Source organism: Mercenaria mercenaria, chromosome 14 (assembly GCF_021730395.1).
Source record: "Mercenaria mercenaria strain notata chromosome 14, MADL_Memer_1, whole genome shotgun sequence".
NCBI classification, from domain to species: domain Eukaryota; kingdom Metazoa; phylum Mollusca; class Bivalvia; order Venerida; family Veneridae; genus Mercenaria; species Mercenaria mercenaria.
In genome coordinates, this window is record NC_069374.1 from 16,248,453 (window position 1) to 16,320,541 (window position 72,089).

Below are 72,089 nucleotides of genomic sequence, written 5' to 3' on the forward strand. Positions count from 1 at the left end.
TGTCATTCACTGACATAAAATCCCACCTCCTTTTCATTTTGTTATTCTTCAAAACCTCCACTTATTCCATAAAGCTCAAAAACTCAGAGATAACATTTTAACTTTTATATTGTCCAATGCAGTTGTGGACTGCCACGCCCTGTCATATGTTACGCAGTAAATTGATCAAGAACGTCAACAGATGTTTACGCCTACTTCTTTCTCCGTTTTTACTAGTTTTTATAATGCCTAAAAGCCTTGTACACACTAAATCATCGAAACCTTGAGTATTCTACAGTGTTTTCAAATAATCTGTTTGTATCACAAATGTGGCACAACGCTTTAGAATCAGAATGCAACCTTGTTTGCAGCAAAAAGCCAAGTTTCAGAAAAAAAGTCTGTTTTGTATTTGACGGTAAAGAGTTTACAGGTACATTGCTTACGCCTTAACATACAAAATGAAAATGTCTCATGGAACTGTTATCAATATGGGTTGTTTCACTTCAAATTGTGCGCAAATGTCACAATCAGTTGCACCTCTGGGTTTTATCAGTAAATCACATAGAAGGCAGTTCTTGAGTTACTGCTAGTGTTTCGGAGATAGATCAAGCATACCCTTTCTGATATAAAAGTGTAAGTGAAATTGTTTCATAGAAAATACAAAGGAAAATCATATGTTGATATATACACAGTAGTGCGTCCTGAAACTGGCATCGCTCTTGACTGTGTATTAAAGTCTGAGAACATATAACCGCTCTTCTCTGACATTACTTTTAATGTTTTAGGGATGATTGGCTACTTAGAAACATTCATTATTTTCCATGTTTAATCATACATCAGTGTCTCTAATACAGTTTAACAGTAATTCAACAAATCCATGTCTTCTATCTTGCATGCATATACCACTCCATTTTAATGTTTTCCACTGTCACAGGTCATACATTTACACAAAACCACTTCAAACCTGTCCAGACTTTCTTTTCATCATGCGGAACGGTCACATAATGTAAAAGCGCCATCCTTTTCCTGTTTGCTTGATGCTTTATTCATTAACTTCTTCCAATTGATCACATGAACATGTTTGCTTTGGAGTATAGCTTTTCTCAACTTACAGTCTAACATATTGTTGTAATGACAATCTGTTTTTAAACTTTTTACTAATGTAAGAAGCGCAAGCTGATAATATAAGTGCATTTTTCTAAATACATAAAAAATATAAATCATGGTCCTCGAAATACGCCTTGCGCATGGCCAGTTACTGGCACAGAGATGCCGCTCCTACAGCGGTGGTCCCACTGAGTTATGTCTCATGCACACATTGTCACTATACTTATTATGAGCACAGTTTAATGTAAATTTTTGCCAAAGTTTCGATGAGATCTAAGTAGATTTTTCCCAGTTTTGGTTGAAATTTTTCAGTCATACCAATTCATCTCTGGTCAATGTATATATTACCGCTGTTCAAGGTTTATTTGACGCAATAAGCGTGCTCAAAAAAGAACGTACAACTCATTAAAAAAATACACCCCCCGTTTTATAGGGGGGAGGGGTCTTTTCCCAGTCATTTTTTCCCCTTTACCCCCGCAAAAAAATCAACTGAAAAACACCCTACCTTTTCCACCACGAACATCCATTTCAATTCGACTTTTTTCAATATGTTTGTGATTTTGGTTAGACCTATCTACAATATAAATAGTAACACTAAAGAAATTCGACGTTAAATAAAATAAAGGTTTCTGTAAGTTAAGATTAACGTCACGGTGATAATTTTATCCAGTGTTCTTCTTCTTGATTCAAATATATGCATTTTGAAGCAATTAATTGAAAAGAACAAATAGCGTTCAATACAGTTAGCAATATTCTGGCGAAAGAATTGGTGTGATATGTTAAATGTTTCCAGTATCATCTGCCGAGCTCATAACTCCAAAAAGCTCTTTACTGTATTAACATGTTTAAAACAATACATAGACATCAGGGGCCGTATTCATAAAGCATCTTAAGTATAAGAAATTCATTATTTACTTATGTATTACTTACGTAAGAAATTTATTTTACTTAAGTATATTTGTTATTCATAAAACAACTTAAGTAATTCTTAGCTAAAATAAAACTTAAGTATGCAAGAAATTCTTTAGTAAAGCTATTTTGTTTCAAGTTTTTATGATAACAGGAAAACAGGATAACCCGCATCTAAATATAGTAACGGAAGTACCTGCCTATCTTTATTAGTAACAGAAGGAGGTCTTCTGTAAACAATAAAAAAGCTGCATTTAATCCGCATTATGTACATCATGCAGCTCATTAGAGACTTTTATTTATGTTTGATTGTCAGAGTATGTGTGTTTTACAGTTGACTAGCATATTTTCACTGTTATCGCGTGTGTAGTGGCAAAAATCAGACCCGGAGATTAGAAATTTGGACGTTATTTTTTTCACATTATTTCAGTGAAAATCTCTTTTAATAAAAAAAAAATAATCAGAATTCAGTTTTGAATGGTGCTTGGAATAACTGGCAAATGTGTGAGTATAATTGATATATTATGCAAATTCTTACCCCCATCCCAAATTAATAAATTATTATGAAAATTGACTGCCATTTCAATTGCACATCAATTTTAGCCCTCCTACCACCTCTGGATCCACCCTTATAAACTGTGACAAAGTCTGAAACCCAACAAACTGTATAATAGTTTCAAGTGACTGTCACATTACCAATTAATAAATACCAAAAAATGTAATCACTGTCCCAACACTGGGTGTCAATTACACTGGTAATTTAAATTGGACTCAAACCCGGTATCTTGTGTGCTATTCTAATACTTTATCGAATGAGTCAGCAGACCATGAACTCATTGTGAATCGTGTCTGAAACCGTGACATGATTTAAATGCTAATTTTATTTTTTTTATTGGCATGTGACATACCCCTGCTCCATTGCCCACCCTCACTTTACAAAATTGTTAATCTTCCTGTAACTACTTTTTTGTTTTAATCCCTTCTTTCTTTTTTTGGTCATGTCCAAAGAATTTTGCTCAATATGTTGTTTATTAGTTCTCATCCTTTTTACACAGACAGCTCCCCTCCTATAATTTTGTACTGCATCAACTACAGTGTGATTATTTCATTGGAAATGCAGTGTAAAATATAGCTGAATAAAACAAAGGAAACAAACAGGGAAGAGTTTGCCCTTTGAACTATAAAGTAGATTCTGGACCTGCAAAAGATAGGGGTTTGGGCAGCCATATATACAGTCCCCATCAAATTGTATCTGTATGCATGGTACATGTATGTTATCAATGCAGTTATAATATACTTATTACGTATTATGGAATAAAAGTAGCGAGAGCTTCAGTCCCATATTTGATGAACAACACTTTATGAGTAAATATAATATCAATAATTATCATATCCTTTCCGTAGCCGTAATGTACTAAAACGTATCAGCCTCTGATGGTCCATTCACGCTTCCGTAGAATCAACATTTATAACACAAAATGCATTTCGAAAATATCTCAAAATATCTCTGAAATTCCTAGGTCTGCAGCTCTCAAATACGGAAATATCTGACATCCGGGGCATGTACTGACATTTTAGACAACATCAAAAATGATCTTTTGAACGATTTGAGGAATTAAGTTTCAAAAGTCTCCATATACCCTTGCTCCGTGACGAACCCATGTGGAATTTGTTTTCGTAGATAGAAAACTGACACGTCGTGCTACAGCCGAGGTGTTTTCAAATTGTAAAAAAGTTTAGCCTGTGTACTTTCATTTTCTTTACTTCCGCGGTTTATATGACTGAAAAGTTGTTGAAAAAGACGTTAAACCCGAGCACACACTTCCGCCGAAAGCTGAAAGTCGTCTGACGTCATTTTCTGTGTTGTCAAAACATACGTATGCTTGGCGAGATTGTATAAATATGTGCCGACCCTCCTAATGATATATTTGGAGCTACGGAACCGTTAACATACAGAAGATTATTTCCGATGACTACAATGAAATATGGCCAGCAATATTCTGAAAAAAAAAAACAACATTGGTGTGATCTGTCTTCTGTATGATCTGTAGATAGGAAAATGTTTGCATTTATTTCGACGACAATTTGGTAAGTATGGTAGTCAGTTTAGCAAAATATGTAATCAATTGACAATAACAGCCCAAATTTAAAATGATAGCCAACAAACAACCTTTCTTTATTATTTGAACCACCAAATATTTTGAGAAAGTCCCTAGACAATACCCTTAGTCAGATTCGAATTCGACATCGGAATAATTCCAAAATGTCTATTATGGTGACGTGACAAATCGTTGACCGTAAAGTAAATCGGCTGGCGTAAGAGGTTCTCGATCCAGACGTATGTAAGTAGTCTATCGTTCATCACGACTTCTTTTTCTATCAAAATTGTTTGTAGTGTTTTGTTACATATATTTCCAACCAAGTACTTCTTTCAGGGTTATTTTTGTTAAACCAATAGGCATTCCCAACCAACCGCAATACCAAGGCGCACACTTAGGGATAAATTGCCTCTATATACACTTGTGACTTATTGAAGTGGGTCGGATTCAAACGGACGTCTAACGCAGCCATGTATGTCGAAGCACTGTCTGTTATCATGATGTTTGGTACGGAAATCTAATGAATGCTTCAAAAATGATTCTTCTAAAAAGCCAAGTTTAACTTCTAGGTGAACGGTTCTGGCGGATGCACAAATAAACTGACAGATTCTCATCCGGTTTTATCTCTCACGTGCAAAACACTGGTTAAGTCAACTCCAGTGACTGAGAATGATGGAGCTTTGTCGACTCTATATCTAGTTAAAGGTGGTGAATCTAGAGCATTGTATGGTTTTCTTTCCGTTTGTTCGGCAAATGATTCCCTTCAGGAGTATGGCTCGAACATTCTGGCGAATTGTGGAAATCCAGTACTTTTGATAAGTCATCATATCACTCACTCCAGCATGTAATTGTCTTTAATGAGCGTCCAGTATTACAAGATGAGTAAGTGGGTGTTTTGGAGGTAGTAAATACGGGAATTTTGTCATGTTACCAAGGGCTACATTGTAAATCCTTCCGCCACAAAGAACAAAACCTTCATCATCTAAGAACAGGCGTTGTTGTTTCACGAGTGAAATGCAATTTCTGTTGGAACTGGGGTTTCGAAGCTTCATATACTTGCTGAATATGCTTATGTCGATGAAGTTAAGTAGCCCGAATACAGCTGTTTCCAAGCCATGATGTGATAAAAGGTTCCCTGAGCTATATTCTTAGGTGTCATCAAACTGAACAAAATGATATAATTAATTGTTATCAACAAAATATAAATTTTTATGTGGTTTATAATGTTCGCAGCTATAGAGTTAACACTTTGTTGAAGGAAGAATAAAAATGTAACACACATTACACATGTTACGTTACCACTCCAACAACCTTGTTGTATTGCATCAATTATTTTTGTATTGCATCAATTATTTTTCTATTGCATCAATTATTTATGAAATATTCCAGAAACATAATTGATATTACTTATTTTATACTATAATAATGCAATATGCTTCTTTACTTGTCAGACAGTGTGTTTTGTACATGTTTCGTAACACACTTTAAAATACGTTACTACTACCACTGCTTTTAAAACAGATATTTAAAAAGAAATTGAAGCCCAAATTGTCACATACTGATTTATTTAAACTGTTAGCGGTAAGTGTTAAGAAGGTTTTCTTCTGTTATTTCAGAAATTGCCTAAAATATATATTGCACCATCCATGTAACTTTAATTTTAGATGGAATTTCAATAAAACATACAGTAATATCCATCTGTGCGTTCATAATATTATGATCATACAGCTGATATGTACAGTCGTCCTGTGAGTAAAAGTCAAGTTTTATAAAAAGTGTTTGTTGAATTTTAGAAGAAGTAGCATTATGAGAACATATACAAAACCATAATGATTCAATAATGACATCGTGTCTGAAGTCTACTTAGTAGAAGTAGACCTACATCTGTACAATGCGGAGAACTTAGCACTTGCCTGTCCAAAACTTAATAGTTCCGGTACAGAATCAGGGAACACTTGTTTGGTGACTGAATTTCTGTTGCAAAGTGGTGCTGAACCAAAACTAACAAACAAACATTATATGCAGGTATTTAAAGAAAAAAAAGTTTAGATTTAAAACTTTTACCAGGTTGACAAAGGTGTTGTAGTGATACCAAATCAAGATATAAGAAATATATAAAACTTTATAGATATGAAATAAAGAAGACTATTGAGGTCATTTTGAAACATTTACAAGAATGACAGAATGTACACAATATTTTTTTTAATATTTTAAATTGTAAATTTTGAATTAAGACAACGACTAAATTGTATTATGTGGTGGAATATTCCTGGATATAACGGAACAATAAGAGAAACAGTACTAAGAGAAACTTTGCATCAATCATAACAAATAGTTTGATTAACAATTAAGTTACTTACCAAAGGTTATGACGAAGGCATGTCATGTCTTTGTCAAAAGTTCAAACTGTAGCAAGAAACTCGAGAGCATCATAGAAATTGCTTCAGAACCAAAGTGTAATCAAATGTCATTCATGCAAAATAAAGTTATTTTTTTGAGAGCCTATGATCTTCTTTTGTCAGTTGCTTTCTATTTCATAAATAATAAGCTATAAAGCAACATATTATTCATAACAGCTAACCAACAAGAGAGCAAATATGCTATATTAGTAACATTAAAGTGAAAATATCGTAAGTCACGCGCAGAATGTGATTCTTATAACACTGCTGTCTCAAATAGTGTGTAGTTTATATTTTTCAGACATTTTATCTGATTTTGGATTCAGATTTTAACTCATCCATAATTTTGTACTATAACGGAACATTGTTTCAGCTAGTGCTAGAGGTGTGAGGGCAGTTTCACATTTCACTACACCTAACGAACAGACACAAATCAAGTCAGCTATTATTTTGCTTGGTTGTGTTGTTATGCTTCCAAAGGATCATCCCAAAAGAAATATTTGCTATCACAAACAGTCTTTAAGTGTCATGTGATGGATGTAAGAATTCTCCTCGTACTCGTTTTCAGTGTTGTTAGGTTTCTGGTCCTTTCAGACCATATTACTAAAAAAGAGTTCCTCTTAAGCCAATGCTAGGGGGTGTAAGGTGTGTTTCACACGTAATGACCTCTCATAAATTTTATCCAACTGAGTTTGCTATTTATTTGATTGGTTGCGTTCATTGCTTCTAAAGGATCTGCTTTAAGTCTATTGCAAAATGTTTTAAGCAACTCTGAAGTGTCGTTCAGAAGGCACTCAGTATCTTTCCTAGAAGTTTTGAATAGCATTATGTAATTGTTTTCTTAACAATTTTGGTTTTCAATTACTTAATATTGTTCACACATTGACAGCTTTCTGCAATTCCATAAGTTTCAATCTAAAGATTACTTAAAGTACCTGAATATTTCATTTTTCCCCAGTTTTTGTTCAGTGCAGCTTTTCAACAGTGAATATTTTATTAACAAATCCATAAATATCTCAATACATATGTTTCTGAAACTCAAAAACAAAACGTTTTATTTCTCTTGTAAATAACTGCAAAGATACACTTCACAATTACACAAAACAAGATAAATATTCCATTAAAAACATTTTCCATGAAAGGTAGCCCCAAACTGTAACACTATTATCAGTGTATGGACGTTAGCAGGAATGTATACATAATTAATATATATACAATATATACATAAAATACATAATCAATGTAAAATGTAATTATTGACAACAATATTGAAACCATCAAATAAAAGAACAACATAATTAAGAAATAAATATTAGTTTAATTAAACTGATAGATGCATTAATCAAAAATGAAAAAGGAACACTGAATGTGTAATGAATGTTTCAGATGATTTCTTGGTTGACAAATGTTAGAATTAATACTTTAAAGTTTTAACAAATCAATGATATCATAATATTGATAAAAATGGTTCAAATATCTTTCTACATATTTCTAAATACAGCAAAATACTGAGATGACGTATTTTAAAGTGCCGTTATGGAAAAAATCTCATTGCTTGAGAAGTATAGAACTATATTATTTTGTAAGAGTATTTAATAAATTGATAACTAAATATTCCTCTACTATTTTCTGAGAAAATAACGATACATTAAAACAGGATTACTGGAATGGTAACGTAACATGTGTAAATACACTATATTTTCATATGATATAGCTCAAGTTTATTGATCACAGTTTATTTCATCATGTTGTTCAGTTTCAATTATATCTAGTTTCGAGAGATGTCTGTTTTAGCACAGATAAATTTTATGCAAATTAGCTAAAATACCTAATGTAGAAAATATTATTTACCTTCGGATTAATAAAATACCATTCTAGAAAACACTGAGAGACATTAAGACCAGATAAAAACTGTCTGATCTATATTTTCTAAATAATTGATGTAATAATGCAAGGTTATTGAAATGGTAACGTAACATGTCTAAACTATGTTACATACTGATTCCTCCTTCAAAAAGGTGTTTAAACTACATTTCCAAACAATATAGCTCACATAATTGTTATTTCATTGATAACAATTAATGATATCATTTTATTAAATTGTAGTGGTATCTTGTTTCCTGAGACGTTGGTTGTATTTGTGGTTAATTTTATGCAAATTAGCTGAACACACCTATTTGGACAACATTACTACCAGTGTTACAAAATACTATTTAAGAAAACACTGAGAGACTTTCAGAACAGATCAAAAGTGTTTGGTACATTTAAATTGATTTAAAACTTTTGTCATTTTGTAACATTCTCATTAATATTCATGAATATGCAAATTAATTAATTAAAATACAAATACTTCTGTTTAAAGGCCAATGTTTTAGCTCTATTTTGATACCATTATTATTGTTTTCTCACTAAAACTGACCAATATATGACTGATTATCATCTATATGGTTGTCTTTTCCAGAAATGAACGGTTGCCATGGAAACAGTGAAATCTTATATAGTTCAAAACAGTTTTTTCATGGGAACATTTTTTATTTTGAAAGAGTTGATCCTGCCGAACAATTTGGTAACTACGAAAAAAAGTCTAGGGGCTGCATGGTAGACCATATTTGCCCCCAACTATATGTAACAACAGTATTTTTTTACCAATATTTGAACCAACTTTTCTTTTGCCTATGAGGAATGAATAAAGATAAAAGCTGTCGACTGCAGTTCCAGGGGTCTGTACTATAATTGTATGAGTCCCACTTGGTACCCCTAAAATTAAAACAAGTTGCGCATGCGTACTGTCATTCCAATGCCTCAAGGTCAGAGGATGGCAGTCTTGTATACGCAGGTGAAGATTGGTACAATATTCCTCGTTAACACTTACTTGTCAGTCAATGCTGATAAAGGACAGACAAAACAAAATGATTAACCGAAGTCTCCGATTTAATCGAAATAAAGTGTCCAGTATATGTTCCTGCCCGGTGACCGGTCGGGAGCCAGTAATATGTCAATGGTAACTTTTTATGACTCAAGACATATATCTAGATGGAAGTATCAAGCAAGAAAATCAACAATAAGCAAAACAGTTTCAAATTTACACAACTGCAGAGGCATGTTTGATATTTAGTTTTACATTCAATTTTTTTTTTTCTACGGGACATTATGTCTATGTTCTTAAATTGTTTGATCCATTATTCTTTCTGAATGATTTACGTATTTTTCTGTCCAATTAATATTTTTGATATAAGCTAAATGCTGGTATCCTGTTTTAACATCCCACTCCCCTGGCTCCAGTCAGAAAAATAAACAACAATAAAATAATTAAAAAAAAACAAACGAACTAGACAATTGCTAACGAAATGTTATAATGTAGATATGCACATTTAACTGAAACAAAAGCAGAAGATGATACACGCAATGTCTTCGCATTTTACAACCCTACGTTTTAATTCATTACGTCATTCGGCGGGCAATCTGCTGTTATAATTAACTCCCGTTGAATTTCCATTATGGTCCCTGTTATTGGTGGCATGACACAGCCTTGAGCCATGTTTTTATAATAGTACTGAAAATATTGCACAAACCTATGAGGTACATATTAAAACATATACAAGAGAAAAATAATAAAACTACCATCCCACTTACAACTAAAGCATATTTAGAATATCGAATCATAAAAGAATAGTTCAATGAATTACAAGGATTACAATAAAGACGCAGAAACTGTGCCATCGTGAAATTACTACGCCCGACCTATAACCGCCCATCGTGTATAAATAGTGTTAAAACACGATTTTGCTTTAAATTATTGCTTTAATAACGGAAGCAGCGGTAAGATTTTGTATGTTACCATTATTGGAGTGTACAATTTTTATCGAAGGTTCATGTGTCGGCAGTTTGCTTCATGGCTATATAGCAATTATAGTACGGATGGTGTATAGAATGATTTCTGCATATATTAGAAGTAACACAGGGATGTACCTTGAAATAACGTATAAAATCAAAATATTATTAAAATATAAGCTTAATATGACCTTATCAATTATACAGGTGTTGCCAACATAAGATATATATATATATATATATATATATATATATATATATATATATATATACATATATATATAAAGAAAAAAGAAAAACATCCAATAGGTTTCCTCTATCTGTATTTCTGTCTACCTTTGGATGTTTTTCTTTTTTATTTATTATATACTTGTCCAGGAGTGACTTTTAATATTTTCTATTATATAATATATATATATATATATAAACATGATGAATTCCGCCTCTATTTGAATAGTGAAGCCATATGGTGATTCTACTTCATAAAATCTTGTTATTTGTGAGAAAAGGATTAATATAAATGTTATAATAGCATGTCTATCGAGTATCGCGAGAAAGGATCGCATTTTAAAGTAAAAAAAAAAACGAAGAATAAACCAATAGAACTACGTCATCCGCATCATGATCACTCAGACGCTTACGCCTTCTTAGTTTATCAAGCGTTAGACAAGTAAGGTAGCACGTTTTATGGCGTACGTTTTTCAGCTGTAATTTTTTTTGTACTTTGGTAAGTTATTTAGCTCATATTGGCACGTAGTGTCGATTTTACTTTTCTGTTCTTGGGTTTATTACCTAGTATTTGGTAAAAATGATCTCAAACGAGGACGAATTCCTCAGTTTACCGTCGAGTGACGATTTTGAAGGCTTCGAAGAAGCTGATGTTAATTCTAAAGTTGTTTCGACACCTTCAGTCGGTGCGGAGGTCGAGGTAGGTGAACCTTTCTCAATAGGAAATATAGCAATCTTTGCAATGTCAATGTTCCCATTACCACAAAATTATTTGGCGATGACATTGCCAAAGAAGTGAAGAATTGAGAAGCTGGATTTTCACTTCACTAGCTAGAGATAGGTATGTAAGTGCTTCATATTATGGCTCTAGTGGCTCTCACAGACCTTTTCGAGATCGGAATTCTGGTTTAAAATGGTTCAATTCTATTAAAATTTTTCCAGGCATAAGATCATAAAACATTATATATAACTTATACAGTAAAAATACATGTATACAATAATCAATATATTTAAAATGTGTTTAATATAAACTTTTATAAAAATCTTAGAATAGAAATGCTAATTAATACATGAAAGATCAAGTATATTTTATAATTTATGACATAGAAAAAAGGTATGATCTTAACACCATGGATAACCCATTAGAGTAAAACTAATTACTTATTTCCAATGGGATCCCATTGGGTAGATGTAATTTTCAATCATTATCTTCACAATTAAAATGTGTGATCATTACTAAATTATAGGTTAAAACTTCGTGAAAACCATAAGGTTATCTAAACAACATATGTCCTGAATATTGTCACAGTAATGATTTCAATATTTAAAACTAAAACAGAAGAAAATACAGATATTCATCTTCAGGAATGTCTCGGAGCAAAATAGTATCAGTGTATCAGTGTCCGCCGATCAAAAATGTATCATAAGCAGAGAAATCATTTTCAAAACACAGCGAAACTTTGATAAGTAATTCACTATCAAATCAAGAAACACTAGAAGGTACTAGACGATTTTAATGATGACAGTGAAAGTGAAGAAGTAGTTGAAAATGTTATCGAAATGGAGGATTGTGCCACCTTATTGCATTCATTTAGCGCAAATGAAGACTCTGCTATTAATTAAGCAGATACGTGGACTGACTCCTTTATTTTCAACAAAGAGAAATGTGAGAAAGAAATAATTTCAGAAGTATTAAAGATGTTCTAGAAATATTTCATATTGGAAAAGATGCTAAACCCAAACATACGCAAGCACGTGGGTATCCTTAAAAAGAAAATGTAAATACAAAGTATATCTGTCTAAGTAAAGTCGCGGACGGGAAAATTACTATGCATGATGTTTCTAGATGTTATAAAATGATTCAATGCAAATGATGTTCGTAAGGTTGGAAATGTATACTGATTCATGTCTTGGAGAAGCAAATGGCTATAGGTGGACCCTATTCTTTTGGACAACATTTGCTGTATACTGTTAAATCTTTTCTAATTTAATTTCTTTGATGGGATTTTTTTATTATATGAGAAAGAAAATGTGTACATTTTGTTCGGATGTAAAACAATATTAAACGGTTAATTAGTAGCCGCAATAAAATAGAAAGCGAAGACCATACAACACAGTGCCACCACTACTGTATAGTTCCGTCACTATTGCGAAAGCACCACCACTTTTGAAAAATACTAAAATATTTCTTTAAAGGGATGATTTGTCAACTGTAATGTTTGCCTGTGAAACCATATACGCATTTCGACAATTTACATGTGCGATAATGTCCATATAATATGCCTATGTATCAAAATGTAATTGGAATGCAGACATACATCAAAATGCGCAAACGTTGAAATCAAAAGAAAACCGCTCTTAACACAACACTTTACATAAAATTTAACAAAATTACAGTTAATCTGTAGTAATAATGTTCTTACACAGCACTATATTCTCCGATTTTCGAAATAAATTATTTCAATAAATGCATAGGGCAGAACGTAATTCCTTACAATTTGAAACCGGTGATAGCTGTACCACGGAAATGGCGACAGCTCCTTTCCTTATCACCACTTTTTGGTGGTGGCGCGCTAGGGTGTAAAAGCAGTGTACTTGAAATACAATTTCTAAACCATTTTACGACTCAAAAATACGGATACCTATACATATTTTTTCCTCAGAGAATAAACCGTCTCAGACGAGTTATTTGGTAAAATAATTTTTATATTATGCTCCCACCAAACCTTCGGAAACATTTTAGTGTATGTAAATTTTCAAGTCGTACAATGAGAACAAAATTCTATTCAACTGAAGTCTGGCAGCGCAGCTAGATAAAATGGAATCATACCAGTTTCGCAGTTACTTCCATCATAGCCGTCTACACACGAACAAGTATGCATATTGACACCATCATTACAAGTACCACCGTTCTGGCAAGGGTTTGTAACGCAGTCGTCGATGTCTATAAAACAAATTATGATGCAAATTATAACATGCTCGTCGTTTCTCAGATTTTTTACGTTTTCATTGTCACGGAAATAGGCCATTCACTCTCATGCCTTGTATTGATGTATAATTAGATTATCCGGATTTTAAAATCAGTTTGTAATATTTTAACTTGCATCTCTTTTTATATCAAAGATGAAAATATTAAATATGTTTACATCTAGTTTATTTTACTATAATCATTATACTGTGTAGTACGCATTTAAGTTTTGACTATTTTCAATACAGTACTTAAGTGAACGTCCAGGGCTAAAACATGCATTAGTTACTGAAATGAAATGCACTTCAACAATTTCAGTACTGTATAAAATTTATTGAAAAGTGATGACCAGGTTTGTTACAAAAGAAGATATTTTGGTTTTACAGACATACCAAACAAATTTGCAAATAAAGCCACTAAAATATTAAACAGTGTGTGATTCATGGCACTTATATATGGAAAAAAAACTTTAAAAGGCAAAGCTAATATAAAAACTAATTTCAATCTGAAAATTTATTTTTGTTAAAACATTTTATTCCATGATAAGATATCGATTTGCTGGATCAGTGATCAAAGATCAGTGCAAAGGCCTTTGCTTTTTTTTAATAAAACAGTGCTAAGTTCAAAAAACTATTATATGACACAGAAATAAATAGAATAGAAGCGTACTATTCTCGCAGTTATCTCCATCATAGCCATCTACACAAGTACAGGTGTGCGAGTTGACGCCATCGGCACAGGTACCGCCATTTTGACAAGGGTTCGGATCGCAATCATCTATATCTAAAAAACAAAATATATTTTGTTTAGAATATACTTAAGGTCTTCGTAGTATTTCTACATGGTTATTCCTTAATCATTACGGATAAAGAAAAATTATTTATATATGTTTTATACAAAGTCAAAACAATTTTTTTTTAAAAAGTATAAAAACAATTAACAATGTATATCTCTAGGTATACATCAATATAAAGATAGATTATGAATAAAGATAAATTATGAATGTTTACTTTTCTCGCAGTTAGCTCCATCATAGCCACCTACACAAGTACAGGTGTGCGTGTTGACGCCATCGGAACAGGTACCGCCATTTTGACAAGGGTTTGGATCGCAGTCATCTATATCTATAACAAATGATATATTTTGTTGTCTTTTTAAATGTATTTAATGTCTTTGTCGTGTTTCAAAATGTTTATTTCTCAATCATTACGAAATAAGAATAGCTCTAGAATAGTGAGATAATCTTTTATCTATCTATCTATCTATCTATCTATCTATCTATCTATATATATATATATATATATATATATATATATATATATATATATATATATATATATATATACGTAAAACCATAATTAACAACTTAAAGATATACATAATAGCTATTATACTACACAAAAATAAATAAAGTACAGGTGTACGTGTTGATGCCATCGGCACAGGTACCGCCATTTTGACAAGGGTTTGTATCGCAGTCATCTATATCTATAACAAATAATATATTTTGTTGTGTTTTTTTTTACTGTACTAAATGCCTTTGCCATGTTTCGAAATTTATATTTATTAATCATTACAAATTAAGAAGACTTATTTGTATATGTTCTATACAAAGACAAAAGAAGTATTTTATTTTGTAAAGTATGAACACATTTAACATTGTATATCTGTAGGTCTACGTCAACATGAAGGTAAATGAATGTTTACTATTCTCGCAGTTAGCTCCATCATAGCCGTCTACACATGTACATGTGTGCGTGTTAACGCCATCAGCACATGTACCACCATTCTGACAAGGGTTTGGAGTGCAGTCATCTATGTCTGTTGAAGAAAAATATCAAGTTTATATCGAATGTTATGTAACAAGGCTGCATTTAAGTCTGTTTATTCCCTCCCTATTACACATCAATGAAATATGTTCGTGTGCCTTGGCAGAAATACAGACAACAGTCTACATTAAAGGGGTAGGCATCAGACAGTATCATCAGTTATATACAGGAAGAATGTCAGATTTACCTCAGTGAATGCCTTTCTGCATTTGATTATCAAATCATATTCTATGGCTTACTAGTCATCATGTGTATTTATATAAAGGACAGTTGATTATAAATTCATATAAATCAATAATAATATTGATAATGTTATTATGTGCCTTTCTTAACCATGAATATATATGAGAATATACTCAGAACTTTAGCATGTAAAACAAAATCAAAAACATTGGAAGTATAAACTATATTTTGAATAAACGATTGTGCACTAGAATAGTGGGATAATCATTTATATATATATAAGTAAAGTAACAATAAAAAACTTAAATATATACATAATAGCTATTATACTACACAGAAACAAATAGAATAGAAGCGTACTATTCTCGCAGTTAGCTCCATCATAGCCATCTACACAAGTACAGGTGTGCGTGTTGACGCCATCGGCACAGGTACCGCCATTTTGACAAGGGTTTGGATCGCAGTCATCTATATCTATAACAAATAATATATTTTGTTGTTTTTTTTAAATGTACTTAATGTCTTTGTCGTGTTTCGAAATGTTTATTTCTCAATCATTATGGAATAAGAATACTTTGTATAAGCTCTATACAAAGTCAAAAGAAATATTTACTTTGAAAAGTATCAACACATTTAAGATTGTATATCTATAGGTCTACATCAACATGAAGATAAATGAATGTTTACTATTCTCGCAGTTAGCTCCATCATAGCCATCTACACATGTACATGTGTGCGTGTTAACGCCATCAGCACATGTAGCACCATTTTGACAAGGGTTTGGAGTGCAGTCATCTATATCTGTTGAAGAAATATATTAAATTCATATTGAATGTTATATAATAGGGCTGCATTTAAGTCTGTTTATTCCCTCCGTATAACACATCAATGTAATATGTTCGTGTGCCTTGACAGAAATACAGACAATTGTCTACATCAAAGGGTTAGGCATTAGACAGTATCATCACACATTTACAGGAAGAATATCGGCTTTACCTCGGTGAATGGTTTTCTACATTTGATTATCAGATCATATTCTATGGCTTACTAGTCATCATGAGAATTTTTGTGAAGCACATTGGATTAGAAATTCATATAAAACTATAATCATATTGACAATGTTATTCTGTGCCTTTCTTAGCCATGAATACATATGAAAATATACTAGGGATGATACCTACCCAAGAAAATCGAATGGCGAAAACTCCGAATTGACCAATAAACTGAAGCCAATAATAAATATTGGTCAAAGTGAAAGAAAAATCAGATAGGTCCTTTTTCAAACAATTTATCAGGCAGACAAAATATGACCGCCATTTGTTTGAATCCCTTTGTATTCAATATACAATATGCACGCCTTTCTCATGACTTACATGGACAGTTATTTTGTAAGTTGTAGTGAAGCCCTGATAGAAAGTTTAGTAATGCATGAAGATGATATCGAATAATGAACAAATTCCTTTGAAGAAAATTTACGACATTAAGAAATGTTATTAAGTTTTGATCTTTTAGCCAAAGTTATTTATTGTTCTCAATGGTGATACAGTGGCTTACAAAACATTTACATATCAAAATGTAAAATGTATATATCCAACGATGAGAAATAACAAAAAAAGTTAAACTGGTAACACACAAATTCATTGTCATCAAATATAATTACAATGTTTTAAGGTAGTGGTTGTAATAACAACATTTTAAGGTAGCTGATAGGTAGTGACTCTATGTAATTGTATTTTAATTTTAAGCAATTCTCAATTTAAACATTATCTGAAGGGAACTAGCACGATCATTTGCTTTCCTTGAAAAACGAATAAATGCTGAAAAAGCATAATGAAGATTACTTTATTTGATGATTTTCATTACAGGTCAACTACCCTAAACAAACTATAAGTTGTTTTATTTATTTTTGAAAACAAACTAGAAGCTAATCGGGTAACTTCATCAGATATCAACATAAATTTACAACTTAAACTGTTTACACAACTTGAAAAAAAGGTTTTTGTTGGGGCCTCTCATTTATAAATATATCAACAATTATCACCTAAATAGAGTACATTCTGAGTGGAAAATATTGATGGTAAAATGATGTAGGGGTTTGTTTACAATATAAAATCTTTAATAACTTATTTAAGGTACATTTTTGGTATGGTTTTGGTAAGCTTATGATAAAGAGCATGTCATTCTCTTTCACTCAGAATTTTTTCAAGCGTTTTAGACTCTTGGCTAGTCTTGGAATTTGACTTTATTAAAAGACGAAAGGAAGTTCAGTATAGGCTCTTTCAAAATGTTGAAAGTAGAGTAAACTTACATTATACTCTATTGAATTTATTTAGCTGTGAGAACTTTTGATATAGACTATAATTAGGGAAATCCTAAAATCATTGAAAAACGGTAAATACAGGAGTTTACTCCCGCTTTCATAGCTTTGGGTATTGTTTAATCACCCCTAGGATATGGTGCCTGCTTTTAATTTTGTCTTTTGGCAGTTCCTGTGATATGCAGGCTCAATAACCTCAGATCCCCTTTCTAAATTCCAGTTTGTTTAGTTCTGCTCATTGTTTTATCGTTTAGGGCAAACCCATTATTTTAACTAGGGACCATACGTCGCGTTTCATGGAATTACAGGCTAGTGTAGCATTGAAGGTTCCATGTGCACCGCCGTATGAACACATCTGCGGATGTCTCTAAATTGTTTTTTGTACTTTTAGCATGTGTAAATGTTGAGTTCTGCTCCCCGGGGCTAGACGGCGTGGGCGGTAGCATGCATTTTAACTACCGTCCTTGAACAGGCTCAATCAAACCGAGCCTGCAACATTTTCATCTTTGTTGTGTTGAGCGACCAGTGGAGTTTCCACATTTTATAGTTTGTCCATTTTGCTTGAGATATTTTGAGAAAGTCATTTTTTATCAATCAAATATTTCTATTTTTGACATGAAGAAGAGGAAAACCATCAAAAAATTTAGAAAATTGGTGCTCTTAGCTATCATTTCACTCTGAAAAAACCTGTTAACATAAATTTGAATTTTTTAGGTACTATCTCTAAATATGCATGTAAAAGAAAATCTAAATCACAGGAAATATCAACTATATTTTGAATATACGATCATGCACTGAAATAGTGAGATAATCATTATATATTAAAAATAATAATTAACAACATAAAGTTATACATAATGTATAATCTTTTATATAAATATACGTAAAATAATAATTAACAACTTAATGATAACCACAATAGCTATTATACTACACAGAAATAAATAGAATAGAAGCGTACTATTCTCGCAGTTAGCTCCATCATAGCCATCTACACAAGTACAGGTGTGCGTGTTAACGTCATCGGCACAGGTACCGCCATTTTGACAAGGGTTTGGATCGCAGTCATCTATATCTATAACACAAAATGTATTTTAATTTTTTTTAAATGTACTTAATCTCTTGGTCGTGTTTCGAAATTTGTTAGTCATTACAAAGAAGATTTATTTGTATATGTTCTATACAAAGTTAAAAGAATTCTTTCTTTATTTGAAAAGTATGAATAAATTTAACATTGTATATCTGTAGGTCTACGTCAACATGAAGATAAATGGATGTTTACTATTCTCGCAGGTAGCTCCATCATACCCGTCTATACATGTACATGTGTGCGTGTTAACGCCATCAGCACATGTACCACCATTTTGACAAGGGTTTGGAGTGCAGTCATCTATGTCTGTTGAAGAAAAATATCAAACTCATATCGAATGTTCTGTAATATGGCTGCATTTAAGTCTGTTTATTCCCTCTGTATTACACATCAATGAAATATGTTCATGTGCCTTGACAGAAATACAGACAACATTCTGAATTAAAGGGGTAGGCATCAAACAGTATAATCAGATGTTTACAGGAAGAATGTTAGATTTACCTCGGTGAATGCTTTCTAGATTTGAATATCAGACCATATTCTATGGTTTACTAATGATCATATATGTTGTTATAAAGAACAGTTGTTTATAAATTCATGTAGATCAATAATCATATTGACAATTTTGTTCTGTGCCTTACTTAGCCATGAATAAATATGAGAATATAGTTAGAACTTTATCATGTAAAGGATTCTAAAACACAGGAAATATTCCTTATATTTTGAATTTAAGATTGTGCTCTAGAACAGTGAGATAAGAGTTATATAAATATACGTTAAATAAAAATTAGCAACTTAAAGATAAGCTTAAAAGCTAATATACTACACAGAAATAAATGGAATAGAAGCATACTATTCTCGCAGTTAGCTCCATCATAGCCATCTACACAAGTACAGGTGTGCGTGTTGACGCCATCGGCACAGGTACCGCCATTTTGACAAGGGTTTGAATCGCAGTCATCTATATCTATAACACAAAATATATTTTGTTTTTTAAAATTTAGTTAATGTCTTTGTCGTTTTTCGAAATGAAATGTTTATTTCTTAATCATTACGAATTGAGAAGATCTATTTGTACACGTTTCACACAAAGTCAATGAAATATTTTTTTAAAAAGTATGAACACATTTCATTATATTTAGTTCTACATAAAAAGGGGAAATGGATTTTCTATTCTCGCATTAGTCCAACTAGCCCTACACAGTAATGTTGCGTGTTAACGTCACAGCACATGTACCACCATTTTGACAAGGTTCGGAGTGCAGTCATCTATTCTGTTGAAAAAAAATTTTAAATTTCCCTATTGAATGTTTTTAAATGGGGCGGCACTTAATCTGTTTATTCCCTCCGAATTACACAACAATGAAATATGTTCGTGTGCCTTGACAGAAATAAAGACAACAGTCTACATTAAAGCGGTAGGCATCAAACTGTATCTTCAGTTATTTACAGGAAGAATGTCAGATTTACCTCGGTGAATGCTTTCTAAATTTGATTATCAAATCATTTTATATGACTTACTATTATCGTTGTTATTATGAAAAACATTTGTTCAAATTCTGTAGATCAATAATCTATTAACAGTGTTATTCTCTCCCTTTACTTAGCCATGAATATATGTATAAGAATATAGTTAGAACTTTAACATGTAATACATTTAAAACACAGTAAATATTGCTTATATTCTGAATTTAAGATTGTGTTCTAGAATAGTCAGATAAACATTTATATACATATACGTAAAGTAATAATTATCAACTTAAAGATATACATAATAGCTACTATCAAATATCAAATCATTTCTAGGTTTACTAATGATCATTGTTTATTACAAATAACATTTGTTTATAAATTCATTAGATCAGTAATCTATTGACAATGTTTTTCTGTGCCTTACTTGCAAGATTATATATGAAAATTTAATTAGAAATTTAACTGAAAAGGGAATCTAAACCAAAAGGGAAAATTTCTGTTTTTTAAATTTTAAAGATCGTTCTAGAATAGTGGATAAATTATATATACAAAAATTACTTAAATTAATAAATTGAAACTTAAAGTTTAAAAAATAATACTTTTTTAAACTACACAGAAAAAAATAGAATAAAAACGTCCCATTTTTTTTAAAAATTTAGAGACAATAATCTATTGACATTGTTGTTCTGGCCTTACTTAGCAATAAATATTTTTTAGAATAACTTAGAATTTTAAAATTAAAGGAAATAAAACCAGGGAAATTGCTTAATTTTGAATTTAAGATCGTGTACAAAAAATAGTGAGATAAACTTTTTTTAACAAATCGTAAAATAATTTAACACTTAATGAAAACCACAATAGCTTTAACTACACAGAAATAAAAAAAAATAGAAGCATCTATTCTCGCAGTTAGCCCCATCATACCCATCTACACAAGACAGGTGTGGAGTTGACGCCTGGGACGGGGTACCACCTTTTTTGAAAAGGGTTTGGTCCATCATTATTTTTAAAACAAAAACATATATCTTGTTTTTTAATATTACTTAATGTCTTTGTCATTTTTTCGAAATGTTTTTTTCCCAAATTTTTAACGTATTAAAAATTATTTGTATATGTTCTTAAAAAGTCAAAAGAAATATTTTTTTGAATGTATAACACATTTAAGATTAAATCTTTTTGTCTACTAAACATGAAGGAAAAAAGTTTTTTATAGCCCTCGCAGTTAGCTCCATATAGCTCATCAGTACATGTTGCGTGTTAAAACGCCATCAGCACATGACCACCATTTGAAAAGGGGTTTTGTTTTGCAATCTCTTTCTATTCAAAAAAAATATCAAATTCAATCGAATGTTTGTCATAGTGCTGCTTTTAAGTAGTTTATTCCCTCTGTATTACACACAAGAAATACGTTCGTATGCTTTGACAAAAATACAGAAAAACGTCTACTTACGGGGTAGGCATAAAAGATTGTAATCAAATTTCGGGAAAAATGTTAGACTTACCTCGTGAATGCTTTCTTCTTGAATATCAATCATATTTTTTGACTTACTAACATCTGTGTGTTGTTAAAATAACATTTAAATATAAATTCATATAGATCAACCTTCGGTAATATATTTATCGTTGAACTACTCAACTCTCAGCACGTACACCCGCATTCGTCCATCACAGTTTTGTACACTGAACTTCATTCACTGAAAAAGAGACTGTCATCCCCATTGCGGCGGGTCCAAAACGATGGTGTCTACGAGACAAGCCAAGCCTCGCTGCTTGTGTGTCTGTCGGTAAGAATATATGCCTTTTTGGTCTGCGACAATGCAAAACCAAATCACGCCAGGTCTACGTCATTACAGTTATGGCATGAATGGCAGCTGGAAATAAAAATGATGTTATAAAAGTCTCTACTTCGATCGATCTTTTTATTTACTAACGTATCTAAAAAAAGAATAAATGTGATGTAAACTTACCCACGGATAGTCAAGTCGTTCCTCTAGCATTCTGAGCGGCGGACCGGATCCGAACGTCTGTGTACACTGTGCGAAGGTTTGGCGTCTTGTCGAGGGGTTGTGATCCGAGGCTGTCAAGACCGAGGACGTTCCTTCACACTTCCGGTGGCATGGAATCTGTTCACGATAGACGAACATTCGTGGATGGAGCCGCAATGGTACTGACGCGCAAACGTCGGGTGGGTCCCTACTTCCGGCTATGTGCATGCCAAGAGCCTATGAGCGTTCATGTTCGGACAAGAGCGGCTTCTGCTCGACAATATTTATAAACTACTTCTTCTGTTGTTCTTATTATGCCAGTCTATTATTTGTAAAATAAATCTGGTGTATATTTGTTTTTGCATCGGGTAGGTTCGTGATCTTCATGCATAAATGTAACTTTAATTGCTCATCATTAACCAGCGGTTTTGCTGGGTACCACATCTTGATTCACAATCGTGGGTCCTGTGCACATGATTATAGTCTTTACATGTGTATAGGGCTGATTTAAATAACTATTGTTTCTTTCTTGTGATGTTTTTACTAAATATATCGTTTTAATAAAGTTGAATGCCGTTTATTTATATTCGTCTCTCAGGCGGATGCGGCGTTTCGGCTGGTATTTTAAAGTAATTATGAGACTTTTTTCAGTGTTGATATTGGCCATATACAATATTATTGTTGCCATTTTGACAGCTGGATCCCCTTTGTCTATACATTATGGGACTACTATACCCCCAGACCTCCTAAGGTGGATCACACCTTGTCTTGAAATAGGGGTTACTATACCCATATAGCCATCCTCAGACTGGATCCCTGTAGTTTTTATGCTTTATTACTGATACCCAATTGTCCTTTAACTTATGTCATGTTTTACTACCACGTATGAAACATAGATCACAGTTATTTGTCTTGGTTGACCAATCGGAGGTGGTTAAGCGGTAATTAGTTTCCTCTGTTTGATGGTGAATATTTGGTGAATTTTTGTAGTGAATGTCCTGCATAATGGCATGATTTAATAGGGGAGATTTTAATAGTATGGTTCATGTTACAATTTGACAGGAATGAGAATGTCAGGAATATATGCATAGCCATGAGTTTTTTGATAGGGACTGTTTTGCCTGTTTGCGGCCAATCTAGTGAGTATTCTTATTATGCATGTGTTTTGGTTCAAAATGGTGAGAAAAATGTTGCCGGTCAAAATCCGATGTTTTATGTGGCGGGTATTTTTTCTCTTGAATAGTTCTGTTGTGTTTCAGGTTTTTTTTGGGGGTTGGAATGCATGCAAAATTTGTACTATAGTGTTCCTTTGCTTTATAGAACATTTAGTATAATAGTTATGTGGTTCTTAGGCTTATAGTGTGGATCGTATACGAGTTGTAAAGATGAACCTTAGTTTATATGAGGATTTAAATGTAGGCTGAACGGAGTTATTATAGTACTTAATACTACCACTCGGGAGGTGGTTTTAATACTTTGTGAAAAAGGTAATACTACATTTTATTAAAAGTTGTGGAACGCAAAGTGAGTTATAACTGATTTTACAATTCCCAATCTCCAGATTTACTACCAAATGGGGACGGAAGAATACCATGTGTTTCTCTTTGTATTTCAAACAATTGATGATTTAGCTGGCATAGTGGATTGGAGGTGTTGAGTAAAAGCAAATAAATCAGTTAAATTGGCGATTTGGAGTAAGTTGTTGCTCAAATAATGGACTATTGATGGTATTTTTCAAGAACATTCGTAAGATGGTATTCAGAAGTTTAAATTCTTTGTTGGACATACTTTTGCTTCTGGCAGCCTCCTTCTTTGTAGCCTTTGTTGCTTTATTGCAAAATATTTGTTTAACTTTCAATATTGATTGTTTTTATTTAAACATATTTCTGTGCTTGTGTGGTAAGCAAATCCAGTTTGATTTTTGATTGGCGTTTTTCTAAATGTATGTTAAATTATAAACCGCATCGGCTAGTGTGATCACTGTTATTATGAGGGTCTATTTTTTTACCATATTACCACTAATTTAATGGTCAGCTCTTTAAATGTGTGATTTATGCGAGTTATTTTTTTTTTAAAATTGACTGTGGGAATTATTGTTCTTAATGCTTCCTAGATATGCACAGATTGAAGATTTTGAAGCGCTGATTTTCAAAATTTTCGGGACGGAGTGGGGTAAGGCTTGGTGGCCATGCCCCCAGGACCTCCTAAAGATGGTCGAGCTTCTTTTCTATTTTAAGCACTGTCAGGTATGTGGATTTTTTGTGGTGGGTGGTATTTATTATCCAACATATATCTAATGGCAAACCTTTATTTGTAAACGGCTAGCGTCAACAAATATCGTCATATCAAAGTATCTTAGTGTTTACTTTAGTGTCACAACTTAGTCATAGCTTGTATAACACTAGAGGACACATGTTTGTCTTTGTGTGGGTTCACAGGTCTGACCCCACATTGAGACATTTGGGATTCATCCCGCATGAAAAATTCTCTATATTTTCTCAAAATTCACATACAATTAATCTCGTTTTTTGTTCTTGCTCAAACCTGTTTTTCTGTTTTCTGATGAATTCAATTCAGACAGGAACAAATACTATAACGTATTTGCTTACTTTACGCGATTCCGAAGCGCCCGATGCTTGCTACGTTAATCAATTCCGCAATTTTATTCGCGACTGCCTTAATATACAATGTTCACAGTCGAAGTTTCTCAGTTTGTATCAACATAATTGAACAGATTAATCTGAACGATTAGTTGTTCGCTGTCCCGATGATTTATATTCCTGCGCTTCAAGCTGATTGCTTTTTCAGACGCCAAATGCCTAATTTAGATATTCTGCTTTACTATTCATGCGCCGAGTCCTCTGTGGGAAGCGTCTTCCGGTTTGTCATCATATGGGCCCCCTCCGGTTTTTTTTTTATTGAGATGGGTCGTGCTAGTTCACAATCTTTCTTACCTTGGTATTGCTGTAGACACTAACGAACATGAACACCTGGTTCTTCTGAGGGTGTATCGGTTATTATGCCGCTCGGATTCAGGTATTTGGGAATACTTTGTGTTTTTTTTATAGATTATCCTCATTGTAACTGGTTTCTCCATGCTGCCATATTTGACAAGTCTGTTGCTATTGTGATGAATGGTGTTCTACATTTCCGCTGCCTGGTTTAACTGTATTAGCGTCGGAACTCTCCTGTATAACCGTTAATTACGACACAAAATTCCCTGCGGTCCATGTCAGGCACCTGATGAAATTTGTAATATCGGGTTTTGTCGGTTTTCTTCTCATATTTTTAATGGCATTTTCGCCTTGATGGGTCATTATATGAACTCATGATTCGAATAATAAAGTACTTTACGGCTACCTGATTGTTTTTTTTAAATAGTACCCTTGTGTTTTCAGGTTGCTGCATCAATGAACATTTCTGATTTGTGTTTACCTACACTCAGCTAGTAATATCAAGTACGTAAGATCGGCTTTTATTTTACCCTTAAACGAGACCCGATAACGGTGCTAAATGTTATTTTTATCTCGAAGACATGCCTTCTATATCTCCTATGAACTTATTCATTTCTATCATTTAAAAATGAAGAACTATGACGCTGTTTTACGGTTGGTATCTTTAGGACATGCATATTGTTTTCTTATTTTTTTCGTCCGCAGACATTTTATCTTCGGGAGCAGGACATCTTATCTCGTTGCTCTCATGATAAGATGTCGTGCGTCGAGGTAAGATATCGTGCACTCTCGAGAAAAGATGCCAGAGTTCGAGTTATGATGTCTCGTGCGCACGATGATAAGATGTTAGAACGCTTGTATATTTAAGTTGTAGGGTTCGAGCTGAATGATTGTCGCTTGCGCACAAAGATGAGCAGTTACAAGAGCTCAGGATTGTTGGCGTGCTAGACACGGGGCAACGTGCGCTCGAAGTTAAATGTTGTGTGCGCGAGTTTAGAAGGCGTGCGCACAATTTATTATAAAATTATTTAAAATATTTGAATGTCCTATTCATTCCACCGTTTTTCATCTGAGTAATTGCATACAACGGTAACAATTATCAGCATTTATTCTGCTTTCGTCCTCTTCCGCTGAATAACTGCTGAATGGTGGTCTTACTTCGATTTATAACTGAGTCGGTTACATGTTGCTTTGTTGTATCTACACCTGGAAGTAATAAAGTGTAATACGGCGTGGAATTATGCCAATTTCAGAAAAGCTCGAACGAGATGGGCGTTGTCATTCTATACGCAGGGTAAGTGCAAATGAAGTTGCGGTCATACTGTAGTTGAACGGTTACTAGTGTAATTTGATGACGCTGGTTAGTTGCTCTCGCATAACATATATTTCTTTCGGTTGACAGTGGTAAACGTCCTAGTAATGTGTTAGTTGACAATAAGTGTAATATTTTCGGGAGTTTTATTTCAGGATAAGACACCTGATAATCATTACATGTGCATGTACACATACGCAAGCCATTATATTACACTTATAAACTTTTTATCTTTTATAGATCTGTACTTCTGAAGATTCCACTTGGTTGTGTATACATTTGTATTTATAAGCAAACTCTCGAAGATATACCAACACAGGTGGTTTCATGTATTTATTGTGAATTGAGGTATCTACTACAGTTCGATTACCAGGTCATACGTGTTTACTCGTTTTCAAACCAAAATTTCTGTACTTCATCTTCTATTGATACTTTCTAACTTTTTGCTATGTATTTGTTTCAGCTTGGGTCCTCCAAGTTTTTCTTAAACTAGAAACCGCTAAACTAAGGAAGCTGGAGTTAAGGTTACAAACTGCTATCTTTTATGTTTACAATCTGGATTTTATAAAAACGAACTGTATGTAGTCGTAGTATTATATCCACAGGAGGTCATGTCATGGATTTTTTGTCCAAACGCGGAAAATACCGCTTAACATACTTCTCACTCCTCCAATTATCGATGTTGTCGTCCACATTGAACTTTTGAGGTTCGTTTACGTTTTGCTTTCAATTGTGTAATAACAAAATCGGCAATATCTATTTTAAAACTACATGCATGTGCTTGTCAATACAACTGAAAGTTCTTGTCCTAGAATCGTGAACGCTTCTGGTAATACCCTTGTTCATGTTCTGTATTTTGCTTTCTTTTGTTTAAACTTTAGCTTGGTTTATGGCAAGTGCTTCTTGTCTTTGCGACCAGTGCAGACCAAATATCAGCATTGGCATAGTTCCGTGCGTGGTTCATGGTCACTGTACGGTTGCCTTTCATTCAGTTTCTTTTTTGTATGTACCCTTTGAACAGTTTATGTCTACTGTTCAAATTGAAAGACGAGATGGACCAAATTCATTTAGTAATTTAGCAGTTTCTGTAATGGTTAAGACGCAGCTTGGTTGCTTTTCGTTCTTGTTACACAGTGATTAGAAACCTAAGGGCATGGCAATAGATTTTGTAATATAAACTTTATTGTCCAGTTTATCATGTCATGTTGAATTGCTATGTTAGAGCGCCATTTTTGACTGATGTCACTATAATTGACATGCTTATCAGGTTCTCTGTTATTATTATAGCACTATAGTCTTGTTCAGTGTAATTCCTTCTCTTCTACACATGTGTATCGGACAAATTCTGTTTGAGCGAAACGGACGCTGTTGCGATCTGATTTATAATCGTGCGGCTGTTTTGGCATTTTTATATGTTTTTCATTTTGTTCTACAATAATACTCAACTAGTTTTCATATCGGTCTACCTATGTAGTTATGTACTTATATAATAGGACTGCCCGGTTTTAGATGTGATCAGGCTTCAGAATATGTTTTGTATTTTTGCCATCGATTATTTCTATTATATTGCTTCTTTCCCATTCACTGCTTTGGAGCAGTTCCGTGTTTTATACAAACACGTATGTTTATTTTTTGGGTTTCTGTAAATGGGGCATGTAACACGCTCTAGCCATTTTTAATAATAACAATAAGCTATTTACTTTTATCGCGATGCGATGTAATCCAGATTGTCGCGTAAAAAATTCATTGTGATGGTCACTATAATTATACCTCCGAGTTTGATTACAACATCACAGTCTTCCTGGTTCACAAGTGGATTAAATTTAGGTTGACTTGGATGCTTGCTATTTCGTTCTTTCCAAGTTGACGCACAACTGGGGCCGGCGAGAATTGTCGATGTCAGTCAATCTTACGATATGGATAAGTATAGTGTTGATTTTAACAATACAAATGCTCATGTGATTCTGATTATAGGCTATATCATGGTCAAGGAAGTCAATGTTTCGATACGTTAAATAACATTAGTATTTGTGTCAGGCAAGTTATCGCATGATCTGCCTTTTTCTAAAACGCTCGGATGCTCATAGAGGGTGCTATTTTTACTATCACAGTTTTAAAATAAAATAAATTATCTTTTGAAGTAACTAAGTTTATAGAATCTATTTTGGATTTACGTACATAAACTGTTAGAGTGCAAGCAAGGATCGACATCGATTAGAATTTCAGAAAAGTTTTCGATATGAAAAAAATATACATTAGTTCATAGAAATCCGTCAATTATTACTGAATGCAGGAAGATTGTGGTATTGCGATGTCATTGATTACTTAAGTAACGAAAAATAAGTTAGTGATAAAACTTAAGCTGTAACTCGATTCCATCGCCCTTAATCAACTTCAGTGTTCTATGTCGACTTCTGTCGTGTGATTTGCTAGAATCCGAATTGTCGTACCCATCCATCGGTTGACGCTCCCATAGTCGAGTGGTTAGTCGTTGTCTTGTATCTCGGTAACCTCTCACTGACTGGGGTGGGGCAAGGGTTTCGAGCCTTCCTACGAACATATTTTCTTTTGTGAGAATGTTGGCAGTTTCTTTCGGTGACGAGTGTTTGTTACTGGTTTTTCCAGGACAAAACAAATAAAAAAGTGCGATGCTAATTAAGTATACTAACCACCCGACTTCAAAGAAGGAACTGTTGATATCTCTGGCGTTTAACCCAAGAAAATAATTGTCCGTCGCGAACAAGGTTTCTTGGCAGGTGATTTTCATTAGTCATGAATCCCGATCAAGTTCTATGCTATTAAAGCGAATTGGAAGAGCCCAAGCACTTATGGTTTTTTTAACTTCACTGTTACAACGGCTACATGACCGGAAGTTTAATCGTTGATAAGTAGGACCTAAATACTGTTCAATAAAAAGGCGTACGAAAAAAAAAAGATTCCTGTTAATTCAAGCATGTCAGTATCGCTTGTGCTGGGATTTCAAACACACTGAAATGCTTAGAGCTGTGAACCTTTTTATCTTGAGTCATGTATGTAAACAGGGTATTTATGTTTTAACTAAAATACAAATATTTTTAATGTGAAAAGTGTTGACTATCCAGATCTATTATTTTACTAATGTAAATTAGATCCTGACCAAGCGATAAAATATACACTTTATTTTTATCGACTTTGTCACAAGGAATGCGATGTACATCCGGTGACAGGAAAAAAAACTTATAATGTTTACGTGAAATGTATCGGGAGAAATGCGTCGTTAATTAGTCAGTTTTACCTTGGGATAATATAGAGAGTCCGCACTCCATTCTATATTACTCAATGGTTTTACAGACATAATGTTATCGTTTGAGAGCACGATTCAAAAATGGTTTGTTGTTGATCTGAGTCTAAGTTACGACTAATAAACTGGTATTTATCATCCATTTATAAAACATAAATACATTTACACAGACTTTCAAGTTTAACTTGGCTCGTGTCTTGGCGGAGTTTTTGTAAATGACGGTTACAAAAGTAGCACTCACGATAAGAAAATCGATTAATCTGTCAGTGACTATAATGTGTTATGTGCAAATCAATGAAACGGCGCGCTATTCTGAATTGCAGATATGAGCGCGCCAGGAGAAAACCACGATTATGACTTTGCGACCAGCATGACCGCAGGACCTGATCCTGACATTTGAATAGGCCATAATATGAAGTGTACATGGTCTATAATAGAGGAGGTTTGAGATTCCGTCCATGCGAATCTCGTTTCTCTTAATTTTTGTTGAATTGTGTATTTGTTTACTTTGTAATTTATGCACAAACATTTTGTTCGCTTTTACCTTTCGATTATCCTGACCTATTAGATACATGGTCCATTTAATTTATCAGACTGAAAATGATATGAAAGTTATATTTACGTCATGGTGTTGGAACTAATATAGGACGATGAATGTTTCTTAAAAGTTGTAATGGAATAGAAACGCTTGACTGTCCATTGGCTCGTCCCGCGCACGTTGCGACAAGTTGACGTCATTTTTCGCAGGAAATATTATTGCGCGTCAGTTTGATTTGTTTATTGCCATTTTCGGAAGATTTTTTTTCCGTTTTTTTCCTGTCTTTCGTGATCAGAACGATAATTAGGACCAAAGTGAAATCGGCTATTTGATGCAGTGGTCTCGATGAAGGCTTGAGTTATGTTAAGCTGTGTTGGTCAATTTGTTAAAAAATATGTTAATAATAAACTGGGAAGTTGTTCTATTATTTGTCTTAGCGTTAAAACGATATTAACCAGTATTTACATTACCGTTACTTTTACTTAAAGGCCTAATTATAACTAGCTTTATGTTTTTCATAATCTGTATACGAGGTGGCTTTGATCTGTCTATCCTGGGGAAAATTATTGAGCATTCACCTACAGTCTTTTGACCCACTTTTTCCAAATCGGTAAATCGCCTTTGGTGGGTGTTGGTTCCCAGGTGTATGGCTTATGAAAGTTAGGTGTAGGGTCAGGGTTAGGCTGGTCGGTTTTACAAACTTAAGTAAAATCTTGTTTCTACACATTTTCGAGGGCTACTGGCGCACAGCATTGGGCAAATTACTGTGAACAATCAGTCATTGTTCGTTAAAATTACAACAGGCATAAATATTCAAGTTTTATTGTACTTTTATTGCGGTTTACGAGTGCCAAATCGATGCTAAAATTTCTATAAAACTGGTCGCGTTTCTTCGTGGCCTTTCGTTGAACCGAATTGGTGGATTCGGTCTGTTATTCTGATGTGCATCTACTTCTGTGCTAAATCTATCAACAATGCCATGTTCTGTAAATGATATAGAGCAAAAGTGCATTGAAGACGATCTATTTGACTCTTATTTCTTATGTTCAAAGTTTACGAATTCGTCTTTCACTTGTGTCTACAGCATAATTGTCGAGTAGTTCAAAGTTAGAATTCTGTATCAATCTTGACACAACAATATCTCATGTTCACCACTGGGATTCGACTCAGTCCAACTTCGAACTGTGTGATATTGCTCAATTGTCCTTCTTTCAGATTTCCGTCTTGTTGCTCTCGAATGGTATGTTCAGGAAATTCCCGAGCGACAATTTCTTCTCTGTCTTTGTGGTATATATCGTTGTGACGTTAACAGCATGTCGAGACGTTTGGACCTCTGCTCTCATGTGGTTTCGATGCTGAATACTTTCACCTTAATTCTTGGATTTTAGATGCTGTATGATTAGTTTGTAAGGGGGTTGACACAGTCTGATTGCATTCGATAGAATGAAGCCGATGGTCTATTTCCTGGTACTGTACCGAAAAATAACTTTGTTCAATCAATCTGCTTTCTGATTGGATAATACAAAGTAGGCGTGGTAAATGCCAATTCTGATTGGTTAAAAACAATCTTGCTAGAGATAGTGTGCGCGGTGGTTTTATCTTCCTCATTCCGTTCAGAAAAGATGAACAGACAGCCGTTAGAATTATGTGCACTCATTAATGACGAAGAGCGTAACAGCATTGGAAACATTTGTTGTATACAAACGAGTGGCCTTTATTAGAAGAGTCAGAAAGAGCATCCCCACCCCGATAATGTTCGTTACATGTATCAACTTGGATCGTGTCGAGACCCTTCTTGTCCAAGAGTAGCATGTCGGCGCTATCTAAATGTTCTTGTGGGAAATCGAGTTCAGAGAGGTAACGAATGGACAAGATATGCGGACTTCATCGGCGCTCGAGGTTTCTCTTGGTGAACCCAAGATTGCTGATGGATGGAAATTGGTGAGTTGACACTTTCAAATTGAACTAGATATTTGTACTTGTTTTGTTTTAGCTGATAGTGATTGATTTTTTGAATAACCCATGTAACATGTTAGAATGGTTTAACTGAATTGTGTTTTTATTATTTGTTTCAGGTAATAGTGACGTGTAAAGAGAATTTGCTTCCGAAACAGATATCTTCGCAATAGATAGTGTTGAAGTAAGAAGATGTTGATGATCTACCAGATATAATTAGTCGACTTTAATGAGTACACCTACGTGTACTTTGAAAGTTCCAATCCGTCCCGTAAAAAGGCATTCAAATGCGATGCATAGGCTGAAACCGTACTTCAAGCCTTCAATCAACGCGGTTACTATCTGCAGAGCAGCAACAAGCAGTACATTGTACAGAATACGGTTTGGGAAAAAGAGGGGAAATGAGTCTGGTGGCTCATCAGAGAGAAAATTTCATATAGCTAAGCAAGAGGCAAGAGACGAATGTTATTATGTATAATAGTCTATCAGCGAGAATGATCAATCACTAGTGCCTTGCGACACACCTTTTTGTAAGACTGTTCACATAAGAGTAAAGCTAAGGGATGTTGCTTACCTTTTGCATGACCATAGTAATATCGTGTGTAAAAAAATCGAGGACTGAGGATAAAATGACTGACAGATGCTATTCCTCTTGTTTTTATGATGGCAATAAACATGCTAACATAATCACTTGCTTTGTTTGTTCTTAATTCGAAAATTCAGGTTTAAACACTTTCTCCCCTACAATTTTACATGATACTATGCGATCTCAAACTTGTGACTTATAATTTGATCTCAGAGTAGACAATTGACATCAGTTTGAAATGCTATTCATTAACTGTTATACTAGATATAAGTAAAAAGTCACTATGATTTCGCTCTTCAGAATTTAGTGAATAAAGAGATACCTTTTGAAAAACCAAATGCTTTTTAGTTCATGCTGGATATTTGTATGCCTAAACAGAAGCGATTGTTTTGTGCTCAAACTAGGCGTTCCAAGTTTTACATGAATACCTTCATAAAATGACCTTTGCATATGTAAAACACCATTAATTATGTCGATATAGGTTATAGCTTTTCTTAAGATTAGGCATCTGTGCTTTTTGGCATGTAAAAAATATTGTTCCAAATTACATGCTGAATTACATTTCAGTTTTTTCAGTTCATAAGTAATCCGACATGGCCCCATTCGGACCCGATCGACGTTTCGTTTCAGCATCCCCCCCCCCCCCCCCCACAATTTCACCTTTAGAAAATTTCAGTACCAAATTTCCGTGGCTCTCTGCATTTAAACGGGCTTGCACCGTTCTTGTTTCCAGTATCACCCATCTGAGGTATTTCATTGTAGTTGCTTACTAAATGTAGTTACATACTGAGATTCCACGATGATTATACTGGACCATGGCTGCATTTACAGAAATTTGGGATAGGTGCCAAATGATAGAAGAAAACAGAGGAAGAAGTAGGTTTTAGAATTTTGAACGATCTAGACCTCCCCCCCTTACAGAAATTGTCATGCTTGTCCCCGAAACCTATACTTTACCACTGGACGACAGGGCTGTTCAAAGGTGGATAGCCGTGAGCATCTCGATATGAGAAGTGTACGCTATTCCAAAGAGAAATAACGTGGTACGACATGGTACTATCTGACAGACTATCGTAGCAGATGATGGCTAGTAAAGCCCTGTACTAGCGTCATTGCTACTGAGCACAGAGTCGGCTTAGCCATCATGAACACGCTTGACCTCGCTGATCGTTTGAATGCAAATTAGCGAGTGTGTGTGAAATGAAGTAAGACACGAGGAAGAAGTAGAAGCCAATTCGATTCAAAATGACCAGATCGGTATATCGCAAGACATTGGCATGCCAGTCCCGACACCTTTCGCTACACTTGAACGAGAAGGGCTTGTTAGTAGGTAGTTAGCGAGCATCTCAATAGAGTAGTGTAGGCTTTCCTAAAAATCGTGGCAACTGACTTTGGGCGTTATGAAAGCAAACAATCATTGCAATGACGGTCAAACTAATATCCCCGACCCCCGGCCCTTCCATTGCCTACCAAGGCGGAGTCGGCCGAAAGCCTGCATTGACAGTTTTCCCGCGCGATCTATTGAAAAGTCAATCTGAATGAGAATACTTTACGGTTGCCGTTCGGTCATTCGAGTTTTTGATTTTGATTGTTTGAAAATAAAAAGAGATTTGTGTTTGCCAAGTTTGAAATTTCGACATGACATACACAGTTCGGGCTTAATAATTAGTTTTTTGTACTAGGATGCGTTGCAAGCTTGTCATAAGTAGCACCCTTTGGCATACAGAGCTGGTTTGTATGCCGATTAGCTCTTAGCGGACATCAAAAAGACCAGATCCTGTCACTAGGGACGGGGGATTCCTACTTTACCAAGCTTTAAACGCTCGTGATGGCCAAAGCGGTACTTATGCTACTGCACATCACCCTACCATAGCATAAAGTTGGTCTAACGACACCTCCATACTTTGCTGTCCTTTTTTTGTTTTTGCCTAAACTTAGCCCAACTCTCAGCGTATCGGTTTGCCGTTCGGTCCATATGCTTAGTATTTTGATTTTTGTTTTTTTTTGAAGATAAGAAGAAGAGAGGAAAGTTGCATGTTTTTTGTCCGATAACCAATCCCAACAGGCTGTACACTTTATAACAACATTGAATTTTGAAGGCTTTGATTTTTCTGTTACAAGTAAGATCTTATGTTTTGCCAAAGTTCAGAAATTTTGATGTCAATTATGTTATCATGTAGCAATGTGAGCAAGCCAAGAGTCGTTTTCTTAATTAAGCTAATCAAGAACTTATCCCTCACCGCCCCTTGCCGTACTCACCACCAATGATAAAAGTGACAAAGCCCTGTGGAGAGAAACACATTCAATAGCTACAATAAGTTGTGCACAACTTTAAGACATTCGACCCGCATGACGACTTTTCTCGTTTCTGTCGGAACAAGCATTAGTGAAACTTTCGATGAAAAAAAAAGTATTAAAGGGAAAACATATATTCTCAATCTGTATAATTTCTGTTGCACTTCCGTTTTACTCTCACTAAGAAGAGTGGAAAACGAGTTCAGATGACATTGTGAGAAAGCCGCGTTCGTCAATGACGGGAATCTTTCAAGGCATGGATTGGACATGCACGATTGATGGATTGAACGTGACGTATCGTCTGGCAAAGCTCGAACTATTACTCGGTTCTGAATTGAAAAGAGCAAGTGTGCAGAATAGAAGACAAGTTTATGTGTACATTTTCTGTCGGTATTCGAACTACTTCAAGCAAAAGCCGATCTTTGGAAACAGATGCTTAGGTGAGAAACTTGCTATAACTGGTGCAATTAACTAGTGAAGGAGAAAAGACTTCAAACCTAAGCAGTTCGAAATTACAATGAGTTGTTACACAAAACAATTCAACAGAACGTTCCGGCCGAGTAATGACTTTACAGGAGACGACGGTTTTTCGACATCAAAGATGTCCTCTATCAAGTTGACGGCCTGTAAGAAACTTTTGTTACCAGTACAAGTCTGCCAAACACCAGAAAAAAAATAAGTCGATCTCAGAAACAAAGACATTACTCAGTTACGCGAAGGATCGTTGAAGTGCAGGAAATTGTTTTGTTAGGGCTGCTAACGGAAAAAAGACATACAGACGAACTTGTTCGGCAATCGACAGAATAGCTTTTGATGCCAGCCAACTTCATCGTAAATTTATGAAAGACTGGAAAGATAGGTTTCTCCGACTTTCGAATAAATGTATCTAGATACCTCCCTTGAGTTCACGATATGATAGGTTTGCTAACGCCAAAAGGTATTTTCGTACTTCAGATTCCGTGCGATCCGTATATACAGAGTAGGATATAAGAGTAGTGTACACATTCCGGATATCGATTATGTTACATCGATACTGGATGGCTGGTCGTTCGCGACGTGATACGATCATAGCAATTATAAAGACATTTCATATCGGACTGAGGCAGACAAGAAGGAATATTGCATTAACATATTTTACACAACATAGATCGATCAAGGTTCATCGTCTCGTGTTACATTAGGCCTTCATAGATAAAAGCAGTACGACAAGCCGTTCAGGCACAGAATCGGGACATTGAAGAAGCTGCACCTGAAATTGAATAACGTATTGTCGACGTCGTGACTCACTTGGAAACTGGGCATCGTACCTGGTCAGAATTACTAACTGGTCGTGCTTGGGCAAGTGTATCTGTTTCGTCCATAGTGGAGATATGAACTGTCCGAATCACCATCTTGCACAAATGCCGCTATCAGGGGTACTTGCTCTGTTGGAAAACTTTTCTGATTCCGACAGTGAATTGTTACACAGTAGTTAGTGCACGGTAATGCGAAAGCGTTCGCTCAAGAAGAACGTTTCAATTCCAAAAGAGCAGTGGTAACTGCGGTGTGAAGAACAACAATTCGGTGGAATGGAAACGTTTATTTGTGAATATGTTGCAATTTCAAAAAAACTTCGTAGACGTCATCGGAGCGTGATTCATTATGTGCAAATACTTAGAACTCTTTCCTTTGCAGAATAAGGAATGTAAATGACAATTGAATTTTATTTCGGGTTCGATTTCTATCCCACTTGTATAGAAGATGTCTGAGGGCTCGATGACATTGTCTGCTCTGATTTTTGCCAGTGCAAGATCTGGGGCAGAATGTCGTCGGGTAATTGAGTTAAGACTTAACAAACTAACATATTAGATTACTATCATATCTTAATCTTCGTTACACTTATTCTTTTTATAAGGTTGCAAAGGTACCTGTCGCTCTCGTTTTCAAACAACTGTCATTGCTCCTAACATGCAAAAGTGAAGGAATATAATGTGGGTAGTTGTATGGCTATCGGCATTTTATGGACGATCTGCATAAGCACTGATAACGATCAAAAGGTGTCCTTGTCTTCCGTCTAATAGCGGAAAGCTGCAGTCATCATGATGCACGGACTCAATCTGTAGGACACTCAGAAGACTCGAGAGTAAGGTATTTTTTCATACTCGTGTGTCATTGTCTATCATAAGTGTGGTTCTTCAGCTTTTTATGATGGATATGTTATTTCGCCCAAATATTGCGGGGTAAGGTGGATCAACCGTCAGTGCCGTTGTCGGGTGTGCGAGGCTCTCAGCACCCTTAGTGGTTTACGCCGGATACACTGGTCATCTCATTTGTTGTCGAATACCCCAGGTTCAAGTGCTTGCCGTAACATAGTATTGGCATGAGCTTGAATTTGTGCGTCCTGACTGTATGGGTCCGTATCATAGTCCTTTTCTTTGGCAGTGCGAGAGCGACGGTCTTTGCCATAGTACTCTCAACAGGCTTTCTGCAGCTGTTTGTACTGCACATTACCACGATTATCAACTTTCAAATCCATTCTGGAACTTTTTAACACAAGAAAAAATTAAAACAAAAAAAATGGACCGCGGAAACACCTTGAAATTTGTTGTGGATAATACGCCTCGACCAAACTGAACAACTGAGCTTGTGCAGCGCTTTTAAAGGCTCGCCTTGCGAAAATAACAACTGTTGACGTCACGAACGATTTGATTGGTGATAGCTTTAAAATTCGTTTGTCCCACAGGACGAGTCTACAAAAAAGTTAACTAGCCAATCAGCGTCGAGCATTTTTTCCTCAAGTTTTTAAGTGGTTCACATGACCATATTGTGCAGCGTCGAGAGTAGAGTGTTTTTGCATTTCTCTCGCTCGTTGTGAAACATGAAATGGTTTGATCTGGCAAAAGATTGACATAGGTCTAGGTCCCAAAAGTATGTTCCAGTACTTGAAATGCCAATGCCAAGTTTTTTCACTATTAAAACAACGTGTTGGACATATTGGGAGTCTGTCTCTCCCACATTAGAAAGATTCGTATAGTGTCACTGATGTGTTTGACCAATCATGAATCCTACATTAATGAAAAACTCTTCAAGATGGGATGTTTTGGGAAAGTTTGTCCCGTACATACAAGATGACAATGCTTTGTACTTTCCTATGTTTCATCTCGTTGTACTAGGAGGACAAATAGTATGACCAAGGTCGCACTTTAGCTGCCACAAGTCAAAGGGCGGTCATGTTCTCTATGTGAAAAACTTGACGGGAGTATGAAATGTCTCAAGCATTACAGTATGGACCAAAGCAAAGGGATCAGGATACAATTGCTTTGGACATTCAGGAGAAGTTTCTCCTATCAGATCTAAAGGCTTAGGTTCACAGGGCTGCGAAACATCGCTTTGCTAGTATTACTATATGCTATGGGAATCAGGTTTTGCTATTAATACTATAAGCCTTGTCCATAAACCTCACACAATGCTTTGACATTCCAAAATGTATCATCATGTTGTAATAGGAGGACAATAATCATATCTGACGCTATCTTGTATCAGCTTGACTGTTTGTCAAATTTGTTCTTGTATGCAAAGGCAATGGGCATACAAGGATACCATTCTTTGACTTCCTGGAGTAAGTTTTCCTACCTGATGCTAAACGACTACGTACGTTTGATGAAAACAATGTAGGACATATTTGTTCACTTCATGTTATGCTTCATGGTGTTTTATACTACTGAAAGGGGATTAGAAGAAAAGCATAGTGACTTTTGCATTGATGGCAATTTCTAGGATTGTATGGAGGAAAAATTGCATTGGGACAAATTCCATATCATGATGTTTGTTTCCTACTGATTTAGCAACAGGATAGTGAGAAAATTAATTACTATCCTGTGACGCATCAGGACAAAATTCCCAAAATTATATAGTGTATACGATTTCATTGCCAGATCAAACTCTAGAATGTATAGGGATCGGTAAACAGGATAGAATTTCGATGCCCTTCCCTTACAATCTAACTGCGGCGTCCGCGACAGTTAGCAACAAAGAGTTATTCGACATCTCATTAGAGGAACGTCGTGCTTCCTTGGCGGGGCAAGAGCATTTAATCCTGTCCACAGATCCTCGCAGCGTCGGTTATGCAATCCTATACCGGCTCGCTGCTCGCCAAATATAGTGTCGGGTCATGATAGACAGCTTTACCACTTAACCATGCCGCATCAGTAATCAAACAAGGGAGGAAAAATGTCACATCAGTAATGGACTATGTTACAATTATACCATCATGTAGGATACGGTTGGATGTAGGATAAATTCTCCAACATCATACTGTTGATCGAAAAGTATTTCAAATCTTCTGATATGCCTTATGGTCTTGTTTTGTCATTCGATAGCTTGTAATACTAGTCTTGTAATGATTTTGCTGTACAGTTATTGATAGTTTGATAAGGACATCTCGTCGATTTTGTAATGGTTTTACATTATGTTCAAGTTTTCGCATGGACAATACCTTTGCTTAAGTGCTATCATATTTTCAATACCAAGTGTACCAGGATTGAATGCAATTTCGACGCAGATGCTGCGGATTGGAATATATGAAGGGGCCGGTGACATAGATTAAATGAGACGTTCAGCAAAAAATGATCAGTCAAGAAAATCCAGAGTTTTGTTGTTCAGTGTTGAAATTTTGAAGGAGCATCTACTTACTGAGTATCTCTGAAGTATAGTTTAATTGGATAAACCACGTCTCATTTTATCTTTGTCTCGACCCATTTCTTGATCTAATATATGTATCTCGTGATGTGATTGACCACACTTGTCCTTCATGTTCACTTAATACTCAAAGGGCACTACTGCATGAGTGAAAAGGTTTACTCCACCTGTTGTGAATGCCAGTGTCTCTTAACTTTTCATTGCGATTGCGACATACTTAGCATACAAGCTGGCAAGGTATTAATTGCGGACAGTCAGAGCAGGTATTGGACTCATAATACAAGACATTACAAATTGAACCTTTCATCTCGGAGACCTTTACCATTACTTTTTTATTGAAGATAACAAACACAATAAACAAACAAGTGTGCCTCTTTTACGGGCCATAGCCACTTGCACGGACAAGTTCATCATACAAAACAATACATTGTAAATATCAGAGTTATCATTTCAATTGTAATAACGTCTCTCCCTGTTTGCTAATCACCACCATCACTAACATCTGGACCTCTGCTCTGCTACTGTAATAGAAAAAAATATAAGACTAAATGGCTTTCAAATTGTCAAATCTCTTCCCAAGAAAATTGTGAGGAAAATCTATCATTGCATCTGTAACTCACTGTTTCATATTTCTTTATTTTTTTTGTGCATCACACCAATCAAATGTAAAATGACACTTGATACTGACAGTCTCAGTATAGAAATTATATAATAAAAGTTCAGATCAAGACTGAAAAGGTATTGTATTTTTTTTTAATCAGTATTTTTAAATGAAGATAGTACCTGATTTTTTCTCACAAGTGCTAGTAAAGCCTGTGCACCCATCACTTCTGTTTGTATTGTACAAATTGAGCATCTTGGCCTGTGCAATAACTGCAGTGCACTGAAAAAACAATAAGCAAAATCTTTTGAAAATCATGCTTCTTTATAATTTCATTCTGTAAAAGTGCTTTTGTATTTTTACACACATTGAATGAGATGAAATTTAGTCTAGAAATATTTCTGAAACTGATCATTTCTGAAAGTGTGCTAGTTCTTATATTCTTCAAAAGTGTTTGATTTCATGTTTTCGCCTTACATAAATGTTCTTTACAAAGTTTCTACAGCCTTACACTGTGGATGAAGCTGAAAAGGCATTATGTCTGCTAAATTCAATAGAGAATTTTTGTAAAATAAATACCTGCTTTTCTATCCATAATTTACAGCCTGTGGAACACACACACACACATCACTTCAGTAGCTTCTCACTTCTTCAGTCTATGATTGTAAATATTTTGCAGGTTGGACATGTTGCTCTGAAAAAAAAAAATAAGCAATACTTCATTCTATCATTGAAGTTTTGAAGAGCATTAGTCAAAGTATTATTATTTTTTATATCATAAATGTGACAGGTGAATCGGGTCTATAAGTATATTTTTTATGTACATTGAGCATCTAAGTAAGCTAAGCCACTTCAAAAGTTCAAATCACAATTCAACATACTGAGCAGTGACTGATGAAACACATTCACTACCTTTTTTTCAGCTCCTGTATCATGCATCCGCCCTCCATCCTTGGTAATTTTTATCGGCAGTCATTCTGAGATGTATTTTTCATCAAGTTTTTTTTTCCGATCCTCCCTCTACAATCACTGTAATATGTTGTTATTTCAGAGGGAATCTTGTGGACCGTTGAAAGCCACTATTGTTTGTTATGTCCATGCTCCTAATAATGACGTGAGTGATGACGTTAGCTACATTACCCGTGAGGCTATTCTCGGAAAATGCCCAAAAAAGACGAGAAATGGGGGATGAATGACGGGTTCATTTCAAATCAATGTTTTGTTGAAACTTATTTTGATCGCAGAATAGATGTTAATGGTCTCATTTAAAGCCATTATTTTATCTTTATTGTATGTAAAATTTTCAATTTCATATCTTATTTACTTTTTGCAAAATTATCGCCCAAACCTTGCACCTTTGTTGTAACGGGCGGCATTGTGGTTTACCGTGGTGGTGTCATTTTTGAGCAAAAAATCAGGTCTTCCAAATCTTTTGTAAATTTCTGGACATTTTAACATCAAAACAAGAAAGGGTTTAGCTTTGTATGAGAACCAATCATCATGAATTAATTGAATAAGATATTAGATATATATAGCTGTTTCAAAAATCAATTATTTTCGCGAGCATTTTCACAAATTTTGAAATTTTTCATGTTCAATAATATGCTAACCAAATGTTCAGGGGAAAAATGAAATAAAAATCTTTTACATGCATTCAATACGCTAGCAAACAGGCTTTCTTGTCCTAAAAGAGAGATATTTTTTACATCCATGAATTAGATAAATACGGAGGTTGAAACTTGCAACTTTGCAAATGGCGCATTGCCGTTAGGTTGTTACAATACGGTCTGTCACTTCTGAGCTAAAATCACATAATTTCCACACTATTGTATATTCTGACATTTTAACATCAAAACAAGGACAAGGGTGGGTTTAGTGTCGTAACGAGACAACATCATGATTTTACATTAAGAAATGAATAGATATTTACGTTTCAAAATCACTCCATTTTCGCGAGCATTTCACATGAATTTCATCAATTTTTCAGAAGTAAAAAATAATACATAAACAAGTGTTTCAGAACAAGATTTTTGCATGCAAGTCATTACGCTTGCAAACAGGCTTTTCTTGTCTAAAAAGAGGTATTTTTTACATCCATGCGTTAACTAAATTATGTAGCTCCCAAAATTTGACAGATATGCATCATTCTGCACATTATGCCGTTGCGCGAAAAAAATCAAATAAAGTGTTTATTTCCACTAAAAAACTTATCATAACAAGTTAATGTCATTCACTGACGTTTATAATTCACCTTCCTTTTCATTTTGTTACTTCCAATCCTCCAAATTATTCATATAATGCTCAAAAATCAGAGAGAACTTTTTACTTTTATTTTGTTCAATGCAGTGGTGACTGCCACGCACTGTCAGTATGGGTACGCTGTAAATTGACATGAGCGTCACAGTTATGAGAATTTATAACTGAAAATTCTGTGTTATGCTCTGATCTAATGTTCATGAAATAAAAAACAAAACAATGTTGAATGAACAGTATGAGACTTTATTTACTGTTCTGTGTTACTGTTTCATAGCTAATTCTTGTAGCAAAAAAATATTTTATTCTATCCATTTCTTTATACAACGTGGTGGTCTAATATTAATGGTAAAATGTTCACGTAGGGCCTTGTCTGCTCCATCCATCATTTTGGGTTCCGTCGTGATGTTTCAAGTACAAATCCGAATTTGGGGTCCAAACTGTGCTTACCCAATCGCGTTCTATATCTGAATGATAAGTACTCATGTATTTTCTAAGCATGTAACATCAATGTTGATATTATTTCATATCCAGTCTGTCCTTTTTTTTTGTTATGTCTCGTACTTCACAGTATCAGAACTTCTTTGCATGTCAGGAAAAATCACGTAAGGCAAAACTCCACATCAATCAAATATTCACTGTTCGGGTATGTGTGAGAAGTATAAGGTCAATCTTGTCTGTTCTTGATGTAGAGCTTGAATATTCATCCAAGTTTCTCTGAAATTCCAAGAGGTAGTTACTAATGTTAACTTCATTGATTGATACTTTTGTGATGTGTCGACTTGCCTCCTTCAGATCAGGCATTAAGGAATTCGCCATTGTGTCGAATACTACAGAGTTAATTTTCCATCTTTGAACTTTTCAATGAATGTAAGATGGAAATCCTTCATGACGCTTATATACTGCATTTCTTTCAATACATTTAAAGTTATAAATCTGGTCTCGAATTATCGCCCTGTTGCATGCAAAATTTCCTGAAAAAAATGCACACTGTGTGCACCCGCCTTGGAAAAGCAGTTTACTGGGCACAGTTATGTCTCTTCTATTGTGCCATGTAGACCACGCGGGTTGTCCCACTGTGTTATGTCTCCATGCACACTTGTCATTTCCTTATTTGAGCTCTGTTTTATGTATCTTTTGCAAAGGTTTCGATGTGATCTAAGTACGAATTTTCCAGGTCTGGTTGATACTTCAGTCATACCATTCTCCCTGGAAATCGATGTATATTACCGATGTTAAAGGTTTATTTGAAGCAAATAAGAGTTTCACTAAATGAACGTACACCCATAAAAATACCCCCATTTTATAGGGGGGGGGGGTTCTTTTTTTTCCAGTCATTTTTCCCTTTTTCCCGCACAAAAATCACTCAAAGCACCCTACCTGTCCCTCGAAACATCCATGTCAATTCGCTTTTTTTCATATCCCCATTTAGTTTACTCAACGTGAACTTTTTGCCCTTTGGTCCCTTGGATCTATGAACAGTTTTATTTTAGTAGCATAAGTGTTTAGCATCAATTTTGTTTTCTCGGCTGAGACAAATCCTCTACGTCATGTTTACAAGAAGTGGTCCAGCACTAAAAGCCTACGAAGTGTCTTTGGGCGTTTTAGTTTGTTGTGAATGTGTTCGGAATATTTGGAAATTATTTCCTTGAAATATTCAACACGTTAACTCTTTTAACATAGTCACATACATCTGTGCGGTGTCTACACGCTAGTGTTTGACAAACATTTGCAGTTGTAGCTGAATCAGGCATGATTTGAAGTAAGTCCGAATGCTATTATTGAAGATCCTTTTATACTGGTTTCTGTGTCTGTAAATATATTGGAGTGAATGGACTCCCTGCAAGTTCCATTTTCAAGCAGTTTAGGTTGCGTTTTTGAGTTACTTTTCTAAGTATATTAACAATTGCGTTCTTTGATTATTTCAGATGTGTGGTTCTTTGCCGTAGGCAAAGCTTCACATATGGAACTCGATGCTGGTTCATCTTTCTCGTTTTTCGAAAAAAGTTTGTTTATTGACTATTGCTTGGTCCGTTTTCGCTGTCAGGTTGTTGAATATTTTTCCAACAGTAACATTCTTTGATATGTCAGCCGGATGGTCTAGATGACTAGTGTATGCTGGAACATGCATGAAAGTGATATCGCCTCGTCAGATTAACTTTGACGGGATCGATTTTGGATACGATTATACCCTATGTATTGCTAAACGGAGTAATTGTTCTATTTGAGAACAAATACATGAGATAATCTGATAGATAATTGAATGATGCGGCGGTCTGTAATTCGATGATTTCACAGTCCTTGGTACCTAGTGTCAAAGTGCTAATTCTTGGGCATTTTGTTTGGCTCAAAGTACGGCTTTTACGTTCACGTGCACGAACCCAGTAGTCGTCGTATGTGGAATATAGGTTCAAGATGTCTGTCTGTTTCGTTTATCTGTCGTACAGAATGTTCGACGTAGAATTGTAAAACGGATTAAGTAAGTGTTTCAAATCGGATGATGGTAGTCTCATCAAATCTTGTATGTAACTCGTCCTTTCATAAATCCTTATATCTATGAGCGTGCGCCCGAATCGTTTGTAAAAGCGTCTTGTCAATATATGAAGTATGTCTAGCCATTTCCAGTTGTACGGTTTAGCCATGGAAAAACTTCCCACCTTTTGTTGTCTTAAATTGAAATAGAGATCGTACGCTGTTCCTCGTTCGATAATAGCTAACAACGACCGTCCATAATAACACCAACTGTTTTTAAAGGATAGCATTGGTGGCAAATACAAGTTGATGTATTAGCAGTAGCAAGTTTAATGAAAAATAGCGAAATAATGAGAGCTACAGAGGCTTTCACATGCATGATTATAAAACATATAACATTTTCTGATTACGAAGTCATCATTAATAGTCATTTTTCAGTTCATTTAACAAAGCTCAGCTTCAACTGTTTTGCTTGTTTCTCTTTACTAGAACATGTTGACGTTGTATTCATTTTCTTTTTCCTCGAGGTCTGTTCATTGCTTACATCCATTATCACATCTCCTAACAGCGTAGTTTGTTTCACTTTCTTTGGCTTTGGTTGTGACCGAAACTGTTGTGTTTCATCTTCTATCTTTCTTTTACCCTTTTGAGAAGAAGTCGAATCACGCTGCTCTGAGAAGTAGCCATGCAAGGTATTGTTCCACAATTGTTTCATTTGTTTACGCTTTTGCTTCTGTTTCTGTTCACTTACTTGTTGCATCACGGCCTCTGGCGATATGAACAACTCGAATTCACAAGCTTGTGCATTTTCAGCAACACGTAGACTTAACAAATCTTTGTAGTGGCTGTAAGTTGTTTCTGGATGTATAACAGACATCACTTTCAGCACCTCGGATAAAGTTTGTTTCACAACAGCACGGGTGTCGAGATGCAGTGGTTGGTTTTCTCTCTGCAGTTTTGACAAGTAGTCTAGAGATTCGATTTTACTCAGCTTTTTGTTTTCTTCGTTGATCACTTTTACTGTGTAAACAGTAATCTTGTCTAGACCACCAGTGTCGATAATCTCGCCTCGACTTTTCATTCTGTTGAACAGGTCGATACCCGCGTCTGCTTTTGCGTTGTTTAACCGACTGTGAGTCACTGTGATCTTCTTACGCGAGGCAATCTTTTTCAGGTCGATGGTACCTTCCACCAAGCCAGTGACAATGTTTTTGGCCACACTGTACGTTCGCCACGTACTCGGCTTTCTCTGAAGCAAATCTCCAAACATGGTCGTTTCCACTTCCTCAGTGGCAAGTAAACGGTTTCGTTTACGGGCTTCTAAACCACGAATGATGTAGCTGTTCTCTTGGTCAGTGTCCATGATCTTTGCAAAGTAATGTTTCTGACCAAAAATGACGAAAGGTAGCATCACCTTTTCGTGCTCCAGTTTGCTCGGTGGCCTGAAAATGGCTTTGTCTGGATTGCGATAATGCAGTTCGTTCAGTTCTTTTGCGACACCTTTGGATATGGCATTAGTGATTGCACACGCTTGCTTGTAGGGATCATGTTCGAACTTATCTATATTCTTTCGATCATCGACCGATATCCAACCTTTGTTCAAAATGCTATTGTCCTTGTACGCGGCACATAGATCAGTAAATGTCATGTTGAAATGAAACATGACGCTGTCCGTATCACCATACACTGTTTCTGCATTACGTGTGTCTCTCAAGTACCAGTCGGTTTTCTGAATATGTTGACGACCCGTAGAAGTGATACAAGCGCTGACTTTGCCCTCTCCCATGTGTGTCAGGATACCGTAGGAGGGAATAGCTTTGGTCATTGGCATGTCATCTTCACTTTCACAAAGCACGTTGTAGATTAGCGTTTATCGAACGTACATATCGTTCTTGTACTTGTGTCGAGCATTCAGTATCTCTCCCATACTCGCAGTATGTGACTTCCAAGTGGTTGGGCGTGAAGAAGCAGACGTAGTAGTTGGCTTCATCTTGGAAGACATCGCTTGGACAGTCTGTTTCCTTTATGTTTCTTCACGCAACATAAAATGTGTCATGTGTATTATTCGTTGTCTTTTTAAAGGTTGTGCATAAACTTGGTTTTCTGGTCACAATGGTTTAGGGTTTCCAAAGTTTCCACTGATTCCTATCGACGGATACATGGCCGAGAAGTCTAGACAAGCAATCGGTTTGTCGAACACAACACCAGGCGATGGCAGATACACGTAGGCTCCGTCGTATTTGCTTTTCTCATCGAATTCCATTAACAAGTGATCACCTATTAAAGAATCAACTTCTTCACAGAATGTTTCGCACGTATAGTGATCCCGAAATCGCTGACCACACAAGCCATTTTTGTAATTATGCAAGAAATCTCTAATAGGTTGTCCTAAGACACCATCGTCGTTGGAATTCAAGTACTCTGCAAAGCGAGCTATGTCGTCAGTATACTGCGACTTCAGTTTCAGTTCCTTGCTCACGTAATCGTCGACCAAGTTTCGGATTGTGTTAGATGCAGCAATCGTGCGTCTAGACAAGTAGCAGACAAAGGCTGTCAGTTGTTTCGTAAGCGTCTGTCCTTTTCGATAGGGTCCGACTTGTTTATTCTGATTAGTCAGTCTGCCCGTCGCTACGTTAAAGGTGGAGTTTCTACCCAATCTCTTGTCTTTGTTATAGCTTCGATGAGACCTTCGTGAATCGTTACTCGTTCTCAGTTGGTTCAGTCAGAAATCTCACATACAGCATCAGATGTGTCAACGTGTAGAAATGACGACCATGTTTTGTGTTTTTCAATCTAGCGTTCTCGAACTGCTGTTTCAGTATCTGCAAAGCTAAAGAAAAGTCAATCTTCTTACAATCACCATACATTGCATAGAAATCAAAGTGCTTGTCGATCGTTTTGGTTTTGATAACGCCAGACTCGAACTTATCTATCAGTTCTCTAGTATCCGGATGCGACCTCGTCACGAATATGTTTCTAGTAGTATTGAGTAGTTGAGAGTGCACAACCTATTGTTTTTCTTATGCGGTTTGAGTTTCTTCTTCTGCAACCATGCCTTCCGTTGAACGGAATAATAAAACTTAGGTGCGAGAATAGGCGTTTTCGCGTGTTGGAAGGTACTCGGAGTGTGGATTTAGGATATGTACGAACTAGTGATGAAAAACTTGTAACCAGATGGAAATTGTTTCAGTTGTTGTTATCAACGCTGCACACTGTGGGAATTACCAGAGGCTTCTTGAAGTTGTTTACTCGATCCATTGTTCGTTTGATCAATCGAATTTAGAAACGACAGGTATCTCGAATAACTGACATTCTTTGGCCAACACAAGTTGTTTCTTGCCAAACTTCGTCAAGCTTCGTTTTTTTGTGACAACGGTACAGATCGTTAATCAACATTCCTGGAAACAATTTGTAGCTGAGTTCTAGCAAATTGTTGTCTTCAAGCATCGAGATGTCTCCGTTCGTTTTTCTCATTCTTGATGCTTTCAAAGCCTTAGTGACGAGAAACTTGTTGAAACCGAAGCCGTTCATTGCTGACAAGTCGTGAACGAGATCTATGTCGTACTTGTCCGCTGCCTTCAATAACACTTGCAAGTCAAAGCCAAGAACGTTATAGCCAGCAAGGTAGTCTGGCTTTACGTCGATTACCAGATGCACGAACTTCTCGATGAGCTGCCTTTCGTTTCGCACGCAGTATATTTCTGGTTCAGGCAGCTGCTCATTGGAGAAAAACCTATGCATGTGAGAGTAATCGTAGAAATCACTGCTTTCTAATGCGTCGTTCACAGTCAAGCCTATGACTCTGTACAGCCTGTCTCCTTCTTGATACACTAGACTGATTTGTATGATCTCGTCGTCGATCTTTATCTCTTTTGGCATCGACCATTATGGATTCAATGTCAAAGATAACGTCTTGTGATGATAATGAGTATGTCCTTGATTGACTATCATAAAACCACTTGTATCGACTTAGAATCTCGAACACGACGTTTCTGATTGCACGTAAGCATTTTCATGAGTAGAGGAAACTCGAAACCTTTTGGCTTCTTAATGAGTCTGCCTTTGAAATCAGCGTTCGTATAATTTTCGTACAAGTCGTAACAGAACTCGTTGATGAACTTGTGTGAGTTTCCATAGACGCGTTCGTTGTTCACAAACAGTTCTAATACTCTCTTATTGCTTTCATTTTCCGGATGAATCACTCGCGCCTGAAACTTGTGCGGTTTGTATTGCTGTTCGCGAAGTAGTATTCGTCAGCAGCAGCAAACAGTGCCAGCAACGTTCTCTAATTTTCTTCCGACACGTAATGGGTTATATCGCTGACCTATCTCGTTACAAGATGTTTGTTATCTGACAGGATAAGTTCCATTTTCGTCACTTTGTTGCACTGTATCAACTACTACTTCTGTTTCTCCTTATGGATTCCGTGGATGTGACGTGGTTGAATACATGTTCAGGTATCGTGCTAGCATCAATTTTGTTATTAGAGCAATAAGCAAACAGTTGCTTGTTACTCAACGTGGTCGTTGTTATGTCATGAATAAAGAAAATGGCATTCGCTTCTGCAGAATCACACATCTTCACTCGATGAGCGACATTTGAATACTGATCCAGTTTGAGTTTTGAGCTTGCTTTAATAACTGAAAATCGGACGAAAAATAACTTTTCAAGTGAAAATCTGAACTCTTGTGGTTTGTTTTATAGGCATGATTCTTAGTTTTGGCAGCACAACTAGATTGTCGCTCACGTAGATAGGTGTAGATCGTTTAGCAGTGACGTTTGTGTGCTGTTGTTCGTTTATTGATGGCGTGTAACTGCGTAGTGCAGTTTGTACAGGATACTCGAGGCTGTGTTCATTGTAAAATACATCGTTTATGAGTTCTGGACAAGACACGATTCTGTTGTTGAACAGAACTTCATCACGAGCGTGCACATCGATGTTGTATATGGCATTGATGGGAAAGACGATCTGCTTGTTCATGTATTCTAACATGTCAATCACATGAGATCCGTCGTCGGTCACCGAGTATCTAGGAATAGAGAACTGAACTTCTCGCTTTACACTGTCCCGTAGCAGTCGTACGTGACCAGGTTTCGTTGGGTGTCTAGTGAATGTGAACGTAGGTGCCGTCTTGTAAATAAACATTCCGGGTCGACCAAAGTAGCTGCAGTACGCTAGACGCCGTTCCATGGTCGTCTTTGTGAGATCTTTGGTCATGTAAATAGAGAAGCTTGGGTAGTTCTCGACTGCCTTTTTGACCAATGCCTGATTAATCTTCTTATATTTGAATTTTCGTGTCGGATCCATGTACGACCTCGTACTGCGTGTTCCATAAACTGTTCGAACGTGGTATCACAGTGTGCGCATGTTGCTTCGTCGGCCCGGCTTTTCCAAATGAAACTCGAAAGCAGCGAAAGGTGTGGGATTCATCCTAAAGAGATACTTGTTGGAGGACGCTTTCGTAGAGGCGTCTTGTAGTTTGAGACTGTACTCGTCGAGTTTCAGTTGCAGTTTGAGCTTTTCGTTCTCGTCCTGCTTATCGATCTGTCTGTTCTTCACCTGAGCAAGCAAGTCTGCCTTGTATCGTTCCATGTTAGCTTTCTGTTCAGCCAACAGAGCAGCCGACTCAAGTCGTTTCATTTCGAGCTGACCGGCAAACTGCAGCTTAAGGTCTTCTATCTCGCGATTCGTTCTCTCCTTGCTGGTTTGAAGATCTTGTTTGAACTTTCGTTCGCGATCGTTTTCTAACGTCTTATACCAGTCTCTTTGTCTCTGTTTCTCGCTCTCGATCTCAGACTGCACTTTGATCAGCTGAAACTGGTGTTCGTGGTTCTTGTTCAACGTTTCTCTATTCATGGAGTTTTGAACTTCGGTCTGCCAGGCATCCAGTTTCAGTTTTCCTATACCCAGCTCGTACTGAGTGTTGACGCTGTAAGCCTGACTCTTTGCTTTGATTTCAGCAATGGCTATGGTCGATTGTATTTGATTCAATTTGATATCGTGCTCCATCTGAGTCGACTGAATCTCCGCTTGTAACTTGGCCGCCTCTAGATCGTTCACATTCTCCTTGTCGCGAGTTTCTTTCAACTTTGTGACTTGTTCCTGCAGTTGAGAGAGACCGCGTAACTCTTCGATGGCTTCTACTAGTTCTCTCTGTTGATCTTTCAACACGTCGGTCTGAGTTTGTATATCACCCAGCACGGTTTGATGTTCACTAACGTGTTTGGCAGTGTCAAGTAGAGTATCGTTCACTTTCTTTATCTGTGACATTTCGGCACTGTATTTACTAGTCCGCGGATCCGATGATATGTCGGCTGCGAAGAGATCTGGAAACTTGACATTTCGTTTGTCCTGTGCGTGTTTCTTTGGCTCAGCCTGCTTAGCTTGTTTGTCACGTTTGTTTCTATTTGCTTGTTCGGAAGTTTCTTGTGCACGTTTTGAATTCTGTCTCTTGGCAGTTAGGTTTGCGTCTACGTTGAGCTTCTGGCTATTTTGGTTAGGTTTCGTCTGGTCAGTTGGTAATGAAAGCGGAACTAATAAATCTTGTCGGATTGCTGGACGTTGTAGCTTGTGTCGTCTCTGGTTGGCTTATGCGTATCGTCGAATATTTCTACAGACATGTCTTCGTTAAGATCGAGTATAGTGTTATCGGTTTGTATCAAAATTGTCTGTGGCTGTTCTATCTTAATCCGTTTGGGTTCTTGATGGATACTGTCCGCTTCGAGTGAGCTTCCTTGATAGTCGTAGGCTAGCAGTCTTCTTTCAGTTGCACGTTTTCTCTGTAGCATTTCGGTGGCATTGGGTAGCACAATGAAAGCAGCATCGTCGGTTGCAGCATTCGCGCTATTAAACATCGGAACGTAGACTAAAAAGTTTGAATCAGCTAGTTGGTAATCTTCTCCGAAGCAGCTAATGTAATCACATACCCTTTCAATTGTCTCGAAACGAAGGAGTATTGGCTTGCCAATTTCTGTAGGTAGTCCGCTGTTTACACTGTGTGGCTGAGAGTTGAAGCAGTAAAACTTGTTGTCCTTGCAGAACAAAGCGAGACACAAGTCATTTTCTAAAAACTGTAGTATGAAGTTTTCGTGTTCTCCGTGGTAATCGATGATATCATTAAACTGCTTAGGAAGGTTCTTATCTACCTTTCCTACACATGTCTTCGTCTCTAGTCTGATACTGATTCCAGTGCCTTGAATTTGAATGTATCGTGGTAGCTCAATGGGCAGGATATGCCTTTTACGTTTGTTATAACAAAGCATCTGGTTGTAGAGCAGATTGCCATACACCATCATTTCGTCGATTTTCGAACCGATATCGAAGTACGTTGCATAGATAAGTGCGAGACAGGAATAAACAGCACTCTTAGCAGAGTCCGTCGTTTTCCTCGTATTGAATATCGAAAACGTAACTGTTTCTGCCTCGTAACAGCGATTAAACACCTTGGTGCTTTCGTTTGCAACATCTTCTACGTTGACTTGAAATGAATTGACCAACTTGATGTGTCTGATGTCTATCGGTGTCTCGTCCTTAGTCAGTCGAATAGGAAGTAACTTGAATCTGTCTGTGTGGTCGCACATCATTGTACGTGATCGATACGTTCTGTTATCGTCTTAAAACTGTTAGAGCCGCAAAGTCACTTTGACATTTCCGTGTGGATGATATGATAAAATCGCGTCAGGTAACTAACAGTGCGAAACTGTGATACTCATTTCAATAGTAGCAACCAAAAGGCGGGGTGTTGAATACTAGTTGAATGACTTCCAGAGGATCATTTTATATCGTAATCTACAAGCGGATCGTGTAATTCGTGACTAGTGCACTACACGTGTTTCGATATCTAAAATGTGTGGTTAGAATGTTTTAGGCTCGACAGTCTCGTCGGCTTTCATGTACAGATAACGTACCACGAAGTATGACGATTCTATTGTCACTAATGCATAATGCGTGTCTGCCAAGGCAATTGTGCAATGACCAGAGCACACAATATTCCAAGGTGATACAATGGTGCGTTCTATGCTATGGCGCTGATCCTTCATCTTCAATTAGTTTATGTTTGCCTCATTTGGGATTTGTTAGGTGTTTGTAACTTAAGCTCACTATTTGAAACTCTGCGGTATTTATCGTCCGCCTGTGTCATGTCAATGGCTAGGGATGGATAGGATCTTGACTTTCGCATCTAGCTTTTCGAGTTTTCAAGGTTCTTCAATTGTCCTGTTCTGGTCTAGCTGCGTTTCATGGGTTTAGTCTGTTTAGGCAATCAATGGAGATTTTTTCTGATTGGAACTTCGGCGAATCCAATGCTAGTTTTTTTCTTTCTGTCTCTAGGACATGTTCATCTTTGTCTGCGTTGTTTTTCCTCCTCTTGCATGATCAGTATGGTGTCTTCAGTAGCGGTCGCATTCGGTTTCTTGTGACCTCGGGCAGGATGTCAATGTGTAGTATTGTGTTATGTTGACTCTGTTTTAACATCATTCTCGATGCTTCTGTTGTCTATAACTATGATATGGTTGTTAGTATTGTTGTCTCAATCGTTCGTTGAGTTTTCTATTATCAATGTATCATCAAATCTAGACATTACTAGCATCGCCAATGATGACTGTATTTGCTGCGGTTGTAAGTCTTGCTCCGACACTGATGTGTCTTCATTAGCTTCGAGTCATGGTCTGTATCGGTCGGAATGTGGTTGGTATTGATAGGAGGTTCTGTTATGTCTGTCTTCATTTCGCTTCTACTTTATCAAGGGACTCTTCGCTACATCTTGTTCATCAAGTTTCTCTTGCATACCTCCCACCTCTTTGCTTGTTCTGGTCGTTAAACAGAAAAGAATCCTAGTCTTTGGTGTAGTTTGTCACTAGCCTTTTGAAAGTCTTGTAGAAGTCGGACTTTGTTGTTTCGCTTTCAGACTCGTCGATGGCGATCTTCGTGTTATCGTTTACTGACGGATCGTCGAGTAACAGAGACGGTCTACTGCTACTGCTGCGCTTAGCCTTTTTTATTTCCCTCTCGTCTGACTCGACAACGTTCAACTTGTGCGATTCACTTGGTGTGTTGTTGAATTCCTCGTACAGATTATTCGCCTCATAGTCAATGCCGTTATCATCCAAATTATCAAACTGACTCATGATTTTGATGAACTGCTTTATTGCATTACAGCTCATAGCAAAGCATACATTTTTTTTTTCAACATTTTATGGCGAACGTTTAATACTTTAATTGAGATTAACAGACCCGTGTCAAGTGTTCTGTCAAGTCGTAGTGTTACTCTTTTGTTTGATTGTTCGTTGTTGTTGTCTGTTCGGTCGGAGCTTCACCATCTTTTAACCGCAACCTCGATAGCGATGTACTAAAATAGCAGAACAATCGAAAAAAGGAAAAGGGAACCCAATACATTCCTCCACTTCTACTAATGTTCAGATGCTTTTTCGCATCAATAGTAGATTTAATAAAGGAAGACTTGATTGATTCCGACAGAGTCATATTGGCATTTCGTGCACCATCACTTATCAATCCAGTCGTTCTGCCTATGATGGAAAGTTCTGAAATGACAGCCGACGAAATACTTGATTCAATCGAGGATGAAGTAGATGACGGCGTTCACTTTGAACTGAATAAGTATCTCACAATTCAATGTTTCAGAATTAGAGGCAAAGATGAACAACAGGATTGAGAGAAAGAGGTTACCAATACTGTAACATAACGTGACTCAAACTTTCAAAGAAAGAACAGCAATCATTTACAGTCTGTCAAGTTTTTTACTGTGCGCTTATTTAACCGTTTGTATCACCTATATGATTTTTGACACAACAAATTTATCTTCAATAAAAATCAGAGTCGCTATATTGATGTAGCAGTCTTCTATCACTTTCTCGTAGGATCATGTCTGTAGTGGAATATATCATTACTCTGACCGAACAAAATTCGACCATTAATTAAACCGTGTAAGATTTTCATACGTTCAAATATACGAACACATCTACGACGTATCAAAAATCTTACAAGTTTTTTCAACAAGGTCGATTCTATAAGCGTGGTATGGTTGGGCATGTTGGTCAATTAGATAGAACATTGGGTAAAGCATCCAATGTGCTGAAGGTTTTGTGTGTGAGTTGAAACTAAGGGTATTTCTGTCAAATGTTAATGTTGTTGTAGTTGTAGTTGTTGTTGTTGGTTATATTGTGCAGTGTAACGTGTGCAATAACACATTACAAAGACATGATTACTATTGATGAACAAGTTTGATGATAAGCTGATAGTTAGATACAGTTTGTTGTCAGTTAATACTGAAGGATGAAACGACAACGTCGACATGTTTTAAAACTATTAACGATATTGTTGTTGTTGTTGTTGTTGTTCTCGTTGTTGTTGCCATTATGCACTGTCAACTTGTTCGAGGATACGAGATGTACCATGAATGATCCAGTACAGTTTTATTTTTGCAACAGTTATGTAATATGTAGGATTTTAAAGTCAATTACGTATCTAACAATTTGTTACACGACGGTTAGGGTTAGGGTTAAGGATTTAGGGTTCATACTATCAAGTAATACTGTCGGCTTTTACGAACAGTACGTGTTCCATTTTTGTTACCGTTCCGTAATGTTCAAAATGTAACATGTTTAATAGTTGCACTGTTAGATGACTAACCAGATTTCATCACAGTACAAAATCGTTGTCAACGCAGTGTTTTACCCGCTGTTCTACCCAATTGACCAACATGCCCAACCATACCACGCTTATAGAATCGACCTTGTTGAAAAAACTTGTAAGATTTTTGATACGTCGTAGATATTCATTTCATTACGTGGTTGATCAAAAATAAGTATATGTGGAACTGTGAGATACCTTGTTTCGATAAAATATACAACGCTGACAATGCTATCTAAAAGAAGCATTGAAGATATTGATAATATTGACGACGTAGGTCATATAAAGAAATTGAAAACGCATAACCGTGAACCGTTTGACGTGAGCCGACGTTTACGATTGAAACACGAACTGAAAGTAGACAAATTTTGTACGACGTTCAATTCATACGATTTAGACTTAGAAGATTTGAACATACAGAGTCTACCAGATGCGATGAATACAGTGAAAGATATGTTTGAAGCTGTGATTGACGAAGTGAAAGCGCCGTTAGAGTCTTCAGACTTAGTGCTACTCAAATTCAAGAGTTCCTCGCACGATTTTCCTATCAAAGTTCCTTTGACGGAATGTTCATCATTAACGAGTGATTACGTTTTGAATCAGATAGAAGGATCAATTCATTACAACACTAATTTCATCCTAGAAAAGTCACTGGACATTGAGAGTACTCTGATACGATTACCCAAAGGTGGTGCTCAGAAGATTAAACCCGAAGTGAACTTAGACAGTTTTCTGCATGATAGTAAGTCAATTATTCAGATTCGAAACAAGGACGACCTTTGCTGCGCTCGAGCAATAGTAACAGCTCGAGCAAGGATAGAAAAGCATCAAAGATGGGACAATATAAGGCGAGGTTTGGATGTACAGAAACAGCTAGCTATTGAATTACATCGACTTGCCGATGTTGCTGAAAAGCAATGTGGTATCGAAGAGATAAAGAAATTTCAAGCTGTCATGCCGAAGTATAAGATTTGCGTAGTGTCTAAAGAATGCTTTAACAATTTCATCTATGTAGGTCCAAATGATGGATTACCAATTTTTCTATATATGCATAATTACCATTATGATGTGATAACGACAATAACTGGTTTTCTTAAACGAAGCTACTTCTGCGATAAATGTTTGAAAGGATACAACGAAAAGGAGAAGCATAAATGTAACAGTGTTTGTAAAGTGTGTCGTCGGTTTCATGAGGATGTGAAGGAGGAATGGCATTTTTGTTCCGACTGTCGCAGGTATTTCATTAGCGAAACTTGTTACAAGCTTCACCGTAAGAAGAACAAAGGAGGAAAGTCAACGTGCGACAACTGGTTCAAGTGTAGACATTGTAAGGCGTTGATCAACAAAAAGAGGCGTAAGACGGAACACGTGTGCGGCGAAAGTTACTGCAGAACTTGCAAAGGTTTCTTCGCGAAAGGCCACGAGTGTTACATGAAGGTTGTCGACACGTCCATTACGAGTAACGCGAATTCAAGACAGGTGTATATTTTCTTCGAGTTCCAGAGCAGTGTAGACGAGATCATTCAATGTGAGCCGGGTTTTATTGTTGGAGAAAACGAGAAATGTGTCAACTGTGGCAGTTCGTCATGTGGATCGTATGGTTACAGACCAAGTCTTTGCATTGTTCACAAAGTGTGCAGTTCATGTATGGACAAGGACGTGACTGACAACAGCAGCTGTGTGCATTGTGGTCAGAACCAAAGAGTATTTCAAGGTTCAAACACGACGGAGTCATTCTGCAAGTGGTTGTTCTCTGCTGAAAACTACGGTGCTACGGTGTTATGTCACAACTTCAAGGGATTTGACAGCTACCCTATCGTGAATTACTTGCACGAGAATGGCTTTCCACCTAAAGTGATCAAAGCTGGATGCAAGTACACGACAATATCTGTTTCGAAATGCAAAATGCGTTTCATCGACTCACAGAACTTCATTACCATGTCTCTGTCGGAGATGGGAAAATCGTTCGGTGAGGTTCCATTGTACGACGGATTCTTTCCACATCTGTTCAATATCAGAGAGAATCAATCTGCCGTACTGCCTTGTCTACCTGACGCGAAATATTACGACCCGGACAATATGAGTGTCGAAACGAGGAGGAAGTTCATGTCTTGGTACATGATTCATAAACACGACAAGTTCGACTTCCAGAAAGAACTGGTCGGGTTTAGCAAGAGCAACGTTGATTTGGTGAGAAGATGCTGTCTGAATTTTCGCTCTATGTTCATGACTATGAGCAAAACTGACCAATTTAAAAAAATAACGCATAGATCCTGTTTTAAATCTGTATACTGGCTTCCCCTTTTATGAACACCAGATTTTTTCAAGACTGTAGCCCACACATCAGCTTCATTTTCTTTTGACTTGATTGGGCGTTAAATTGTTTAATCCTATGAGGCGTGTCATTATAGCTGGCTATTATTTTATTCAGATCACTTATTATAGTGATAGGAACGTCTTTGTCTCATCATTCTGTACAGCCGGGTTTTTATGCTTCTCTGACTGCGTTTTAAACGAAGTTAGCTTTTGGTGAATTTGCGTAGTAAAAAAATATATATCCTTCTCTTTCATGAGCTTTTTAAACCATTGATTTACAAATTCAGACCCTTTGTCTGAACGAATTTTAATGGTTTCACATCCTTAAGAATTTCTTTCATCGCTTTTTGTCACTGACTTCGCAGTTTTATCTTTAAAGGTTTAACCCGTAGCTTTCTGGAAAACACATCAATACAGAATAGTAGAAAGGCGCACGCCATCATTTTCTTTAGACAAATTCTCCATGCTAAGCAGATCTATATCCCACATTTCATTTATATGACTCACACGAACTTGAGCCCTCTTGATTTGATGAGGAACTTGTTTCTGAAGGGAGTAAGAGTCCTGCTTATCTAACCAGTCTTTAATAAACTGAAGACTGAATTCGCCAGGATAATCATTCTTCAGTGCATAAAAAAAAATTTAGCTACACCACTGTAAGATGCTGGATTTTTTGGCGTTGTAATAGTATTTCTTCAATAGCTCCTCTTTTTCAGACGTATTCATGCTGACTGATTTCAATTGAATGAATGTAAGACTAACACACACTGTCCTATTTAAGGACATACTCCAGAAGATAAAGTATGACTCCATAGCTTGTGCTGGTCAAGGTAATATCCCAGAGCAAAAGGTGCCCGCTCTAGACATCATTCAGTGCTCATATATCACCCGAGTTCGAGTCCCATCAAAGGTGAAATTCAACTTGAGTAAACCCTCCACCCCCCAGGTTAATATATCTATAAGCAAAGGGAAACAACCCATGCTCATAGTACGAAAATATCCTATGTAGTAGTCCCCCATTATAATAGTCTGCTAACGTTCTACATTTTAACTTCAATTTGTGAGGTGGCTCTTGTGGATCTGGCTCTAAAATTGTGGATCCGGCTCCAAAATTGTGGATTCTGCTCCCACCACATTTATACTACTTAAATAATTTAAACAGGCTAAGCCAAAATTCCACATCATAAATGTGAAGGCGTTTGTCACTCTTTGACATATGTGAGCTGAAGATCTTAAACCCATTGCCAAAACAGTATCAAAAAATATGTGTTTTTTCCAAGAATATCCAACTAAGTTGTAACTGGAAGGGCAGATATTAATTTGAGACGATATGCACGTCTCAAATCTAATCTATACATTAAACAACCTGGGCCTTTGGCTTTGATCAAAGCTATAAAATCGTCAATTTTAGGAAATACGAGATCTACCTTTTCTCCTAAATACCAATCTTAAGAAATAAAGTCATTAACTCCCGTCCCATGTTTTGGAAAACTTAAATCCAAAATCACTCGTCGTTCGTTTGGGTTGGATTTGGGGACAGTATTTAAAGGTGATATAACCATACCTTCATCAAAAGGACAAGATTTAATGGTCCAATAATTGCGCCATGAGAAGCTTCTTTTTCTAAATATTTGATCATGTGTTCTGGATAAGAATTGGCTCCAACATGATTTTTCATATTGACTGTTTTAGTCGTTAGAGTTGTTTTATAATCTGACTCTATTTCTATTGGGAAACCATATCTTAATAATTCACATACTTGTGTGTCAACATAACCATGTAACATGCGTTTCATGAATTCGGTGTTAATTTTTTCATTGACAGGAATTTTGCATTCTTCGAAGTTGAATTTACCAGACGCTTTGACCTTTTCATGAATTTGTATCATTTTTTGAGTGTTTCGGTTTAATTTTTCTTTTAACGATAAACAAGTCTTACAACTTTTCTTATGTTTGCAAATACAATCTAAAGGATTTGGACTTTCATTACGGGTTGGGGTTGGTAGATCTCTGTTGTCTATTGGTCTTTTACAAAATTCAGGAAGAAAAACATCTACTATTTCATTGTTTGATTGGTTATGTACACTGTTTCTATCCTGGGCCCATAAACCATTGTGAAGTCAGTCAGATTTATGGGGACACACGCTAGAGCATTCTGGGTGGGCAAGCTCTTTCTTATCTGTCAACCAACAGGTGGCACAAATATGTTTGCCAAAGCGAGTTTTACCATTAACAACCATTGTATGCGATGATTTGTGGGAACATTTATTACGTTGGTATTTACTGCAAAACCAAATCCTGGAATCTTCATTTGGACCATTACCGGGTCTGTCTTGAGGTAGACCATATTCTGGTCTCGGTCTAAATTCACCCTTTGAACTTTTTGATTTGATTTTTCGATTGTGTCTAGCAAGTGCTGTAGACTCCACATATTGGAAGTCGTCCCCCCAGTTACTGTGTCCTAACTCAATTTCCCTTAATATCGCCGCATACAATGATTTAATTGCTGAATAATCATATGAAGAATTGCGGTACATCAACTTTTTAAGTAAACTTAATCGTCCTTTTTGTTCTTTTTTACTAGTTTTTGATGATGAAATAATTTCTAGTTCACCAGCCACAAATAGGTTAAATTCTAAATTGTCAAAAGAAACATTTTTTTCTGACGAAATCGAATCGTAAGTTTGAATGTGGGTATCTCTGTTTGTTTTTAACAGAATCTGAACATTTAGATGTGATTCCTGACTTTATTTTATGTTTTTTCGATTTCTTTTTTGATTTGCTCGAACTATCAAATATTCCATCCTCTGAAGAGGAAGAGGAAGAGGAATCAGACGAATCATCTGATGAATCTGTAGTAGAGTCAGAATCTGATGAACTAAATAGACCAAGTTCTGCCAGTTGTTTCTTTGCCTTTTTTCTTAGGCCTGGTAATTTGCGTAATGTTTCAATGTTAATCGTACCTGAATGAGCTGTGGGTTGATCTGCTGGGAAATTCAGTGAAGCTGCCAATCGTGATTTTTTGTTCTTGGGTGTTGTCCCCTCAGTAACGTTGGTCGTTGTTGTCTGTGAATTGCTGGTCGATTTGAGTCTCGTTCCTGCATTGATTGTAGATGATTCGGCTGTAGAAACGGATTTACCTCGTGAAGGTTTTCTTGTGCCAGTTGTGGAGGTAGTCGATTTTAATGGTGTTGCCACTGTTTCTACGTTTACCGACTGTTCTAGGTCTTGTATATAAGTTTCTCTTTTTTTACCTGCTTTCTCAATTTTTCTAATTCTTTCTGTTCTTGTAGTCTTTTCTGTTTTTCGTCTTACTGAGCTAGACGAGCTAGCAAGTCTTTCTTTTCATCTCGACTTGCCGGAAGTGGTTTTTCCGGTGATTCCGTACTTTTTGTAAGGCTCACATTTTCACTTGCGGATGCACCCGGAAGGATTTTTTCGGTATTGGACGACGAAACAAGTTTTGTGACTTTTTCGGTTTCCTTTGTGTCGACCGCTGGTTTCAGTCCTGATTCGCTCATGATTTTATAGTTTATAGAGCTTTTAGGTCTCTCTGATTTTCTCATTTAAATGAACAAATTCACAAAATTCAAACGAACTCGACGATTCCGTATTCCTTTCGGAACACAGCACTAAAAAACTGTTCACTCAATCAATGTCCAAATATTATTTTAGAAGTAGACATCAAATAATCCTAAATAACAATGTAGTTTTAACAATGGCCACAGTGAAGACCGCCAAAATTTTTATCAATTTTCAAAAGAACATCTTTCTCGGTATGTGTCTGACAAAACTGTGCTGAAAGGCGCGAAAGTATATTCTTTTATTAACCACAGCGTAGGAATACAAATATGACCTGTGACCTAACTGAGTGTATAAAATAACCTATAACCTAAGAGAGGAGAATAACAGATAACCAATCAAAAAGGGTGTTATATTTCCATAATTAAAAGATTTTGATAGCAAACAAAATGCTCTACAAAACATTGATTTGAAATGACCCTGTCATTCACCATTTCTCGTCTTTTTGTTTTTTGCATTTTCTGAGAATAGGGTCACGTAAGATCGCTACGTCATCACTCACGTCATTTAGGACCTGGACATAACAATATCAATATGGCTTTCAACGATCACAAGTATTTCTGTGAAATAAAATCATTTTATTGTGTTTGTAGATGGAGGATTGGAAAAAAAACTTTATGAGAAAATAATCTCAGAATGCCTGCCGTTAAAAATTACCAAGGAAGGAGGCGGATGCATGATACAGGAGCTGAAAAAAGGTAGGTGTATGTTTTCATCTGTCACTGCTCAGTATGTTGATTGTGATTTGAACTTTTGAAGTGGAAAAGCTTTTTAGATGCTCATTTGTCCCAATAAATTATTATAACCAATTTCTCTTTTCATGTAAATAAAAAAAATAACCTTTGGACAAATATCTTCAAAAAAAAGATGAAAATTTTTTGCTTATTTTTTTTAGAAAACTGCCCCAGCCCTGAAAATTTTAAAAGCATGATGAAGAAGTGGAAGCTACTGATTATGTGTGTGTTCAAAGCAAAAATTATGGAAAGAAAAGCGGTTTTTTTTTTTACAAAATAATCTCATAAATTTTGAAACATAATGTTTTTATTAAACCAGTGAAGGGCTGTAAAATTTTGTAATAAATTTTTGAAGGGCAAAAACTAAAACCTAAACGGTTTGAAGAATATAACTGCCTTTTCAAAAATTTCAGAAAATTTCTAGAAAAAATTTTTTCTTTCTTTTTTTAAAAAATAATAACTTTTTAAAAAAAAGAATTAAAGAAGTATTGTTTTCAATATTTGCTTATTGTTTTTTCAGGGCACTGGTGTTGACAGGCCAAATGTTCAATTGTACATTAAAACGAATGAGGGGTGCCCTTTTTACTAGCAATTGGGAAGAAAAAACGGTAGCTTTTCATTTTAAAATTTTTGAAAAAAAAAAAATACAATACCTTTATTGATGTTGAATTTTTTGGGTTATATTTTCTGTTAATATCAAGGTTTTTAAAATTTTTTGTTATGCACAAAAAAAATATAAACGTGGTTCGATAATGATAGATTTCCTCCTTTTCTTGGGAAAGAAAAAAAATATTTTTTCTTTCAAAAAATTTTATCCGCCCAAAATTTCTTAAATTACGTTTGAAATTGTTTTATTGTTTATAATTTTTCTGTTACGGGAGCTAGAGCAGAAACCATAGCTTATTGATAAAATGGGAGAGCCGTTTTAAAATTGAAATGATAGACCTGAATTTACATTTTGTTTTTATGATTATTTGCCCGTGAAAGGGCTATCCCGAAAGAGGCACCTTTTTCCAGTTTTTTTATTTTTTTAAAAAAAATTAAAGAAAGGTGTCCCGAATAAAGGTTTTAGGGGTTTTTTTCGTTTATAAAGGAGTCCCCTGCCCCTGTTCCCGCGTAAATATTTTCCGCTGTTGCCATACACTGCCTATAAACAAAAAACACTGGCTTTCACCAGTGTGGTAAAATGTTCACCTCGGGGTTTGTTATTATTTTTCTTGGAGCAGGAGGGGCTAACATCCGAGATAAAAAAGGGCTTGACAAAGATAAAATAAGGTTAACTTTTTTAACAAACCGGAATATATTAAGGTAATGGTTTCAAATTTCAACATTTAAACCAAAACCTTGATTTTGAAAATTTTTTCAAACGTCATTTTATTTTGCACTGTCCCTTTTTAAATAACCAACCCAAGGCTACGAAAATTTTTGGCGCAAACCCTGGTACTCTTGGTATTAAAAATTTACACAACAAAGAAAAGCCCATGCATAACTTAAACATAAAAAACCCATTAAAACCCAAGTGTTTTATCAAAACAAGAAATTTAAGAAAAATCATTACAAACTATACGCAGGGAAGAAAACCCCTGACCATAAGGCTTTCAAGATCTGAATTGTTTTCGATGCAAAAAGGGATTTTGAATTTACCTCATCAACGAATCCACATGATGGTAGATTTAAAAAGGGGTAATTTGTTGGTTTTCGGTAAACGGTTTAACACCGGGTGGGACCAAAAAGGATATTTTACGAGGGCGCGCCCGATAAAAAATAAAAACTTTTGGGTTCACGAGGAAAATTTGGGAAAATTTACATCATACCAACAATTTTTTTTTTTTTATTTTATTTTTAAAACTTTTTTTGTGGGGTTTAATTTAAAAAGTCGAAATTTTGGGGGAAATTTTAATCAGAAAGTCCGAAAGATGACGTATTTTAACGAGTATGAATTTTGCCGGCAACCCGGGCTTTTTTGATTTAAAAGGGTATCAATTTGTAATTTTCAAAGCCGTGGTTTATCGGATTAATTCACCTTTAATTCAAAAACCCCCAAAAACAAAAAAATAAATCATAGCCCTTTCCCTTTTTTAATTTTTTCCCCCCCTTTTTTGGATTTCTGAGGGCAGGGTTTAAATTTAAATGTTTTAAAGCCCACTCTAACGGGGCAGGCACGAACCGGGTTATGGGGAAATTTGCTTAACCCACGCGCGAGTTTCATGGGGGGTTTAATCTTTCCCCGCCCAAAGGAAGCCGCGTTCCTTAAGAATGTCGAATACACCTTGGGCCTAACTGTGGACCGGTTAGAGTAGGGGGGGCATGAATATTATCCAGTTACCAAAGATTCTATTTTTTGATCTGGAAGAAATCAATACACACAAAATGGGAAAATTTTGCCCCAAAGCGCCGGTGTACATTTTCTCCTACCCTTTTCTAAATCAGTGGGAAAAATAAACAAATAAAGGGAATTTGTCCGAAGCTTTTTTTCCCCCAAAAACCCTAAAATTTCCCATCAATCAAAAGGGGTTATATTTTTTCTCCTAATTTCCCTCGTGGGATAAAACAACTGATCATAAAAAAATTGAACTTTTGCCCACTTTTTTTCCAATATAGTCTTTAGCATCTTGGGAGAAACTTTCCCCAATGTAAAAATTTTGTTTGCCCATTGCCTTGATTCAGAAAAATTTTTGGGAAAAAACAGTCAATGTAAAGTAGGTCAAAAGATTTTGGGCCCCATTCAACAGATGATACTTTTGGAAGTCAAGCATTAAACCCACCTTTAAAATTGGGGGGAAAAATTTTTCCCCTAAGCAAAGCAATTTTCCCTTGTACCCACCCGGTCAAAGATGCTTAAATTTTTAATGGTCTTTTTTTCACTTTAGAGAAAAGCCCGCCCTTTTATTTGGCAGCTAAAGGGCGATCAGCAGAATGATTTTCCCCCTATTACAAACGGATAAAACATTGGAATGTCAAAGCGTAGCTTGTTGTAGGGGAACCTTTCCAAAAACCCCCTTGAGGTTTTACATATAGTAGATTTATGTTGGTCAAACGCATATGAACTAACATTCGTCTAAGGGGGAAGACAGATCCCAATTTGGGCCAAAAACCTTGTTTTTAAGTTTTTAGGAAAATTTGGAGGGCCATTTAAATTACTCAACATACTTTGGGACCTGGATAGTCCACTTTCCAGATCAAACCCTTTTTCAGTTGTCCACAATCCGAAGCAAGCAAAAACACGGTACTCTCACGGTCCAATGGGTACCACTTAAAATTGGGGAAAAAAATGCTAAAAGAAAATTGGCTATTCTTTTGTTAATCTTCTGTGGGAAAAATAATTTTAAAGCTTCACCAATAAAACGTTCGTGACGCACAGTTAGTTTTTTTCGGCGGCGATTTTAAAAAGCGGCGAAAACCCGGTTTTTCGGGGGGCGGGCGGTTACCAAAATTTCAAGGTGTTTCCGCCATTTTTTTTTTTTTTTTTCTTGTGAAAAATGTCAAATGGGGGAAAAGGTTTTTTCGGGTAGGGAAAACAGATAAGAAGCCTGGGGGAGTGAGGAAAAAGTCGCGCGCTCTGAAATGAATTTTGGGCTTTTTTGGGTCAAAGATGAAACCCAAATTGGAAAGGGGAGCCAATCTTGGTTTGGGCTAGAACTTGGGGGGTTTCGCAATTGAAAGTCCATTTTTCGGGAAACTTGGGGTGGGAGACCCGAAAACCGCAACGGAAAACTTTTGTCCGCCCCGCAATGTGGCAAATACTTTCCACTTAAAATACGGATTTTTCCCTTGTTAAAAAGAATCGAATAATATTATTCCGAGGGTGAGTTCTACTGTTGGTTTTTCATCGGGGTCCCGTTCCGTATTCACGTAGAATTCCCCTTTTTGACTTTCAGTGTTTTGCAGACCCAGAAAATGCAAAGCCTTTTGAACCCTTTTTTTTTCAGCTTTTTTTCATGTTAGGAGCATCAATTGTTTGAAACGAGAGCGGGGGCCCTTTGCAACCTTATATAAAAAGTTTTTAAAATGTTTAGAAAATTTTTAGGTCTTGATTTTAGTTTTTAAAGTTTAAAAGTTGTCCAAATTGTGCTATTAAAAAAATGTTCTCTCCACGGGCTTTGTCATTTTTTATCTTTGGGGGGGGTACGGCGGGGGCGTTTCAAACCCCTTTTTTTTTAAAGTAATTTTTAAAAAAAACGTTTGGGCTTGCTCACCTGCTAAAGATAAAAAAGGACATAAAAATTTTATGAATTTTGGAAAACAAAAGCTTACTTGTAAAAAAATCAAAGCTTCAAATTCAATTTTGATCTTTGAAAGGTTTTGGGCCCTTTAAATGACAAAAACGAGAAACCCTTTTCCCTCTTCCTTGTCTTAAAAAAAAAAAAATCAAACTTATAAGCTAAGGGAAAACGAACGGAACCCGATACGTAAGTTGGGCAAATTTAAAGGCAAAACAAAAAAAGGGCACCAAGGGATGGAGGGGGTCGTTAGACCCAAATTTTTGCATGGGGGGGTGGCGACTAAGGAAAAGCCTTTGGCCCCCAGGCGTTCAAGCTTGGAAAATAGGAAATTTTCCCTTATGACAGATCTGCTTGGCCGCTGATTCTAGATGGGTATAAAACCCCCTGTATGCCAAAGGGGCTACTTATGAAATTTTAACGATCCGTCAAAAATTAAATTTTAAAACCCCACTCGGGTATTTATGTGAAATTTGGAAACTTTTACAAAACAAAACCTATTTATTTCAAACAAAAAACAAAACTTTTGGCCCAACAGACCGAAAGTTCCATTCGGGGGACTTTTTAGATCAGCGGGTAAAACCCAAAGCTTTCCCGGCCCGCCCCGCCGGTGGCAATGAAACCGGGGGGGGGAAAAAGTTTGCCCGTATTTTAATGAGGCAGATATAACTCCCTCCACTTATTGGGAAAGGGGACAGTTTTTGGGAAATTCCCCAATCCCTTTGAATAGCCTTTTCTCCCATGCCGCGGCAATATGGGGCGGTGACAATGCTTGTGGAATACGACTTTTTAATTTTAAAGTGAAATTTGGGTTTTTTCTTTTCCACTTTTTTGTTTTGCAAAATCCCCAAAAAAGGTTTATTATTTGGCATTAAAACGTCACGTGGGTTAAAGGGTTTAAAGAGGCTAAAGCCCCACTTTGTGCCAGTAGGGATGACGTAGTACAGGGGAATTTTTGGCCCCTCATTTTTACGATGTCTGCAAGATTAACATGCCATGCCCCCGTTTTTGGAAAAGGGCGCCTCATGGAAAGCCCCAACACTTTTACCTTTTGTCCCATGCCGCGGAAGTTTTTGGGGGGCTGCATCAATGTCTTTTGGAAATTGATCGCAAATTCAAATATTCTTTTCTTGTTTTTTTAATTTGGGTCATCCCAAATTTCTTTAAACGACCATCTTTCGAAACCCCTTTATCAAGATTTTTCTTAGCCAGTGGGTTTGAAAACCAGTGAAAGTCACAAACGCAGATCAAAGAAATTTGGGACTTCATTTTTTAAAGGTCATGCAAGCGAACGAAAACTGGAAAATCAGGCCAGCCATTTACTAAAAATGAAAAAGAAATGCAATTCAGCTTGAAAATTTGGCCCAAAATTTTTACTGGAGAGACAGAGCCCAATTAAGACAACTATCCTAAAAGACATGAAAAATTGTAAAGCAAAAAACAATGATCATTTTGAAGTTTGATAAAAGGCCCAAAACCATCACAAATATCCAAAATCAATGATAAATTTCAGTTGGTTTTTCATAAGGGAGTTTGCAAAATTTTCAAGAGGAAACAAGGACTTTTTTTCTATATGCAGAACTGTTAATGAAATACAGAATAATTTTTTTTCAAATGATGGCAATTGTCTACCTTTAACAAATTTTTTGTATCGCTAAGATAGGAAAAGTTTGTGGATAAAACCGAAAAGAAAAAAAACAAAAAGATAGTTTTTGTTTATATTGTATCAGTATGGCAAAAAAAACACTAATCTTTGTCCGTTAAACCCCTTTTCACCACTTTTACTTTGGCCATGCAAAAGAAGCACTTTCCCCTTCCTTTGAAAAGTCTTTTTCAAAAAGGTGGCCGCAAGGGAAGTGGGTTTTCTTTTTCGGTGACAGACATATAATGCTAAAACAGTTCGTCCCTTTCCCCGCAGCTTAGACAGTTCCTCGAGAGCCCCCACATCCATTTTCCTTTTTCCCACGGTCTGCAATTTTCTCGGGGCTTGCATTGTAAAGTTTATGAGGCTGAGTCGTTTTAGCCATGCATTTTGTGCCTTTTTCGGGCCTTTTGCCAAAGTCCGTGGGTCCTTAAAATGGGCCAAATATATTGGTAGATATATCTCTTTTTTTCCTTTATCACACTATGGTGATATCGGGGAAAGCAAAGCCTTTGCTCTGTCACTTTTTCGAAACAAGAAGAAAAAAAAAGAAACAGTTCCAATCAAAAATTTACATTTTTTCAAAATGTCCCAACATATTTGAAAACAAAAAAAAGTACAAATTAGTCAATTTTAAAAGGTACACACCAAATTTTTTATCCTCAGCAAGCCCTTTGGTTTTTTCCAAAGAAACCTCGCAGCCGAAGGTCCCTTCTTGTTTGTTTCTCTCTGATTGTTTTCCCAATTATTTTGGGTAGGCCCAATGACCTTTGAAAAAAGGAAAAATTTCCCCCAGTCCATTTTAAATGTAAGCTTAATTTTTTGATGTTGTCAGAAGGGAAAATAAATTTGCGGTGCTTGTTCCCGTAAGAAGAGGTTTTAAACCATCCCCGCCATTTTCCAAAAAATTGTTTTTTCCAATAAAATGTGGGATTTAACCGCCTTTTTGGGAATTTCTAGAAAGCGTTGTTAAAAAAAATTTTTTTTGGGGCGTACCGGGGGGAAAAAATTGGCTTACTTCAAAGCAATCAGACGTAACACGCTACAAACTTCATACACTTAAAATTCCAGAAGATGAAGTGAAATTTTAATCGAAACACTGAACGAGGGCCAAACTCTCAAATGCTGTTGCCACGAAAAACAATTAAAACAGAAATAGTCCCCTCGGAGAAAGTATGAAAAGTACCGGAGACAAGGATTTGAAAAAAAGGGGGCTTTAGAAAACACAAACTTCATTGGACTTGTCGAAACCAGTGGGGAACTTTAAATTTTTTGTGTCAAGGATTGATATAAATCTACTTTTTTTATAAATTATTCGTAAAACATGGAAAAAACGAATTCGTAACTTTGTTTTAAGAAATGGAGGGGAAACGGGCTCTTCAATGATTTTATTTTCTTTGCAGTCTTTGGCTTTTGATAATTTTTGCCAGAGAATAAAACAGAAACAGACGGCCACCATTCGGGTTTGAAGGCCACGAAGAAATGCAAACCTTTGGGGGAAATTTTGCAGGATTGGCACTCTAACCCCCAATAAAATACAAAACTGAATATTGCCGTTGTATTTTAACGAAAAGCGATTGTACGAATTTCCCCAAGGTCAGCCTAGCCCCATTTGGGTAAAAACAAACGCCATTTAAAATTTCAAAAAAAACCAAACCCCAACCCTAACCCCCCTAACTTTTCCAGCCATAACCGGACCAACCCCAAAACCCTTCGTTTGGAAAAATGCAAGTGTGTGAATGCCGTAATTTTCCAAGGAAAGTTAAGCCCCGTACGTGTGAAAAAAACATAAAGTAGGGTAATAATTTAAAAAAAGTAAAGGGGACAAATTACTTTTTTCGGGATCACTGAGAAACAATTTCCCTTTTTACTTTTTTTTTACAAAGTTCCTAATGCTTGTTCCCCACAGAAACGAAAAATCGCGGGCGGGCGAATGGTTTTAAAATTTTTTTTCCGAACAATTTTGCCCCCAAATCATTGGCAAAATCGTGGCAAAAAAGCATCGAGAAGGAAAGAATCGGCCTTAAAAACAATGATTTGTTTTATGTGAAATGGAAAATGTCCCAAGTATTTGCAAAGAATGTTTCTCGCTCCGTAAGCCCTGAGTTTTTATTGCAATTTGCATAAAATTTCCTTTCCCCAAGTTTTGGGGCCCACCCATTTACCACAGGCTTTGAAAGGGACCCTTCGCTGACGACGCTTCGCTCCCTGCCCCGAAAGCAAGCCGTCGAATCGAAATTTTGCCCAAAACGCAAATCCTTGGCCTTTTTGGCCAAGGTTCGGTCGTCCTTTTTAACGATGGAGGAAACCCTATCTGCCAAAAGACCCGTTTGTAATTCGACTAGGTACGAGCACATTTCAAGTCCTGCGCAACGATTCATTGCAATCAGTTTTTTTAGTTACCGTTCCGTATGCTTGCCCCCTTTCTTTTTTTTGAGGCGGACAAAGATGGAACCCAACTGACTTTGTTAAATCTTTTAAATACCTTTTTTTGTCTGAGGCCCCACGAAAAACAGTCAAGTTGCAGGTCTAACAGGGCGCGACGTCCCCCCCCGGTCAGGGAACAAAACGGGCCGAGGTGGCCTTTTCTTCGGTACATATTATCCCGAAAGGGGAGATAAAATTTTGTTTGACGTTTTACACTTTCATGTCGTGGTCAAAGGGGGATCTTCCTTTTTTGAAAGCGGAGAAACCTTTTTCCAGCCCTTTTAGATTTGAAAAGTTGCTGCCCTCAAAGAATTTCGAAAGGAATTTGTTTCGCGCAGTCCTTTTTGTAGCAATCCCTATTGTTTGTACTTAAAGATCCTCCCGTAACAAAAGGTTCTTGTTTCTGGAAACGCTTTTATTTTTTGATTGGTTTTAGCAGACTTGTACAGGTCAAAAGTTCACACCCGTTTCGATGCCGACATCTTGTTGTCGAAAAAACCCCCTGTCTCCGGAAATGACCGGCCGGAAAGCGGGAATTTTTTTTGGGAACCCCTCTTGTAAGCGAATTTAGGGGTTTAGTTTTCTTTTTTCTGGAATTTCCCAATATAAGGGTTTTTCCACTTTAGCTCTATCTTTGTTCGCTTGGCGGGGGTGAAACGACGAAAAATGTCCATCACGTCTTCCATTCTCGCCCCCGCTTTTCAAATTAGATCCCTAAATTTTTCAGCTTTCGACGAGACCACAGTTTAATTCCGCATTGTGCCCTTGTAACAGCTTGAACTTTCCCCTCCAGACGAATGCGGTTTCCACATGCATGTTCCGTTTTTCTTCATTTTGAAGTGAGGAGTAAAACCGAAGTGTAACAAGTTTTATACTGAATAGAAAACAAGATTTCCCTTTGATAATTTTTTTTCACAAAGCCTATTTATTTTCACATTTTTTTATTTCTTATTCAAACAAAACCTGAATCCATAAGGAACAGTTTCATACTCATTTATGACCACTCTTTTATCAAAAAGAAATTGAAACGTCTTGCTGAGATTCTTCTTTGTTATTTCACTCTTGACTGGATTCCTTCGAACACCACATGGATCCATCAATGTAATCGTTTCCGATCGATTACCAGTAATCATAGCATACAGCGTGTCGTAGTTGACCTGTAGTGAGGTTTTGAAATTGTGCGCCAGTCCTTTGATCTTG

At 36.2% G+C, this 72,089-nt stretch overlaps 1 protein-coding gene across 1 annotated transcript; it reads right to left on the reverse strand.

Moving 5' to 3' along the window:
- Positions 1 to 13,338: 13,338 nt before the first annotated feature.
- On the reverse strand, positions 13,339 to 43,668 carry LOC128548109 (fibropellin-1-like). The gene is made up of 11 exons (XM_053522504.1): positions 43,489 to 43,668; positions 40,779 to 40,878; positions 19,793 to 19,906; positions 19,132 to 19,245; positions 18,811 to 18,924; positions 16,220 to 16,333; positions 15,893 to 16,006; positions 15,228 to 15,341; positions 14,531 to 14,644; positions 14,190 to 14,303; positions 13,339 to 13,496 (listed from the first exon to the last, which is right to left on the reverse strand). The coding sequence occupies exons 1-11, from the start codon at positions 43,666 to 43,668 to the stop codon at positions 13,339 to 13,341; spliced, it is 1,350 nt and encodes a 449-aa protein (XP_053378479.1).
- Between the last annotated feature and the right edge of the window lie 28,421 nt (positions 43,669 to 72,089).

Coding starts and splice junctions, on each gene's coding strand:
- LOC128548109 (XM_053522504.1), bottom strand. CDS start 43,668: ATGGCGAATTCCTTAATGCCTGATCTGAAGGAGGCAAGTCGACACATC. Junction 14,645..15,227: donor TGGAGCTAACTGCGAGAATA/GTAAACATTCAT, acceptor CATTTGTTATAG/ATATAGATGACTGCGATCCA. Junction 14,304..14,530: donor TGGAGCTAACTGCGAGAAAA/GTAAACATTCAT, acceptor TTTGTTTTTTAG/ATATAGATGATTGCGATCCG.